We start from the raw sequence: 72,089 nt of genomic DNA, 5'->3' as shown, positions 1-72,089 counted from the left end.
TCCGCCAACAAGCGTATGCTCAGTTGTACTGTTTTATTTAATTTAGCATTATTTGTGTAGAATTAAGGTTATTTTAATTTAACTAAATTTTAATTCTTGGTTACAGAAAAACACAAAAAAATTGAAAAAATTCAGTGTTTGAACGAATTATTTGTATTTACATTATTTTAAATGGGAAAAATTGATTCAGGTCGAGAACTTTTCTGGTCACAAACTAAGTTCGCAAACAAATTAAGTTTGTGAGCTGAGGTACCACTGTATTTATAATCCTTTTCTGCTAAAGAGCTGTAACAAGCTCTCAATTTGTAAAATAAAGTGTGTGTATGTATGAGTGTGAGAGTCTGATCTTGTAAAATGAAGTGCTTATGAGAGTCAGATCTTGTAAAATGAAGTGCGCATGCATGAGTGTCAGATCTGGTAAAATGAAGCCGGTTTGTATGAAAGTCATCCATCCATCCATCCATTATCTACCACTTAGCCGAGGTCGGGTCGTGGGGGCAGCAGTCTAAGGAGGGAAACCCAGACTTCCCTCTCCCTGGGCACTTCTTCCAGCTCCTCTGGGGGAATCCCGAGGCATTCCCAGGCCAGCCAAGAGACATAGTCCTTCCAGCGTGTCCTGGGTCTTCCCCGGGGCCTCCTACCAGTGAGACATGCCCAGAACACCTCACCAGGGAGGCATCCAAGAGGCATCCTAAGCAGATGCTCGAGCCACCTCATCTGGCTCCTCTCAATATGGAGGAGAAGTGGCTCTACTCTGAGTCTCCCGAATGACCGAGCTCCTCACCCTATCTCTAAGCCACCCTGCAGAGGAAACTCATTTTGGCTGCTTGTACTCGTGATCTCGTTCTTTCGGTCACTACAAATACCTCATGACCATAGGTGAGGGTAGGAACATAGATCGACTGGTAAATCGAGAGCTTCGCCTTCTGGCTCAGCTCTTTCTTCACCATGACAGACTGATGCAGCACCCGCATCACTGCTGACGCTGCACCGATCCATCTGTCAATCTCCCGTTCCATCCTTCCCTCACTCGTGCACAAGACCCCGAGATACTTAAACTCCTCCACTTGGGGGAGGACCCCCTCACAATCCGGAGAGAGCATTCCACACTTTTCCAGCTGAGGACTATGGTCTCGGATTTGGAGGTGCTGATTGTCATCCCAGCCGCTTCACACTCAGCTGCGAACTGCTCCAGTGATAGCCGAAGGTCTCGGTCCGATGAAGACAACAGAACCACATCATCTGCAAAAAGCACAGACCTAATCCTGAGGTCACCAAACCAGACACCTTCAACGCCCTGGCTGCGCCTAGATATTTTGTCCATAAAAACTATGAACAGAATCGGTGACAAAGGGCAGCCCTGTCAGAGTCCGACCCTCACGGGAAACAAGTCCAACTTATTACCGGACCAAGCTCTGACACCGGTTGTACAGGGACCGAACAGCCCTTATAAGGGAGCCCGGCACCCCAAACTCCCGGAGCACTCCCCACAGGACTCCCCGAGGGACAGGGTCGAATGCCTTCTCCAAGTCCACATAGCACATGTAGACTGGTTGGGTAAACTCCCATGAACCCTCCAAGACCCTGCTGAGAGTATAGAGCTGGTCCACTGTTCCACAGCCAGGGCAAAAACCACACTGCTCCTCCTGAATCCGAGGTTCGATTATCCGACAGACCCTCCTCTCCGGGTCCCCCGAATAGACCTTACCAGGGAGGCTGAGGATTGTGATCGCTCTATAGTTGGAGCACACCCTCTGGTTCCCCTTCCTAAGAAGGGGGACCACCACCCTGGTCTGCCAGTCCAGAGGCACTGCCCCTGATGTCCACGCGATGCTGCAGATGCGTGTCAACCAGGACCGCCCCGCAGCATTCAGAGCCTTAAGGAACTCCGAGCGGATCTCATCCACCCCCGGGGCCCTGTCACTGAGGAGCTTTTTAACCCTCTGGGGTCTAGGGGTAGGAAACACACTTTCACTGACTGGGGCATGATCACACATTTCTTCAAATATCATAAACTTAATTCATGGCAAATAAATTATTTCTTATATATTTGTTTTGCCATCACACTCATCTTTATTTTAATATATATTGTAAATATGTCAGATTTTTGTTAAGTTTGAAATTTGACATCAAAGTATAGACATTGCAAAATGCAGTTTGGAACATTTGCAGAAACATTATAAAAGTACATAGTAAGCAATGCTGGCAGTTTTTTTTTATCCCAGATATCTGATCACCAAAGTCTTGGCTACATGAAGATGACTAAATGGTGTAGATGCAACATTCATTTGGATAAATAAATAAGAAAAACCTAACTCATGTCACTATTTCTGGCTCCTTTCATTGAATATGTAGCAACTTTCATGTGTATGAATGAGCCATTGTCACCTGGCCACGTCCCCAACCCCCTTTTATGGCGCTGAAGGGGATGTATCTAGATCGCATTTCACCATGCGAATGCGATTTGAATACGCACTAATGCGGCTATTTAGAATGTGAATAGCGATCTTCGGGTGAGAGCGGTACTACACGCCCCCGATGCAGGTAAAACAAAGTAAGATGACATGGTTTATTTTTTGCCGATTTAACCTAATTAAAAAAACTTTAATACTTCTGACAATGGACGTTTTGAAAAGAAGACAGATTACGGATTTAGCCAGCGTTTTTTTCATGATTCTACATTAAGATTTCAGCGAGATATAAACTGAAATAGACGCGAAAAGTACGCGATATCGCCGACGACATACTCGACCCCAGAGAGTTAACCACCTCAGCGACCTTCACCCCAGAGATAGGGGAGTCCACCCACAAGTCCCCGGAGCTTCCTCACTGAAAGGTGTGTCAGTGGGATTGAGGAGGTCTTCGAAGTATTACTTCCACTGACCCAAAACGTCCGGAGTTGAGGTCAGCAGCTCCCCATCCCCACCATAAACAGTGTTGATGCTGCACCACTTTCCCGCCCTGAGCCGCTGGATGGTGGACTAGAATCTCCTCAAAGCCATCCGAAAGTCGTTCTCCATGGCCTCACCAAACTCCTCCCACACCTGAGTTTTTGCCTCAGCGACCACCAAAGCCGCATTCCGCCTGGCCCGGCAGTACCTGTCAGCTTCCTCTGGAGTCCCACAGGCTAAAAAGACCCAATAGGACTCCTTCTTCAGCTTGACGGCATCCCTCACCACTGGTGTCTACCAGTGGGTTTGGGGATTGCCGCTGCGACAGGCACTGACCACCTTACGGCCACAGCTCTGGTCAGCCGCCTCCACAATGGAGGCGCGGAACATGGCCCATTTGGACTCAATGTCCTCCAACTCCCCAGGAACATGGGAGAAGTTCTGCCGGAGGTAGGAGTTGAAGCTCCTCCTGACAGAGGATTCTGCCAGACGTCTCCAGCAGACCCTCACTATATGCTTGGGCCTGCTAGGCCTGGCCGGTTTCCTCCCCCACCAGCGGTGCCAACCCACCACCAGGTAATGATCAGTTAACAGCTCCGCTCTTCTCTTCACCCGGGTGTCCAATACATGCGGCCGCAAGTCCGATGACACGACCACAAAGTCGATCATCAAACTGCGGCCTAGGGTGTCCTGGTGCCAAGTGCACATATGGACACCCTTATGCTTGAACATGGTTTTGTATATGGACAGAAGTCCAATAGCAAAACACCACTCGGGTTCACACCGGGGGGCCGTTCCTCCAAATCATGCCACTCCAGGTCTCACTGTCATTGCCCACGTGAACATTGAAGTTCCCCAGCAGAACAAGAAGTGCTCTCCAACACCTCTTCCAAGGCCTCCAAAAAGGGTAGGTATTCTGAACTGCTGCTTGCCGCATAAGCACAAACAACAGTCAGGACCCGTCCCCCCACACGAAGGCGAAGGGAGGCTACCCTATCGTCCTCTGCGGTAAACCCCAATGTACAGGTGCCCAGCCAGGGGGCAATAAGTATGCCCTCCCCTGCTCGGTCGCCCTCTCCCCACGAGCAACTCCAGAGTGGAAGAGGGTCCAACCCCACTCAAGGAGACTGGTTGGTGGTTTAAGTAGTGGAATCAGCAATAAACAAAAGTTGACAGAGTGGCGCAGCGTGGCGGAGTTAGTTAAAAGTGTTGGTTCCGAAATTCGCATGGTGGCCAAAATTAAAAAGAAGTAGTCAGACATTAAAATCGACGTGAAAAAACGAGTGGCCGCTCACCGTAAGAGTCTTGACAGTAGCTGGATTTTAGTAGGTAGCAGGATTCCCGGTCTCACACCCTTTGAGCAACAAGTTGCTGCAATGATTGGGGACACTTTTATCGGAGGAGGGGGACGCCGATGTCAGCGTGGGTGAGTTTTTCTCGTACCATACTTGTTTGAATTACTTACATGTTTATGAATAATACGTAGAGCGCAGATGCAGTGTTACTTTCGCTTATTCTGTTTGTTTATTCCTACAGACAATAGTACAAGAGGTGCCCCCAGTGCCGAGGACGAAACAGGCGGTGATGGTGCTGCTGTTCCGAGCACATCTTTGGGCGCTGGCTGCACACATTCCCGTCCCTCATTAACCGGGGGGCGACCATCCGGCCGTGTGTTGACTGAAGCTGTGCTGCAGTCACAAAAAGAAATTGTGAATGCTGTAAGATGTTGCCAATGAATTAAAACATCTAAATGATACGCTGTGTGATACTGAAGTTGTAACGCTGTTCCATTTGGCATAAAATTTGGTGGCTCAGGGTCAGGTTCATTGTGCCTAAGCTCTTCAGATACCGGCAAGCCACGATTTTGTGCCAGATTATGCAACATGCTACATGCATGCGTGTACAATGCGACACACTTTTTGCGGACTGCATGTATAGCAGCACCCCACCAGTCTTGTCCAGGCAGCGGCAACAGCCTTTAAGCTGCCCTATAGTGCGCTCCACCACCGCCCGAGCCCGAGAATTGGGGGCAGCATTATAACACCGCTCCTGTTCATTCTGTGGATTTGCGAGCAGCGTGAGAAGCCACGACTTCAGTGGGTACACACTGTCCCCTAAGTTGTCAAACAAAGCTTACAGTATTGGGCCAAATTCTTTCCGAGCAGCCAGCCATCACGTACCACCCCATTTTAAAGTTTGTTTCCAACACTACTGTTTCTGACAATGAACGAATCATGGGTTGAGCCAGGCCATCTAGCCACAACATTAATGCATTTTTAATGGGGGGGGAGACACTGGTGTAAAACTAATGTTTTATGTTAAACGTGGGGGGATCCAAACGAATAATTATGAAATGTGAGGGGGACACGTCCCTCTCAGATTTAATGGCGGTGACGCCCATGCATTAATGAGACGCATGTTCGAATCGCACATAATTTGTACATTAATAGAGTGAAAGTGCTTTCTATTTACATAAGGTCACGCCCAGCTCCGTCCGATCCTAATGTGTGCCACGCCCACCTCGTTACCTCGTGTTCATCCCTGATTGTTCTCACCTGTTGCCTGTTCCGTTTGTCTAGTCTTTTGTATTTAGTCAGTGTCTCAGTTAGTTTCCCCAGATCCGTCATTGTAGTGTCCGTGGATGTCCCTGCTTGTTTGCAGGTGCTGTACATTTGTAAACAATATACAATTAATGTCGGTGTATTGGAAAAGTCAGCGTCATGATTGTGAGTTTAAAAAGGGAAACCACAGTAGCAATGACTTGTCACTAAGTGCCGTCCGTTTACAAAACCGAGCAGAAACGTGCATACACCATGTCTGGAGCTGCCGTGAGCATGTGCGTAGCGGTACGCCAAGTTTCGTTTTTATACATCTCAACATGAGCGTGGAAACGGACGTACGCAACATTTTCGTGCGTACGTACTGTTTATACATGAGGCCCCTGGCAACTCGCACTGCACCTAACCCCAACTCGCACTGCACCTAACCCCTTTGGCCCCTCCTACAGGTGGTGAGCCCATTGGAGGGGGGACCCATGGGTCATTTGCAATGACGTTCCGTCCAGATCTCTATGTACAGATTTCCTCACTGCATGAAGCACGAAGATTCACACCGGGCTTTGCAGCATTGCTGTGATCATTCACTTATCTTTTATATGCGTCTCTGCACATGCTAATGTATTGCCATGTTTTTCTGCATGTCTGTGTATCAGACCCCATGTTCATGTTCATGCCCGCCACTCCATATCAATAATGCAGTTGATGCTCAGTAGGTCTCATTTTGTGTCAGGAGCCATGCTGGGGAGGGTGCAACCTGCCCCCCAGCCTGGAATAGGAGCCCTGAGCTCCTGGAAATCCAGCTTTTAATCCGCTTTCTTCCCCCACACTCCTGAAGCAGAGTGAGGGCACGGTAGGACATGAAGCCTGGGGGGGGGGCAGGGGGGGGTGTGCACCCTGCCAGTCCCTGGAGCGGCTGCAGTTAAGGACTGTGCTTAAGACCGCACGGTAAAATCACTCACCCGACCATGAGATTTCAATTGACAACCTTCTGATCAGAGGCACAGCATCCTAACCTACAGACCTATGCGCTAGCTTGGTTCAGAGGAACTAGAATGAAGGGACAACATGTGTGCATTTCCCTGAAGAATGTTCCTGCTAGTGTAGCGGAAGCTAAAACCCTGGATTCCTTTAAATCAGAGCTAGATAAGATTTTAACAACTCTGAGCTATTAGTTAAGTTCTCCCCAAACGAGCTTGATGGGCCGAATGGCCTCCTCTCGTTTGTAAATTTATGTTCTTATGTTCCGGACCTCTTTTGAGAACTCCAGAGCTCCAGCTGGCCGGTGATTTATAAATATGTGCATTTCGCTTCCTTTTCCATGTCAAACATACTCTGATCCTCTTCTCTGCACATTTGTAACTTTTAATCCCACACAAATCCTTCACAGATTAAGTGAATAATGTGATTATATGTGGCAGTGGCTGTCTGGTGCTGTGCCCCTAGGTGGCCAAGCTTCCCCCCCGGCAATCATGGCATGCTGGGCGCTGCCCTCCACCTCACACAGACCGGGTCCTATCAACTTCTCACCGGCCTGCCCAGAGCCCCCACCCCTTTCCATCATGCCTTGCCCATTTGCCTCTCAGAGTCTCACTGTCTGCTTCATCCTGTGACTGGCCCTTCAAACAACATGTACTATACAGCTATTATGTGCTTCCCATCGGTATTTTTGAGTATGAAAAATACAAAATAAGGTGCAATTCCAAAAGCCCTCCAGTTGCAGTGTCATTGTTGTGCTGATGATTGCTTGTATAGATCAGTGATACTTTATTCATTCCTGTGTGGAAATTCGCTTTCTGCATGCCCCACCTAGTTCTCCATAAGGCACACAGACATGTTTAAGTGAAAAAGTTTGAGGGTCGCAGCACAGGGTAGACCAGCATCAAGTGACCATGCAGAGAATGGCATTAAGCGCTTTGCTCAAGGTCCCAACAATGACATCGCCCTGCCTGCCAGAAGATTTGGACCAGCAACCTTCCACTCAAACCCACAGAACCACACACTGCCCCCAATTTTATTTTCAATTTTCCAATGTTGTATCAACGTGAACCTTCAGGTGTAATGTTCCTATCTCCAAACATAGACAGGATGTAAAGAAGTGGTTTCTGAAATACAGTTGAAAATGTTTTGCTAATTTCTACTTATGGCCACAAGTTCTTGTATTTGAACTAATACTGAAATAAATATTTGCTTGAACAACATTCAAACTGGTTAGAATCTTATATACCTGGATCATGTCCCCCCTTAGTCTCCTTTGCTCGAGGCTGAACAGATTCAGCTCAGGTAACCCCTTCTCATAAGATATTCTTCTAAGACCAAGACCTTTATTTCAGTGGAACCCATAAAATATCTGTACTTTATATTTCTACTCCCTGCATGGATTACCTTACATTTGTCTACATTAAATTTCATCTGCCAGGTATCAGTCCAGTCACTAATTAAATCAAGATCCTGCTGTAGCCTCTGTGCCACTAGTTCAGTATCTGTTACACCACCCACCTTCATGTCATCTGCAAATTTAACCAGTTTACTGTATATATTGGTGTCAATATCATTAATGTAAATTAGGAACAATAGTGTTCCTAAAATTGAACCCTGCGGTACCCCACTATGAATGCAGACCCTCTGTGACATTGTGTCTCTAATAAATAGCTGTTGCTTCCTATCTGTTAACCAGTTTTCAATTCAAGCTGCTACATTTCCTAAAATTCCAAGAGCCATTTGTGGGGGACAACACCAAAGGCCTTCAAGAAATCTGAGAAGATCACATCGTAGGCCTTTTTGTGATCGATTTCTCTTGCAGCTTCGTCAAAGAACTCAAGTGGATTAGTTAAACAGGACCTACCTCTCCTAAATCCATTTTGGCTATCCCTCAGAATGTTATTTGATTCTAGGTAATCTACCATTTTCACTTGGATTATAGCTTCCAGTTATGTAAATTAAACTGATTGGCCTATACCTTGCTGGATTACTTCTGTCCCCTTTTTTGAATATAGGCGTTATATTAGCATTCTTCCAATCAGAAGGTACCACACCAGCAGATAAGGATTTCTGAAATAGTAAAGTTAACGGTCAGCAAAAAATATTCCTAATCTCTTTTAAAACTATAGGTAAGATGCCATCAGGGCCCTGCAATTTATTTGATTTGAGTTTAGCTAGGCTTTGTAGCACATTAGCTTCAGTTATACATATAGCCACAGAAAAATTTAGAGACAACTCTATATTTTTAAACAAATCTGCATTTTAAAATCCTGCCTTAATCGTGGTTCTGCTGGCTACACTGAGCAGCAGGTTGCTTCCAGGTTCAAAATTTCTAAGACAGCAGTACACAAGAACAAGGTGAAGCTGGAGACACTGGGAATCAATTTTCTGATGCCAGAGATGACAATTAACCTTTGCAACAATTTCTCATGAATTTCGGAGGATGACATCAAGTGAACTTCAAAAGGAATGGCAAACATTAAATGCAGGTGTGAAGTGCACTGTTAGGACAGTTTGCATCAGGCTCCTAGAGGCAAGACTGAAGTCTCTTAGCAAGGAAGAAGCCTTTTATTAATGATAAACAGTGAAAAACCAGGCTTCAGTTTGCAAAAAAGTATATATTATTCACAGCTGCACACCCATAAATTGAGAAATGAGTGAAACAAAAAATTGTGCTGTGGTCTCTTAATTTTTTCCATCGCTGTATATTAGTTATAGACAACTTCAATTTTTTTCAATTTCAATTCAATTTTATTTATATAGCGCATTATCACAACATTACATTGTCTCAATGCGCTTTACATTTCTGCCTCGTAAGGACCCCCCATTGAGTAAGCCAAAGGCAACGGTGGCAAGGAAAAACTCCCTAAGAGGAAGAAACCTTGGGAGGAATCAGACCCAAAGGGGGAGCCCATCCTCCAGGGGCCGGCAGATGAGTCAAACAAACAAGATGAAATGACTAAGCTAATACAGACAAGATGAAACGACTAAGCTAATACAGGGGTTGAAATATATGTCTCAATGCAGCGGCCAACCGGTGCAGGCACGTGGTGCTTGATGCACGATGGCAGGATTAATAGACACACAGCCGCAGGATGGATGGCGAGGCATCGTGTTGAGCCAAGGGCAGGCAGGTTGGAGGGTAGTTGCCAGAGGTGGAGGTAGTTGTCTTGCAGGCCGCAGAGGCATAAACTCTTCAACGACATTGTGCTCCATGGAGCACACCCCAGAAGGGGTGAGGGAGGAAGTAAGAATAATTGTGTATTAGCCAGAGTTGAGGAAACCAGAGGCAGTGCAAGCAAAATGATCGAGTGCAATATTCGTCTAGGCTCCGGCAGATCTGAGTATAGCAGCATGAGAAAGAGGGAGAGACGGGCGGGAACACAGGCATGGGGACTCCCTGAACATCAGCACTCTAGTGTAAAGCTAGAGTGACAGCACTGACGCCTCAGTTTATCCAAAGCCAATGACACCGATTCCCACCCAGCTCTTCACCTCATACTGTTAGTCTGACTGGGAGTGAGCGACTAGCTGGAACCAGAACTAGGTTTCCTATACGCTAAGCTATACAAGTGCGTTTTTAATCTAGACTTGAAAAGCGAGAGTGTGCCTGAATCCTGCACATCCGCCGGGAGACCATTCCACAGCTGCGGAGCTCTGTAAGAGAATGCTCTGCAGCCTGCCGTAGCCCTGTCTACTTTAGGAACTAATAGATATCCTGCTCCTTGTGAACGAAGCAGGCGAGAAGGGTTGTAAGGGACCAGAAGATCATTGAGATATTGTGGTGCAAGGCCATTCAGAGTTTTGTAAGTCAATAGTAATAATTTGTAGTCAATCCTAAACTTGACTGGTAGCCAGTGCAGGGAAGACAGGATAGGGCTAATGTGATCAAATTTTTTAGTTTTTGTTAGAACTCTGGCAGCTGCATTTTGTACTAACTGAAGTTTATGTAGGGATCCAGATGGACAACCCGAAAGGAGGGCATTGCAGTAGTCCAATCTAGAAGTTATAAAGGCATGTATTAGTTTTTCTGCATCTTGAAAGGACAGCAACTTCCGAAGCTTGGCTATGTTCCGTAGATGATAAAATGCCGTACTGGTAATGCTATTTATGTGAGCACTGAAGCAGAGGTCGGAGTCTACCAGGACACCAAGATTTCTGACCACTGTTTTAAATTGAGTAGGGAGGCCGCTAGGGTTGGGGTTTACAAACTTATTGCGGGCCTCCTTAGGACCGATTAAAAGAACCTCAGTTTTTTCAGTATTTAACATGAGGAAATTCCTTGCCATCCAACAACGGATGTCTAGCAGACAGTCGGCTAAAGAAGAGAGCTGGGATGCGTCACTAGGTTTAACAGATATATACAATTGTGTATCATCAGCATAAGAATGAAAATTAACACTGTAATTTCTAATTATGTTACCAAGCGGTAGCATATATAGATTGAACAGTAGGGGGCCCAGCACTGATCCCTGCGGGACACCATATCTTACTTTAGTGGCTATGGATGACTCATTGTTTACATGGACAAACTGGTAACGATCAGTTAAATACGAACGAAACCACAGTAGTGCTGTCCCTTTAATGCCAAACAACTCTGGATTAGTAATAAGAGTCGGTGTGTTACTCGTGTCCTCTACAGTGAATACCCGTGCAAAACACTCATTAACTATATCAATTTCCTTTTCACTTATAAGACCTTTACTATCCTGCATATTAGTGATTTCAGCTTTCGAGGCTCTTTTTGAAAAAAAAAAATCCTCCAATGGAATCTTCTTTTCAACATTCCTCTTTGTGAGTCTAAAATTCTTTTTTAACTCAACCTGTAGACTTGGATACTCCTGCTATATTCTGACATCATTAGTTATTTAACATTTGGGGAAAAGAGCCCTCCTGACTTCATTCTTAATTTCAGTAGTAAACCACCTTGGTTGCATTTTCCTAGATTTAGTTTAGCTGTAAACAGGTACATTACGAAGTCCTCTTAAACTTGCAATAATGTGCTTTTAAAAAATTCCCACGCCTCTTTAAGTTTTGTTATCGGAGGGGAACCAGTGTTTGTAGAGTAGTTGAGGAATGTTTAAACTAGGGACTGGGGGGGCAGAGAGGTTAGTTAAGTATGTAACTGGGGGGAAACGGAAAGCCCCAAAAAATCATATTATAAGTAGGCACTGTAATAGGCCTACCCTTTGTTGTCTGTATTTAAACCCCAGGAGTATTAGGAATAAAATTCATGATTTAGAGGCTGTTATCTCATCGGACTCTTATGATATTATAGCAATAACTGAAACGTGGTTGAGTGAAAAGGATGGACAAGAATATACAGTTGTGCTCAAAAGTTTACATACCCTGGCAGAATTTGTGATGTTTTGGCCATTTTTAAGAGAATATGAATGATAACACAATAACCTCTCTGTCACTCGTGGTTAGTGGTTGGGTGAAGCCATTTATTATCAAACAATTGTGTTTGCCTTTTTTACATCATAATGACAACAGAAAATACCCAAATGACCCCGATCAAAAGTTTACATACCCTAGTTCTTAATACCTTGTATTGCCTCCTTTAGCATCAATGACAGCCTGAAGTCTTTTGTGATAGTTGTGGATGAGACACTTTATCTTCTCAGATGGTAAAGCTGCCCATTCTTCTTGGCAAAATGTCTCCAGTTCCTGTACATTCTTGGGCTGTCTTGCATGAACTGCACGTTTGAGATCTCCCCAAAGTGGCTCAATGATATTGAGGTCAGGAGACTGAGATGGCCATTCCAGAACCTTCACTTTTTTCTGCTGTAGCCATTGACAAGTTGACTTGGCCTTGTGCTTTGGATCGTTGTCATGTTGGAATGTCCAAGAGCGTCTCATGCGCAGCTTCCGAGCTGATGAGTGCAAATGTTCCTCCAGTATTTTTTGATAATGTGCTGCATTCATCTTGCCATCAATTCTGGCCAAGTTCCCTGTGCCTGTGTAGCTCACACACCCCCAAAACATCAGAGATCCACCTCCGTGTTTCACAGTAGGGATGGTGTACTTTTCATCATGGGCATTGTTGAGTCCTCTCCAAATGTAACGTTTATGGTTGTGGCCAAAAAGTTCAATTTTAGTCTCATCACTCCAAATAACTTTGTTCCAGAAGTTTTGAGGCTTGTCTCGGTGCTGTTTGGCATATTGTAAGCGAGCTATTTTGTGGCATTTGCGCAGTAATTGCTTTCTTCTGGCCACTCGACCATGCAGCCCATTTTTCTTCAAGTGCCTCCTTATTGTGCATCTTGATACATCCACGCCACTTTTTTTCAGAGACTCCTGTATGTCAGCTGAAGTTATTTGTGGGTTTTTCTTTGCATCCCGAACAATTTTCCTGGCAGTTGTGGCTGAAAGTTTTGTTGGTCTACCTGATCGTGGTTTGGTTTCAACAGAATCCCTCATTTTCCACTTCTTAATTAGGGTCTGAACACTGCTGACTGGCATTCTTAATTGCTTGGAAATCTTTTTATATCCTTTTCCTGTTTTATGAAGTTCAACAACCTTCTCCCGCAGATCCTTTGATAATTCTTTTACTTTCCGGAATCCAACAAAAATCAGTGCAACACTGGATGACTCATGTCAGGAGCCTAGAAACTCACTGACTTTTTATACACACCCACTAATTATAAGCAAACAGATCACAGGTGAGGATGGTTACCTTTAGTAGTCATTTACACCTGTGTGTGTCAACCTGTGTCTATGTTATCATGCCAAAATTTCCAGGGTATGTAAACTTTTGAGCACAACTGTAATATGGATGGTTACACGTTGTTCCGTAAAGACCGTATAGGTAAGAAGGGAGGTGGTGTTGCAGTATATGTAAAGGAAAACTTGCAGGCAAGGGAGCTTACTGATATAAGTAAAAGTACGGAAGCTATATGGGTAAAATTAGATGCTAAAAACTCAAATAGCCTAATTGTCGGTGTTTGTTACCGGCACCGAGGAACCAGGGGGGGATCCGGAGGCGACCGCTGACCCCGAGCCGGAGGACCCGCAGGCAGCCACCGAGCCACAGCCAGGGGCCGAACGGACGAGCCAGGGGGCAGGGCGGGCGGGGCCCGGGCCCGACGCCTGTGACCCCGTCCCTTACGGGAAACTAACAGGCGGGGTCCTGGGGGGTGTCGACCTCGATGAGGCAAGGGTGAGGGAGTCATGAGGGAGGTCGGTGCTGGGCGGACAGAAGTCAGGGCCTCTACAGAGGCAACAGGCGGGGCAGCCGGAGCCTCGGGCGTGGCCGCAGGCGGGGCAGCCAGAGCCGCGGGCGTGGACGTAGTCAGGACGGGCGAGCCAGGCTGGACGGGAAAGCCGGGCTGGACGGGCAGGACGGGAGAGACAGGCAGATCCAGAGGGGGCGCCTCGGCCGTGTGGCCAGTAGGGGGCGCCACGGGCAGAGCGGCTTCCTCCGCTGCAGGCGGAGGCGAAGCCAGGCCCTCGGGCAGAGCTGCAGCGGGCACCCTCAGTTCCCGGCCAGTAGGGGCGCCCCGGTGGGCGCCACCATCACGCAGCCAGCAGGGGGTGCCGCGGCGGGTGCCGTGATCACGCGGCCAGCAGGGGGTGCCGCGGCCACCTCGGGCAGTGCCGCAGGCAAAGCGGTGGCAGCTGCAGGAAGCGGTGCAGCTGGAGCTGCGGGCAGGACGAGAACAGGCGGGTCCGGAGCAGGCTTGACCAACGAGCAGGGCTGGACGGGCAGAGAGGCGGCCTCAGGCAGGGCTGCGGGCAGAGAGGGGGCCTCGGGCAGGGCCGCGGGCAGGACAGGAGCGGCGGCCTCGGGCAGGGCCGCGGGCAGAGAGGACGTGTGGCCAACAGGGGACGCCTCCGCAGGTGTCTCAGGCGTGCGGCCAGCAGGGGGCACCTCAGCGGGCGCCGCCATCACGTGGCCAGCAGTGGGCACCTCAGCGGGTGCCGCCGTCACGTGGCCATCAGGGTGTGCCGCAGCAGGTACCTCGGGCGTGCGGCCAGCAGGGGGCGCCTCGGCGGGCGGCGCCTTCTCATGGCCAGCAGGGGGCGCCGCAGTAGGCACCTCAGGCAGAGCGGCGACAGCTGCAGGGACCGCAGGCAGGGCAGACGGGTCAGACGGTGCCGTGGGCAGTGCGGCGGCAGCAGTAGCTGGTGCTGCAGGCGGTGCCGCGGGCAGAGCGGTGGCAGCAGCAGGCGGTGCCGCGGGCAGAGCGGCGGCAGCAGCAGCAGCAGGCAGTGCCGCGGGCAGGGCGGCGGCCGTAGCAGCCGGTGATGCTGGCAAGTCCGGAGCAGGCAAGTCCGAGATAGGCGCCAGGATCGGCGCCGGGCGTGCAGGCGCTGCCCCTTTAAGGGCCTTGGGGATCCGGGGAATCGCATCCCAGACGGCCCTGGCCCCTTTAAGGGCTTGCCGCGTTCCCTGGAAGGGAGAAGCTGCCTTCAAAGGCACCTTCGCAATGGCGCTGACGTCCGCAGCGATCAGGGCCTCCCCCCGAAGACCAGCAGGAAACGATGCTGGGGAAAGAGAGGCAGCTCCCAGGAAGATTGTCAGGTCCTCCTTCTGTCTCTGCTCTCTTCTTTTCTTCTTCCGCCTCCGGCTTGTGGCGGTGGAAGGAAGCGGCTGCGCCGTTTCTGTGGAGACAGAAGGCAGTACAGCAGCCCCAGCGCAGCACAACGCGACCAACTGGGCTCTCCGGTTTGTAATCCGCTGTATTAGCAGCCGAAGATTCTCGCGTTTCCAGGTGGGGGTGCCTCCCTCAGGAGGTCTCTGCTCCGGCTGGCCATGTCCCGGGCTACGGGGTCTTCCTGGACCTCGGGTTGGGACAGCCAGTATATCACCTCTTGCAGCAAGCCGATCCGTTGGTGAATTGTTGTAGAGATCCGTCATTCTGTTGCATCGGGCGAGCGAGCGAGCGAGCCGGGAAGCAGGCGAGGCAAGCCGAGAATGCAGGCAAACGGGGTTTATTCGGGTGGACAGGACCAAGACACCAACAAACATCAATGACAGATCTGGGGTAGCGTACTCAGACGCGGACTAAATACAGAAGACAAGCCAAAATAACAAGGAACAGCTGGGCACGATCGGGGAAGCACACGTGGATAATGAGGGGGCGTGGCACACATCGGGGTCGGACAGAGACGGGCGTGACAAAAATAACTGATGATGACAGAATAACGCAAAAGTATCTAAATCTACAGGCTGAATTAAAAAATGACATTAGACGAGCTAAAAGGAATGTCGAAAGGAAGATCGCATTGGAGGCTAAGGATGACGTTAAAAGTTTCTTCCAGTATTTTAACTCTAAAAGAGCTCTAAAAGCTGAAATTACTAATCTGCAGGATAGTAAGGGTCTTATAATTGAAAACGACATTGATGTAGTAAATGAGTTCAATGATAGTTTTGCACGGGAATTCAGTGTTGAGGACACTAGTAACTTACCAGTTCTTATTACTAATCCAACATCGTCTATAACTAATATATATATAACTGAAGCTGATGTTTTGCAAAGCCTAGCTAAGCTCAAAATAAATAAATCACAGGGCCCTGATGGCATCTTACCTATAGTGTTAAAAGAGATGAGGGATATTATTTGCCGACCCTTAACTTTACTGTTTCAAAAATCCTTATCTGAAGGTGTGGTACTTTCTGATTGGAAGCATGCCAACATAACGCCCATTTTCAAAAAAGGGGATAGAAGTAATTTGTCAAACTATAGGCCAATCAGTCTAACTTGTATAACTGGTAAAGTTATGGAGGCTATAATCAAAGAGAAAATGGTAGATTACCTGGACTCAAATAACATTTTGAGGGATAGCCAGCATGGATTTAGGAGAGGTAGATCCTGTTTAACAAATCTGTTGGAGTTTTTTGAGGAAGCTACTCAGGAAGTTGATGATAAGAAGGCCTATGATGTTATCTACTTAGATTTCCAAAAGGCTTTTGATGTTGTCCCCCACAAGAGGCTCTCACTTAAACTCAAAGCGACAGGTATTTTAGGAACTGTAGCGACCTGGATTGATAACTGGTTAACGGATACTGTAGGAAGCAGCGAGTAGTTATAAGAGGCACAATGTCACAGTGGGCCTGCGTTCATAGTGGGGTACCGCAGGGTTCAATTTTAGGACCACTATTGTTCCTAATTTACATAAATGATATAGACACCAATATATACAGTAAACTGGTGAAATTTGCAGATGACACCAAGGTGGGTGGTGCAGCAGATACTGAACTAGTGGCTCAGCAGCTACAGCGGGATCTTAATTTAATTAGTGACTGGGCTGACACCTGGCAGATGAAATTTAACATAGACAAATGTAAGGTACTCCATGTAGGGAGCAGAAATATAAAGTACAGGTATTTTATGGGACCTACTGAAATAAAGGTAGCTGATTATGAGAAAGACCTTGGTGTGTATGTTGATGCTTCCATGTCCCACTCTCACCAGTGCGAGGAAGCAATTAATAAGGTCAATAGGATGTTGGGTTAGCTGTCTAGGTGTGTGGAGCTTAAGTCAAGGGAGGTGAAGCTAAGATTATACACTGCTCAAAAAAATTAAAGGAACACTTATTAATCAGAGTATAGCATCAAGTAAACTAAACTTCTTAGATATTCAACTGGTCAGTTAAGTAGCAGAGGGGGTTGTTAATCAGTTTCAGCTGCTTTGGTGTTAATGAAATTAACAACAGGTGCACTAGAGGGGCAACAATGCGAGGACCCCCAAAACAGGAATGGTTTAACAGGTGGGGGCCACTGACATTTTTCTGTCCTAATCTCTTCTGACTGTTTTTTCACTAGTTTTGCATTTGGCTACAGTCAGTGTCACTACTGGTAGCATGAAGTGATACCTGGACCCTACAGAGGTTGCACAGGCAGTCTGACTCCTCCAGGATGGCACATATTGATGTGTCATTGCCAGAAGTTTTGCTTTGTCTCCCAGCACAGTCTCAAGGGCATGAAGGAGATTCCAAGAAACAGGCAGTTACTCTAGGAGAGATGGACAGTGCCATAGAAGGTCCTTAACCCATCAGCAGGATTGGTATCTGCTCCTTTGTGCAAGGAGGAACAGGATGAGCACTGCCAGAGCCCTACAGAATGACCTCCAGCAGGCCACTGGTGTAAATGTCTCTGACCAAATAATCAGAAACAGACTTCACAAGGGTGGCCTGAGGGCCCGACATCCTCTAGTGGGCCCTGTGCTCACTGCCCAGCACCGTGGAGCAAGATTGGCATTTGCCATAGAATACCAGAATTGGCAGGTCCGTCACTGGTGCCCTGTGCTTTTCACAGATGAGAGCAGATTCACCCTGAGCACATGTGACAGACTTGAAAGGGTCTGGAGAAGCTGCGGAGAACATTATGCTGCCTGTAACATTGTTCAGCATGACCGGTTTAGTGGTGGGTCAGTGATGGGTTGGGGCGTAACAGGAGGCATATCCATGGAGGGACACACAGACCTCTACAGGCTAGACAATGGCACCTTGTCAGCCATTAGGTATCGGGATGAAATCCTTGGACCCATTGTCAGACCCTATGTTGGTGCAGTGGGTCCTGGGTTCCTCCTGGTGCACGACAATGCCCAGCCTCATGTGGCGAGAGTATGCAGGCAGTTCCTGGAGTATGAAGGAATTGATACCATTGACTGGCCCCCACGTTCACATGACCTAAATCCAATAGAACACCTCTGGGACACTATGTTTCGGTCCATCCGATGCCACCAGGTTGCACCTCAGACTGTCCAGGAGCTCAGTGATGCCCTGATCCAGATCTGGGAGGAGATCCCCCTGGACACCATCCATCATCTCATTAGGATCATGCCCCGATGTTGTCAGGCATGCATTCAAGCACGTTGGGGCCATACAAACTACTGAGCACGATTTTGAGTTGCTGCAGTAAAATTTCAGCAAAATGGACTAGCCTGCTGCATCATTTTTTCACTTTGATTTTCAGGGTGTCTTTGAATTCAGCCTCTGTAGGTTGATCATTTTCATTTCCATCAATCGATGTGGCATCCTTTTGTTCCTAACACATCACCCAGTTCATATCAGTATAGATATCCAGCAGGATTTTTCCCCCATTGAAATCTGATGCGTTTTCAAAGTGTTCTTTTATTTTTTTTGAGCAGTGTACAATTCTTTGGTAAGATCCCACCTAAAATATTGTATGCAGGTTTGGTCACCCTACCTTAAAAAGGGAATCACCGCCTTAGAAAGAGTTCAACGAAGGGCTACAAATATGATTCCTGGTCTTAGAGGAATGTCTTATGAGGAGGTTAGCTGAGCTGAATCTGTGAGCTTTGAGAAAAAGAAACTAAGGGGTCAACATGATCCAGGTATATAAGATTCTAACAGGTCTGGATGTTGTTCAAGCAAGTAGTTACTTCAATATTAGTTCAAATACAAGAACTCATGTCCATAGGTGGAAATTAGCAGAAGAACATTTTAAACTGGATTTGAGAAACCACATCTTTACACAGTGTCATGACCATGCCGAGCACGAACCAAGGAAGCAGGCGACGAAGACGATGAATCGGGAGTAAGGGTTTTAAATTGACATTCGGAGAGGCAAACAGGACAGAAAACGTCATAACACTATAATGACAGAACTAGGGAAACAAACTGTGACGTGGACTTAAATACAGCAAACTAACGAAGACAACTCAAAACAGCTGATAAACACTGGGAATCCACATGAGGTTAACGAGGGGGGCATTGCACAGGAGGATCGGCACGATCGGGGTGTGACAGAACCCCCCCCCAAAGGCGTGCGCCCCAGGGGAGCGAAGGAATGGGACCGGGGACACAGGACCTGGAAAACAAAAGCAAAAAAAAAAACTCAACGGAGCACAGGGAACAAGACAGACATGCAGAACAGACACAGAGAGAGCAACTCAGACAACCACTAACAGACAACGGAAAAGGAAACAGGCACAGGGGCAACAACACAGGGGACACAGAGGGAACACCAACGGGAGGAACAAAGGGGCCAGGAGCGAATGAAGGAGAAACAGGAGGATGAGGAGCAGACACTGGGGGCACAAAGGGACCGAAAGGCACAGAGGAACAGGGGGCTAACACAGGGGGCACAAAGGCAGGGGGCAAGGAGGCAAAGGGCAGGGGGAAACGGGGAGCCGGAGGGAACCCCGGCAGGCGAGGGACGGAAGCCGCAGGGGCCGCCGGCGACCTCGAGGAGGGAGCAGGAGGGAAAGCCGAAGGTGAGGAGGAGGGAGGCAAAGGGACCAATGGAGGAGGCAAGGAGGAATGCGAAGGGGACACAGGTGAAGGGGAAGAGGGAGCAGCAGCCGCGGCAGTCGAGGCGCACCTGCCGACGGCCAAGGCGTAAGCGTCCGCCAAGTCGGAGCCGCGGGACCCGCCTGAGGCACTTCAGGCAGCTCAGACAGCAGACCGTAGGGGAGTCCGCTGTCCATGGCTACTCGGCGCATGTTAGACTCTGCCACCCCACGTCTCAGCTGCCACAAGTTTGCGCGCACCTCTCCAGCAAGGCGCGCGTCTCCTGGCAGGGACATCTCCTCCAGAACATCCTTACTCCGGTTGACGATAGCCTGTAGTATGGGATCATCCCAGACTTTGGGCTGATTCAGCCAATACAGTACCTCGTCTGTCATGTCGAGGTATTCCTCTTCAAATAGACGAGGCGATGTCTTCTTTGTGAGTTCTGTCATTCTGTCATGACCGTGCTGAGAATGGACCAAGGAAGTAGGCGACAAAGACGAGGAATCGGGAGTAAGGGTTTGTTTTTTTTTGAAAATGAAGTTTTTATTGGTTTTCTTAAACATAACATACAAGTACAAAAATCCAACAACAGCTAGGTAAATGTACTATTTACAAAACAAAACAAAACAAAAAAAAAACAAAAAAAAAAACAAAAAACAAAAAAACCGACACAACAATGGTGATCACTGAGTAATAACCAGAGATAGCACTGTAGAGCACAACAGGTTAGGCAAGTCACAATCTAAACATGGGTCTATTATCAGTCATCCTTTGAAACCACAGTCTGAATAAATTTCTCCCATATGTCCACATCTCTATAATTTTGATTCAATTTAGCTAACAGTTTTTCATATGATACACTCTCAGTCATAAATTCAATCCACATTTTAATTGTAGGACATTGAATATCCTTCCAAAATTTAAGTATCAGTCGTATTGCTATGACGACCCCCACTGTAATAAGAGAGAACTCCTTGTTTTTGATCTGTAAGATCTCTGATTTATCTCCCAACAAACATATCCTGGGTGATAATGGAATGTCAAAACCCAAACATTCTCCTACATATTTTAACACAGCTTTCCAAAAAGGTTGAATCTTTGAACATTCCCATAGAGCATGCATATACAGTATGTACCATTTTCTTCTTTACATTTCCAGCATTTATTATCTTCCATACAACCCATTCTAAAAAGTCGAACCGGTGTGTAATAGTACCTATGTAATACCTTATATTGAATAAATTTGCCTCTTGCTTCTTTTATATACTTTCCACTGTTAGACAAAATTCTCTTCCAGGTGTCTTTATCTATATCACTATCGATATCTCTCTGCCAAATCAGTCTTAGGTTTTCACAGTTATTGTCATCGAGCCTTAAACAGAGTTGGTAAAATTTCGATGTTTTTTGGATAGGTCTTGGTAGTTCAAAAAAATTTTCTAAAACATTTTTATTTTGTTCCATGGGAACCTTTACCTTCAAGCAGTGTCTAATTTGTAAATATTTCCAGAAATGATCACGGCCTTCTAACTGAAATTTTTCTTTCAAATTACTAAAAGACAAAAGCGTATTATTACTAAATAAATCCTTTAGTGTACGTATTCCGCTTCTAAACCACTGTCCCCAAAACAAGGGCTTTCTACCAACTTTAATGTAAGGGTTATTCCATACCGAAGAATAATGTTGACACCAGTAAGAAATCCGACACTTTTTGTGGGCAATTTTCCACACCTCTTTAGAATGACGCAGTATTGGGTTGTCCATTAGGTGTTGTAAGCCCCCCTCTGAATTTTGGGAAAAAGCCTCTATTGGCCTGAAAGGGGAAGTAAGTTGTCGTTCTATCAATACCCAATCTAAATCTGAGTCCTCATTCCCCCAATGTCTAGCGAGCTTAGAGATTTCAAATGCTATTTTATAGAGCTCGACATTAGGTAATGCTAAGCCTCCCCTGTCTCTAGGCAACCATAATTTATTTACCCCAATCCTGGGTCTTTTACCTTCCCATAAAAAATTCTTAATCATAGCATTATATTGTGTATATATCTGAGGAGGCATGGTAACAGGGACCATTCCTGATATGTAATTAAACTGCGGCACTACCACCATCTTTATTATATTAATCTTCCCCCATAAAGTTAACATAAGTTTTTTCCAACTATCCAATTTTATCTGTATTTTCTGCAACAAAGGTTCCATATTTAAATACAATATATTTTCTAAATTAGGGCTCAAATTGATGCCTAAATATTTAATTCCTTTTTAAATATTTAAATGTGCTCACTGAGGAGGAAAAACATACTCGTGATACTGGCATAGCTTCTGACTTATGCCAGTTTATTTTATATCCTGAAAATTTTGAATAAGATTCAATCACATTAAGAAGTACTGGTAAGGAACATGCTGGTTCTTTAATTAAAAGCAATATGTCATCGGCATATAACAATAATTTGTGTTCTCTTTCCCCAGCAAATATGCCTTTAATTCTTGGGTCTTCTCTAATCATTGACGCAAGCGGTTCTAAAACTAATATAAAAAGCAATGGACTGAGAGGGCAGCCTTGACGGGTGGACCTAGACAAATTAAAAAAAGAAGAAGTTATTCCATTAGTTATTATAGCTGCTTTAGGGTTGGAGTAGAGAATTTTAACCCACTTCACAAAACCTGAGCCAAAACCATATTTCTCCAAGGCTGCAAACAGAAACCCCCACTCCACCCTATCAAAAGCTTTTTCCGCATCTAGGGATATTGCCACAATGGGGTCTAAATTAGAATGATTCATCCATATCAGATGTAATAGCCTCCTTATACTGTCGGCCGAAGATCTATTTTTTATGAAGCCCACCTGGTCTTTATATATTATTTTAGGTAAAATACCTTCTAATCTCGAGGCCAGTAATTTTGTTAACACTTTGAAGTCTACATTTAATAAACTTATTGGACGGTAATTAGCAGGATCTGTCAGATCTCTTCCTGGTTTTGGTATGACTGTTATTATAGCTTCATTAAAACTGTCAGGCAGCATATTATCCTTAAGTACCTCTGAATATACCTCCGTTAATATTGGGGTCAACTCCTCAACAAACTTTTTATAATATTCTACTGGGAATCCGTCAAAGCCTGGTGATTTTCCAGATTTCAAAGACATTATGATCTTTTTGACCTCTTCTTGTGTTATCGGTGCATCTAATAAGTCTCGTTCATCAGGGGATAAAATAGGCAATAAAACATTGGTCAAAAAATCTTTTAACTCTTCCTGACTATAGCTGGATTCTGATGTATATAATTTTGAATAAAACTGGTTAAAAACCCTATTAATTTCTTTGTCCGAGGTAAGCACTTTATTTCCTTCCTTAATTGCAGGTATGATATGAGATTCATCACATTGCTTTATCTGTCTAGCTAGAAGTTTCCCAGCTTTTTCCCCACTTTCATAATACTTGGTCTTCAATTTAAATAAAGCATATTCTACTTTTTTGTTAAAGAATTCGTGTAAATCAAATTTTAACTGACAAAACTGTTTAAATTTTGGTTCCGTGAAACCTTGCACCAATTCTTTTTCTAAAACACTAATTTGTTTTTCTAAAAGTTTCACTTTTCCGAAATATTCTTTTTTCTGTTTACTAGCATAAGCAATACATTTTCCCCTGACATATGCTTTAGACGCATCCCATACTGTTGCTAATCTTGGAGTTGACCCAATATTAAGCTCAAAAAACATCTTTATGTCATCCTGTAATGAATTTACAAAGACCTTATCATCCAACATAAAAGTATTTAATCTCCACCTCCCTCTTTTCTTATTATCAATCTTCATTTCTAATTTCAGCTCCACCTGTGCATGATCTGTCAATGATATTACACCAATTATACAGTCAGCAATAGAATCAATTAATGAGTTGGAGATCAAAAAATAATCAATTCTCGAAAAGGACTTGTGACAATTTGAGAAGAAAGTATATTCCCTTTCTCTTGGATTAACCAGTCTCCAAATATCCGTTAGTCCATTGTCATCCTTCAGAGTGTGGATAGCAGCCCTGTCTTTGGGGTTAGATCTAATCGTCGTTTGACTTCTGTCCAGGATGCCATCCATAGTTTGATTAAAGTCACCTCCAAGTATAACGTATCCCTCGAGATTAGCCAATATTTTGTTTACTTCATGAAAGAATTCAGGCTCCTCCTTATTTGGTGCATATATGTTGCACAGCACTACTTGAACATCATTAAGCTTAGCTTCTATGCAGAGTATACGGCCGTCCTTGTCTTTATGTTGATTTGTTAATACAAAATTTATTTTTTTTCTCACTAGAATAACTACTCCGCTTCTCTTGCTTGATACCGAATTGTGAAAAACATGTCCGACCCAATCCCGTCTTAGTTTCAAAGCTTCCTTTTCGTCCTTAAAATGTGATTCTTGCAAAAATGCAATATCAACTTTTCTTAGCCTAAGATATGTAAGTATTTTCTTCCTTTTAACAGGTGACCCACATCCGTTTATATTCCAAGTTATAATATTTATAATTTGCCTATCCATCCGACACTAATAAAATATAATACTTTGCACCTGAAGTGCTCCATAACAACTTCCTTGTTGTGCTCCAAATAAGAAGGTAAAATAACCCTTTAACATATAAACTGGTATTATTCTCACTGTCACATCTGAGTAAAGACCAACAGACAAACTTCCACCATTTTTGTGAACAACAGAACCTTAAAATGCATACAAAAAAAAATAAAGAAAAATGTAAACAAAAAACACTGTCCTTAAGGGACAGAAACCCGATTGTGGGTGAAACATTTTGGTCCGTGATGCTCATAGCCAGCGCACTCGCTAACTCGGGAAGACAGACCCCAAAGCTTACCCGGTCCCACCTTCTGAAACATGTCTCATAATACTTCGACTTACATATTTCCAGTGATTTACTCATCACCTCCTTGTAGCTGGATGTACTCCTTTATATAACTTTCTGCTTTCATGTGATCCGTGAAACTCTGCTTCTTCCCCTTCCAGGTAAACTTAAGTGTCGCTGGATGAACCAGCGTATGTCGAACCTCGTGGTTCCAAAGTAACTTCTTCGCTGCGGAGAATTTTTTCCTCATCATTGCTCTCTCCCTCGACATATCCTCAAAAAAGGACAACTTGCAATCTTCCCATTTCAATCCTTTGCTCTTTTTCGCTTCTGCCAGGACTCTCTCCCTCGCGGTGTAACGCAGAAATTTCACCATCACAACTCGGGGACGTTGATCATCGTTAGGCTTAGGTCCGAAGCTCCGGTGACTGCGCTCTATCTCGAACTCCAGTCCCGTCAACCCGAAGCCTTCTGACAGGATCTTAAGTACGTACTCGTTCATTTTGTAGCCTGCTTCTTTCCCCTCTTTAAGGCCGAGTATTTTAATATTATTCCGTCGACTACGGTTTTCTAAGTCCTCGGTTTTAGTCCAAAGCTCGTCCACAAGTTTCACCATCCTCTCGTTATCACCTTCCAGACGAGTCGATACATCCTCCATGTGCGAAATACGATTCTCAGCTTCATCGAGTCGGGCCTGCACGGAGCTAATCGCATCTTTAAGTTCCGTAGTAGTCGCTTTAATAGTGATCACATCAGTTGCTACCCCTTGCAAAGTATAGTTCATTTTGCTGATTTCGGCAAAAAGATCTTTCAAGTTTGGGTTTTGATTAATTTTACTTGACTCTGGTGACGGTGGGTCGTTAGCTTCTGCGCTCGTTGTTTTTAGGCGTGTTTGAATCCCTCGAATTGGCTGCTTGGAAGACGTCATCTTGTCGTCTGTTGTTTACTTCAAATAAGAGGTAAATTATCAATCGAAATTTGTTTGAATTTGCGAAGCAAATATCCTAAGTAATGTAATTACTGGTGGGTATCCAGAGCCATGCTCTAGCGTGCTGCCATTTCCCAACTTGCCATCACGTGACTCAGTAAGGGTTTTAATCGACATTCAGAGAGGCAGACAGGACAGAAAATGTCATAACACTATAATGACAGAACTAGGGAAACAAACTCTGACGTGGACTTAAATACACCAAACTAACGAAGACAACTCAAAACAGCTGATAAACACTGAGAATCCACATGAGGTTAACGAGGAGGGCATGGCACAGGAGGATCGGCACGATCGGGGTGTGACACAGTGTGTAGTTAGAGTATGAAATAGTCTTCCTGTTAGTTTAGTGCAAGCTAAAATCTTGGGTTCCTTTAAATCTAAGCTACTGTAGATAAGAGATAACAACTCTGAGCTATTAGTTGAGTTCTCCCCAAACAAGCTTGATGGGCCTCTTCTCATTTGTCAATATCTTATGTTCTTTTGTTATTCAGACATATCAATGGACTCGTTGCCTTTGGTTTACATTTTCTAATTGTTTGTGCTTTTAATAATAAATAAGCTCAGAACAAATTCTCTTTTCCCTGCTGTACCGAAATGAACTGAAAACCGAAATGAACCATGAACTGAAAACTGAGGTTTGTACTAAACTGTGAATTTTGTGTACCATTACAGCCCTCATACTAAACATGAACAAACTGTGAAAATTACAATTTAGTCTACACAACCAGAGGTAGAAGGAAAACTCTTTAGCTTTTTTTTTTGTTTGTTTTAGAACAATTAAAACACTGAGGCACAGAAGACTATGGCATATTGGTTTGTTCCTGCGTTGGCCCTAGAAACAGTACTGTAACATGATTCAATTGTCACAACTTAACAAGTGGATGGACTCAGATGAACTTCTTTTTGAGTCACGAGTGTTGGAGTCTGAGTTAATACTGAGCAAAAATTCACCTGAGTGTGTGACAAAAAACAAATTCACTCATATGTGGACTCAAGGTCGGATTCAGGTACTATAGCTCTGCCAATTGGTATTTAAGACTCATTACTTGGAAGGTTGACCACAGCTAGGATGGGCTGTTTGTGAAGTTGAGAAACACTTTGCCTCCTGTCCTGTTCTCCCTCTTCATCACAGGCACCTGGATCAAACAGCTGGGACTATAGCCATCTCATCTCATGATACTGGCAGACATCATATAATTGAAGGAACAATGAATGGGGCCATGTACTGAGAGATTCTTGAATTGAATCTGCTGCCATCCACTAGGATGATGAATATGACATGTAGGTGGACCTTCCAGCAGAACAACGATACAAAACATACAGCAAAGGAAACTCAATTGATTTCAGAATATTTGTGGATTTCTTGAGTTAATGCCAATATCTGGTGAAAATTTCATGTGAGTAGCCTCTTTGGAAATATATTAACTGAAAAAAATGTTGATGCGTTCAATATTTATTTCCCCCACTGTATCTGTCATGATCGGGTTGAAGTCGAACGGAAAAGCAGGGAAAAGGAGCCAGGAAGTCGAAGAAACGGGGATTTATTCGTGTAAAAGGACCGGGGAAGCACGACAGCAAACATCAATGACAAATCTGGGGAATACTGACTCAGACGAGGACTAAATACAAAAGACAAGCTAAGGGTAACGAGCAACAGGTGAGAACAATCAGGCAGAAACAGGAGGTAACGAGGTGGGCGTGGCACACATTAGGATCGGACAGAGCTGGGCGTGACAGTATGTGTGTTTTGGCCAGCTGCTCAGCTGGATATGGTAAGACCACATGTGACTGATTGTACTGGGCTGTCACTGTTCAGTTGGAGCTTGCACAGTAAGCTCAAATTCCATGACATGTTGATCCCTGTTATAAAAAGTCACATCTCTCACTTAGTGTGACTGTTTTTGATTGACGCGTTAGGTCCCTGTTACTAAAAGTCAGATTTCCCACGCAGTATTATTATTATTATTTCTCCTATTATGATCCCTTCATATAAAGTGGCCCCTGAACTGCTATTTTTGAAACCAGATATTCAGGTGGCTTTGCTCACACATAAAACAATCTCCACCCTGTAGGCATGTAAACTGATGGGACAGAGGGAATCTTACCCAGAGAGGAATCTTTTCTGCATTCATTCAGCTGTGTATCTAACAGCTAAACAATTGATGTGTCACGCCTTCTATGTCTGTGGGTTGGGTTTTCCTGCAGATAACAGACAGCTTACAATGTCACAAAGGACACTAGAGAGCGAATATGGGTCTTGGGGACCCACCATGCCAAACTCCACTCATCCGTACCTTATTCCCCCTTTTCAATGATTCCAAGAAGGTGCCCCACTTTTCGCTTGACAGATTACCATGGAGAAGTGTCTCCTCACACACACACAAACACACACACACACACACATGTAGGGTAAACATATCCTTATGGGGACCGCTCATTCATTTCAATGGGAAAAATGCTAACGCTAACTATGACAACCTTAACCCCTACCCTAAAATAGAGTTTTCCCTTATGGGGACCGGGAAAAAAAACAGATATTTATCACGTTATGGGGACATTATGTCCCCATAAGGATAGGTAAACCCGCTCACACACACACACACACACACACACAAACACAGGCAGTTATACATTCAGACTCTCTCCCTCTCATATTTCAAATATGTAAACGTCACAAAAAGTCTTATGTGCTGGTAAATGGTTTTGGATCACTTGGGATTCTTTGGACTGGGACTGGGGCAAGAGGGATGGAATTTGAGGGCTGTCATTACCATGGTGACCAGTCTATCAAGGTTATCCGATCCTGTCTCTTTATTTTAAACCATGATCTGTACCACATGCCTTGGGGAATTGTAAGGGAGACAATATAAATTCCTATTGAAAAGGACAATATTGGTTTACAGAAACAAGCCCTCTGATGGACTGTTGTGGCTGTTTTTGGAGTTACAGTTTGTGATTTGTTTTTCCCAGGTAACAGCCAGATAGCTTGAAGGAGAGAGGAGGAGTTATGAGTAACAATGAGCCAGGTGGGAGGAGATAAGCGGAGCTACTGTATGGGTAATTCGATGGTAGTGTAGTCCATCATGTGTTGGCATCAACACTGTGTCGAGATATATCAGAGAGCTTTAGTGTGTACATAGTGGTGCCGCTAGAGATATTGGACCCCATGAAAGCACAATATATTGGGCCTTCAATCCAGTTATATTCCAAATGTTGGGGCCCCTGTCACTTAAAGGCCCTTGGATTTGTCTTAACTTCCCCTCCCTGTGTGCACTTAGTTCAAAAGTATATTTGAGACAAGATCACCTCATCTCTATTAAGAAATGTCAGACTTTGATGCCTTGAGAGCAAAAGATTCCTTTACATTTGATTTATTTAACCGATGCTTTTGTTCAGTATGACAGACAATTGAGAAAGCAGGGTGAGCAGCTCCCAGGACCAATTAAGGTTAAGGGCTCAACACTGAAATCACCTCGATTAATACAGGATTTGAAGCGGTGACCTTCAATCATAGCCACAGAATCATACCCCACAGAGCCACACACTACCACATAGCAAGTATATTTGCACTCAGTTTCAAACCAAGGACCTTTCACATGTGAGGTGAACATGATGTGCACTAAATGATGGAAACCAATCCTCCCAGTCTTCCATGGTATGTGTTGTTCCAGCACATGTAAAGGTTTAATTTCCTCCTCTACATTGCTGCCAATCTGTTGCAGTCCTCCTGTTTCTCTGCCACTGATCCCCAAGACCTGTGCTCTTAATGTGGTCGGCTCTTTGCATTTGGCACAGAAGCCTGCCTTTAGCCAGTAGCCCTTACTGTAGCTACGTTTGGTCGAATAATATTAAAGAATCTTTTATTTACACAAGTTTATGTACATGGAAATGCTTTCCTTAACCTGCTCCATCCTGAGCTCCATGAGGCACACATGCAGGTGACAACAAGTTTGAGGATCACAGCACAGTGTTAGCCAGTGTGCAGCGCCCCTGTAGCTGGGCGTTAAGGGCCTTACTCAGGGGTCCACGGACATGTGACTGTTCTGCCAAAGCTCCAAGTGGTGATCTTCTGATCACAAGCACAGTCTTAGCCTGCTGAGCCACTTACTACCCTTAAGTTGTCCCTAGTGGCACTTTACTAGGAACTGCTGCTGGAACTCATACAGTGGTCGCCTTTGGACTGTCTAGAAAGAAAAGCAAAAAATAAATAAAAATGGCTAGAGTGGCCATGACCAAGGTTTGGTTTGGTTTAGCTAAAAAATCACACTCATTTTGGTTAGGTTGAGAATTGATTTGAATGTGTGTTCCTGCCCATAACTGACAAAAGCATTATGTTCTTATGTTCTTAAAAGCATTATGATTCTGCATTAATCTTCACTACTGGCAGTTGGTGGCCATTTACTGCCTCTCTGTCTGCAAAGCTTCTGCCGTGGGGCTTGGGTGCCAGTCCTGATCTATAACAAACTCCGAGGCTCCCTGCCATAGGGAACCTAGCTGGGTTCATAGTACTGTAGGTGACAGGATTTAAGGTGGATGCTTTTAATATATACCATTCATATGTCAGTAGTATTGAGATTTAATATTATTCCCACTGTGTAGTAGAATATGAGGCATGTTCCAGAAGGTGCCTTTCACGCTTCATGAGTGTTAAACAATGCAGACAACTGTTTGATCCTGCAGTGTGAGGCAGGCCCCTTCCAGACCAATGAACTGAACCCTTCAAATGTTGCACTCATATGCACAACACACTCCACTATGACACAAAAAGGAGGTCGCTACCGCAGATGAAAGGCTGGATTGTTTATCTACTGTACAGCAATGTGGATGCCAAACTGTAGGGTGATTAGGGAGTGCTCGCAGCTATTGTTGTGGGATGTGGAACCGGACTGAGTAGCAGCACATGGTACACTATTGGACACGCTTCAGAATAGGCAGGACTTGAGACCACACTTCAGGGGGTGCTGGCAGGGCTTATAGCCTGGGGGCTAAATTATGCAGTGTAATGCAGTCTGGCTGTTCTGACTCCCTGCTTGGATGGCCCTGGATGAGCCAGTCAGGAGGAGGCCCGGTCAGATTGTTATTATCACTTTCTCCTTGGAGATCTCATTGGGCTCAGTTATTTGAGAGCTGCCCCATCCATTCTGCCCACCATCACCACTGCTCCACAAACATGGTCTTAGTGTCAGGGCCACTCAGCCAAAAACACTTTTTATTATTTATGTCTCTAGTCCACCATTCACTCACTGAGCTTCACTGTTATTGAAGCTTCTGGGTTATGCGGGAGGATCATTTACCGCCATATGATATGACCCCTCTGGTCACAGGTGTGATTGTAGCATTTATTCTATGGTGGTGAAGAATCAGAGTGTGGTACAGAACAATACATGCACTCCAAACATGCAAACAGCACATTCTAACACACCTTCCTCCATGTTTAGTGGCTGACAGAACTATTAAAAAAAGTGCTTTCCAGTTCAGTTTGTGCAAGGAGTACATTATTTCAGGACAGTACTGCACAAAATGAAATATTTAGAGACCTTCTGCAGCAAACAAAAAAAAAATTCTGCAGGTAGTACAGTGGCCTTATACCTGTAGTGCTGGGGATGTGAATCCTGTGCACTTAGAAAAAAAAGAGTCCAGTCATATTACAGTTTTAGTTTAGTTTTAGGTAAAAACAACATTAATGTACCCACGATGCTATAAAAATGTTCATCAGAGTCCATTTCTGTACCTTAAAAGTTAAATTTACCTACAGCTAGGATACACCTGGTAGATCCTGGAGGGTACAGCCCCAGTGACAAGTAATGGTACCCTCAAAGATCCAGTTTTTTTCTGACAGTGCAGGTCTCTGTGTGAGTTTGTGCAACATTCCTCAGGATGCTCCCATTTTCTCTTGATGTTAAAGAAGACGTGGTGTTAGGTGAAAAGCTGCCCCTAATGCGCCTGTTGTTTAACTGTGTGTGTATGTGTGTGTGCTCTGATATGCCATCCAGAACACCCCCTTCCTTGTGCCCTGACCTGAAAAAATGGTTATTGTAGATCAATAGATTACTAACTGACAGGCATATTATTAGATAGTAATAAAAGAAGTACAGCATGTTAAACCGGAGATTATCATTATTGCACTTCATAACATGTGTCCATTGTGTTCCTTGAGTTATATTAAGTGATATCAGTAACAGAAACAAATATAATTTATAGTGCCTTTCACCAACCCAAGGATGCTTTAAAGAGGAATGATAAACAAACAAAAGGCAATCGTTACAGATAAAAATGGAAGAAATATAATCACAAATTACATGGGCAGAAATAGCAGACTAACTCAAAACACAGGTCAAAAGAATGTCTTGTAAATGTAGCTATTGAGGTGGGAGTCGATCTAGATAGTGGGTGGGAACGCCAGGGGGCACCTGTTCGCCATTCACATCTCAAAGAGTGACAGACACAAACACCAACGCAGACACACACACATTTTCTCTGGGTCTGACACTGAGGCTCTGACCAGCTCTGCCATCTGTTTCCATAGAAACAAAGACTTCCCACAATGCCCCTAGCTCATTAAATATTTTTCTAAAACATTTTGGAAGTTTTTTTTTCTGAGTCCATGTGAGCAAGCATGTGTGCATGGAGATGCAGTGGGGCTGTTCTGAATCACATAGCTGCTCTCCCCCCCCACCTGATCTTGAGCTATAAGAGTGCGTAATGTGGCAGGCTGACGTGGCAGTCAACTCTCTGCGGCTGCCATTTTGCTGCTCTGTTTTCTGCCTGTGGATTGAGACTGCATCCTGATGTGGGCAGGGTACAAAGGGCCTAACCAGCCATGAGGCAGAGAGAGACGCCTTTTGTGCGTGAGCTGAATGCTGCAGCCGGAGGAGCTTCTAACTGGCAAGAAATGCTAGTATGGGATGTTTGCAGGGCTAAGGAATCAGCTGTATGGTTAAATGAATGTCTGAGCGTCGGGATGTCCTACATTACTCTAGTCTTCTCCGCATCAACACACATCTTTGAGCGTCAGCACTGATCATGCACCAGCGAGCTTACACCGCACGTCAATATATTTTGGGAGCACGTCACCATGCTAACATTGAGAGCAGGGCTTTGGGAAGCTCTAGGCAACACTTTGCTGGTCTCAAGCTGTATGGCCTCACCCCCTGTCAAGCTCACAGTGCCACCTCTGGTGGTATGTATGTACAACAGGCACGAAACATCCACCTAATGTGACGTCACTCTGTGACCTCCATTTGCCCCTATTTGACTGGCATGTCGGTCAGCAAATGCAGCACCATTTATTTCAGTTTGGAGTACATTTCATCATGTGACTTCAATGTAATGTGCTACATACACTCATACTGTACACTGTCAGTATCACGGTCTACTGGATTTCAAGAAACTGGACAAGACTGCGGTGCTGGATGCCAGCTGGAGTGGCTGTCGTCCCTGTTGCTGTGGTTACTGACCAGCTGTGGCCTGTTGCTGTTTATAAGCTCATAGTGGGGCACATTCTGAGCCATGTAAAAAGCGAACATCCACTTAGACAAGGCTGCTAAAGGAAGCAGTTTGATTGGCTGTGTAAGCCTTGAGAAGATGAGCGATTGGGTGGGACTGGAGCGCTAACCTCTGTCACTGAAGGACGCCCCCGAGGTTGGAAGCCAGTACAACTGAAAGCCCTCACATCTCCTGGTATGTAACATTTTGTTCAATCTGCTGCTCAGGCATGTAGCCAACTACTTAAATAACAAGTTTGAACCTCTCTCAAAATTTGTCGGAGCCCCTTGAAATTCATGGCTGCTGTTGCTTACTCAGCTGGCCATCTATGGGGGTGGTGTTGGGGGATGGTCATTCATATATACCACAGGACCTAAGCTCCATAAAACAGGTGGCAGCCATGTTTGTAAGAGTTGTCCTCTGCTGGCACCCCCATTTATAAAAGCTCTACCTAACGATATGCTCTTAAAGGTTAAGCCTTTACCTGTATCTCCACTCCATGTGTCCATGACACCTGCTCCCTCTGTCTTGGCATCTGATCCAGGTCAGCTGTACATACTCAACTGGCTGCAGCACTTGTAGCCACATATGTGCACACTGCATACCAGCACCAAGGACGCAGTTATGTAAAGTGCAATCGTAAGAACAAGCAACCTAGCATAAGCATGCATATGTGTCACAGAGGGGCAGAAAAACTGCACGACACCTACACGAAACATTTCCTTTGAACGTAACTGTAAGTCATTCAGGCAACACGTAAGCAGGCTCTCTGACACAGAGGTGTTATGTAACTGCTGTTTTCACTGCAGTGCTGAGCCACTGAATGGATGCGCTGGAGGGGGGAGCAGGGAAGGAGGTGATGTAGACCGGATTCTCTGTGATTGAGCTGTAAGTGGATTGGTGGAAAATGGGGCAGTGAGCCCATGTGACAGTTGCCATGGAGACAGGACTGAGCAAAGCAGGGAGAGCTTTAAGGACCCTTTAGCAGACTGTGTATCTTTATAGTATGTCCATGTATCTTTCTGTATTTTTCCCCAAAAATATTTGGCTGAAAGGCAAGTAAGGTTTACAACAGTGCAGCAGGAATTTGCAGCACATCACCGTCAGGTGATGTCAAGGGCAAAGAACCCCATACTGTCGATACCTGGGATATGTGAGCCACTATCCATAGCTATCGATATCCATATCCATCCATAGCTATCGATATCTAGGGAGCATGATTAAAAGTAAAAGGATATGTGACCCACTGATATTGACATACAATGTCCTCACCCTGAATTGATAGTATGTAATCAACAGATGTTGAATTCTAAAGCATTTGCATAAATTTTGCAGTGTACTACACATATTTAGAACTGAAAAATTGTATATTTTTATCCAAAATACCTTGTAATTTATATCAGTCCTGGGTAATGAAACTTGATTTTATGTCCTTTAAGTTTCTTCCAGAACTGATACTGTTGTGATTTGCACCAGTCCACGTTATTGTATATAACTGGTAAGGGCTTTTTAAGGTGTTGAAACATTTTTTTTGTCATAGAATTATTAGTTGTCATACTTGTACTCAGGAAGCCAGAATTATTATATGCCAAAGTGTGCTAGTGTCAGCAAAGTTTGCATCTCTAATATGTTCACCAATCTCATATCAAAAGTCCAGGATCACACTGCTTGTCATTCACCCTGGGACACATAGATCCGCAAATCTGCAAAAACCCTATAGTAGCTTGGGGGTTTTCTCACTTAAGTTGTCCTGGTGGATGACAATGCATCCATGCAGCTTGCCTGCAGGTCACACTGATCAATGATTGACTGGCACCTCATTCCCAGCATGCCTGTGAGTTCACTTATCAGATGTACCCATGTGGCAGCACTGGGAGGGCCAGCATAAGATGTGACCTAGTTTCACTGCCCACTTTTATGGGGAGGTACATTTGAAGCACTACTGTGCACAAGTGCATCATGGGACCTGAAGTTAGCAGGTGTAGAGAGTACACATCTGGCTTCCTGTTACTTTCCATTTAGCTACCTTTCATTTAGACAGGATTGTGAACTGTATTACTCATACAAGCAGTAGGATAACTGAGGGTCTCAGCCCTAATCTGATGGACATGAAGACCTGAGGATCAGCAGCTTTTACAGCACCCTCAGCACCAGGTGTTCAGTCATAACTTGCTCAAGCTACATCCCCCTTGGGTGGCCTCACAGGAGGAAGCAAACCTCTTTCACTGAAGTCCAGGGGTTTAAGTTCTCCAGTTCCTTTCTCACACTGGATTTTGTGAGCGTTCAGTTCAATGTACTGGAGAATCACTGATAAAGAGCTCTGTGGACAGGCTTGGTATTTGGTGCCATCTGTTGACTTCAGAGAGGAACAACAATGACGGTACAAAATGGAGGCATTCAGTCTGAAATAGTCTATAGCTCACACACCTTCCATTGAGAGAATTCAGGCCAGCGCTGCAACATGAAATGAGGCGCATTTCTCGAGAAGTTGCACAAGATCAGGACTGAAGTTCTACAATTCCTGCTATTTTTAATTTTACAGAGAATCATTTGCATATACATTTATTATTGCTATGCAATAACAAGTGTGCTTTAAACTTACAGCCTGATCAACAATGTCAGAATCAGAATCAGAAAACTTTATTAATCCCGAAGGAAATTGCTTACATTACGACTGCACAACACACAGAACAATACAATAATGTACAAAGATTGGTGTAACTAAATTAAATTAAGCACTCTAATTAAAATTCTATAAATAGAGTAGGATAAAGTACTATGTTACAGAACAAATTTACTGCACATCAAATGTTCAGATATGAACTTTAAAAAGCACCCACTTTTGACATAAATTCAATAAATCAATACCCATATCCATCCACATGTCTAGGTCAGGGTCACAGTGGGTCAGGTGCCTGTCCCAGGCAGCACAAGGCACAGATCAATCTGGGTGGCAAGGACAAATGCGCTGATTGAGAGTAGTGTACAGTGTCAGTCAAAAGTTTGGACACAATGACCCATACATATAAAGGTATATTAGTAGTATTTTCTAAATTTTAGAATACACTTAAAGACATCAAACTTATAAAATAAATTATGCACTGACCAAAAAAAAATATTTGGTGGACAGGGTAGCTCTGTGGGTTGGGACTCAGAAGGTTACTGGTTCAAATCCCTAGGTCAGCAGAGTGATCCCACCATTGGGCCCTTGAGCAGGCCCTTAACCCCAATTCTTCCAAGGACAGGCTGGACTACGCCAGTTTCATGAGGTGGCCTGGGATGCTTTTCCAGCCCTCGTGAAGGAGGTCCCACATATATGCTTAACACTCATTGGCCACTTTCCCTTCATTCTCTGGACAAACTCCTCCAGAACCATTTCTACTGTGTTTAGGTCAGGTGGACAGGTTGTGATGCAACACTCTATCACTCTCCTTTGTAAGCTTGATGTGTCCAAACCTTTCACTATCATATGTGAGGGAAATGGCCCTGCTTGGTATCACCAGATTTACTATGTATGTCTCATTTTGAGGTGCTATGTCATTGCTGCATTAATGCAGGTTAAAATGCATTTAAAGGGGGACAGCTGAAATTCCCTGCAGAAGTCCCCTTGAATCTGCCAGGGTATGCATGCCCCAACTGCACTTTTGACCAATTATCTATTCATCTTTCACCTGCATATACAGAGTAAGATGGTAGGGGGCCTGGATCCTGAAAGCACAACCTACACAAGGTTCCCATCACATGAAACACACATAATGACCAACTGAGACACAGGAAGTGAGCAAAGAGCATGTCAGCAGGGGGTGGGGGGTGGAAGCCATGTAAACACTGGGACAGGCCCATCAATCCTATTGGTGACAGAGAGAGACAGGAAGTAGGCAAATGGCTAAGGGCGGGAGCCATGTACACTATGGGACAGGCGGCCAACTTCGTATGGGGCACCAACTTTTCAGTCAATTTCACTTTATTACCTCAGATGGGGGACACCATAGTCACCACTACTGCCCTGAGAGATCTAGTAAACCCCACAGAGATCTAGGAGAAGGACAAAAACTTACCTGAACCTAAACAGTAGTGTAAATATTTTGTCTTCAGTTACCCATTTGAGTATGAACAGTTTAGGCTTCTTGCTCATGTGAAGGTTTTTCCTGATGACTGACCTGGTAACTCTTATACTGTCCGCTGTCAGTAATGGTGATATGTGAGGCAACTTTTTGAGTCATGTCACCTGGCAATGTTGCTTGGACACTGATTTCCAACTGGACAATTTTGATCTCACTGAGCAACTTTCTGAGATCTTCCAATGAGAATGCTAGCAGCCAATCATGTGACTGACTTGGAGCTTCAAAAATATTCAACAAAAATGGCAGCCTCTCAGTAGCAATAGAGCAAAGACAAGGAGCATCTCCTTATATCTTTTTACACTGGCAAGTTGTCGAGTAAACCCAAAATCAGTAATTTGCCCCATTTAATGTTCAGAATGCCAAGAAACATCCAATTTTACAGCTCAAGCTGTAATTTAGACATTGAATATTTTAACAAAATGCTAACTGACCACCGTTCCAGACTTTCTATGCGATGCAGAGTTACCTGAGTGTTAGCTAGCTGCCTTATTGTGTCTTGTTAATTCACTTTTAATAAATGCAGGACAGCTCATTGATTTTTTTTTAAAAAAGCAACAGCTGCAAAAGTTTCAGTGCCAAGTTTTGTTTTACCCGTTTCCCTGGTAATCAAGGCCATACTTACAATATATACTGGGGGGGGACACATCCCACCCAATATTCAGATGTGCTCACAATGTCCCCTCAGTATATATTATAATTACAGCCTTGGTTCCCCCTATTGCTGACTCCATGGCTACGGCCTTTCTGGAAATAGATTTGTTCTTCTCTAATTGGTTGTTCCTAACGGTTGTTCGCCATGATTAGTTTCCCTGTGTCTCACCTGGTTGCCTGTTGCCAGCAATATCACCCATTACCCTAATAAAAGCCAGATCCCCATTTCAGGACATAAGCCAAACAAAATGACTGTCTTTTTAAAATGGGGGCTTGCACAAGTGGTAGGGGCCAAGACAGGCATCATCTACACAAAATGGGGATGGCATTGATTAGCAGCCAGGTTCCTGGGCTGACTGGCAGGCTGCTGAGAGCGGTCATGTTTTCCTGCAGTGAGAAATAAACTATACGGCCAAATTAATTTGGATAGCAGCTTGTCCAGAATCTCATTCTACAACCAAGGGTATTCAAATTATGTTGGCCTGACCATTGTTCCTACAATAGTCTCTGATTTTCTGAGAAAGCTTTCCAATAAATGCTGGAAAATTGTTAGTGGGATTTGCTGCCATTCAAATTGGGTATTAATGGTGTGTTATTAGGGCAGAAATTTGGCAAAGTGACTTGTTGGTAAGATGGCGTCCTATGATGGCACCATCATCACTGACACACACAGGCATTTTGCTGGAGATGCAGCACAGGACATAAACATGCAACAGGAATACAGTCAGTCCCTGGGTTATAAACAGCTGAGTCATGGACAACTCACACTTATGAAAGGACTGCTATAAAGTCTACTAGATTAAAAATTCAGTTTAAATACAATGGTTAATAACAAACGCATGTACCATTTTGTGATGCTCGTGAAAACATTGTGCAACTTCAGCGACATGTCAGCTCGAGGTACAATACAATACCATATGTAGTTACTTTTATTATTACTAGATATGCACTGATTTTATTGACCAATTATCGACCAATATTTACCACTGATAATTCCCTTTAAAAAGGTGAGCCATATGGCTTTGCACACCCACATACTAAACAGTTAAAAACATTTCTGCTGTGTGGAATTAATGTTAGAATAAACAACATTACATATGCATTTTGCAAACATTGCTCTGTTAAAATTTCATGAGGAGGATCTACTAAAAAATATTTCAACACAACAAATCTGATTGCTCAGCTTAAGGTGAGAGCAAAAAGTATGAGTCGTCTCTAAAAAACAAATCTGTTCCAATAAAGAAGGCTGCAGTACTGCCTCATAATACTAGTCTGTAAGTACTGCAATTGATAGCAAAAGAAAATTCAGTGCAGACTGTGTGAAATCAAAAGATATTACTAGGAAAATTATGGAGTTTATCACACTCGATCACCCCTTCTCTGTCACAAATGTTATTATTTTTTTTTACAAAGATATGATGTATACAGTACATATCCACTTTTTCATATTTTTGGAATGCAATTTATTATTTTTTATTTATTTGGGTAGAGTGTCCCTTTAAATTTATTTAAGCAGAACCTCCCAAACAATCGATATTGGTGTTAGTTTTCGAAATGAGCGGCTGTCGGTATTGGCCAGAAATGTCCTGATTACTAATAATGAATAATTATATTATTATTATTACTATTATTATTATCACCATAATCATAATATTTATGTACTGTATTATTATTTTTCTGGATTAAAGACAGACTTAGGGAACTGATTTTGTTCATAACAGGGGGACTAACTGTACATCATCAAATTTCGTTACTTGTAGGTCTCATTTTGGGAGTACTTCACTGTTGACCTCCTATACACATTTACGTACAGAAAAAAATCCTGTTGCCTTGTTCTTTTGAATGTTAACCTTAAGTTTAAAGTTAAACTGTCAATAAAGTGCTACAGATTTCTGCAGAAACAAATGTAGAGTAACACCTCTTAAAGTAGCTTTTTATTATAACCTGGGATTAAAACGCAATATTTAAAAGTGCATTGTGGCACAGGATATTTTACATTTTTAAAAGAAAATACAGCCTTTCAAAAGACCAGAACAGTTGAAAATAGAAAAAATGACAATAGAGAAATTCCTTGAAAATCAAGTAAACTAATGCCACTTAACCACGCAACAGGAGCTTGAGGGTGCAATTCTTCATCTTGGCCTTCCAGTTCCATCCGGTTCTGTTGGATGCTGGGACTGTGGGCCCAAAGGTGCTGTGTGCATCATTATTTTATTCAGACTTGTGAAAGTCATAAGTATTTGTATCAGAAAAAGTGCACTTTAGTTGATGCAAGAAATATCATCATTTCTTACTCTGTCTTCCAGGCAGTTTCACTAGCACTCCCTGTTGGGCTCTCTCCATCTTGTGGTCTGTATTCCCAGGAGAAATGACCACAGTGCCCCCTCCACTGATTCCACCTGGTGAGTTACTGGAGGAGTCGAGCCCTCAGTTAGCTGAAGTGTTAAGACTGCTGGCAGTCATTGAGAGGAGCCTCACTGATGACTTTGTACCTCTGCTTTTCCTCACAGGTCCATGTGAGATGACACAATGTGGGCGGAGTCTGGAGAGAGGTCTCCTCTCACACCCTCCTCACCAATGTGGCAGAGGCAGGATGCCCGTGGGAGGTGTGGTGCATACACCACCTCCAGTCTCCGGGGGACACCAATCGCTGCCTCTAGGCTGGGGACACCCCCCAGCCGCCTCATCATCAGCCGCACCAGCAGCTGGTTTGCCCAGGCCATGCCTAGGGCAGGTAGTACAGGGGACTCCACCAGCCTGGGGGTACAGAAAACATCCAGCTGAACCATCCAAATAGGCAAAGGTCAATACACATGCTCAGAAATCTTGTCTGATTAAATTAAAAACCACCCACAACAGACAGTTGTGGCTGTCTCTTTGTACATTATGAACGAGCAGTCACACTCACCCACAACGAAATTGAGATGCATCACAGTGCTCTACAACATCTGTCACCTGGGTACAGAGCAAGAAACATTAGCTTAAATGAAGAGTAAAAGCACCAGCAACACATAAAGCGTGTACAGTAGGGGTCTCTAACTCCGGTCTTGGAGAGCTGCTGTGCAGTAGATTTTCTATTCTACCTGGCTTCTGATGAGCCACACCTACTGTATTCCTGGTATTTGCATCAGAACAGGTGTGGCTCATCAAAAGCCAGGTAGGATAAAAAATCTACTAAAAAACCTACTGGACAGTAGTTCTCCAAGACCAGAGTTGGAGACTCCTGGTTTACAGCATGTACTTAGCAGGCATATTAAAGAGCAATAACGAGCATCTCTTCCACTACCTGGTTAATGCAGAGTACTGGTGCATTGAAGGAGTGACTCAAGCGCTGGAGAGTACTGGCTAAGGCCACTAGATGGCGGGCCCTCTCTGAAGACTCCTCTGCTGTAAACTCACAGCGGAAGAGAGCAGCAACTGAATCCAGGACCACCAGCCGTGCCAGTCCACGAGCCAGTAGGATAGGTACACGCTGAGAAAGGCAAGTCTGCAACACCCCCTGGTGGAACACAGATGTCACTGCTGAATTTTTTTAGGTTTGGGAACACCCTGGACGAGATGCACACCCAGATCACACACAATCACACATTAGAGAATCCTGACTGGTCCCTTTAGACTGCATGAGGGAACTGGAGTTCTGGAGCAAAATGGCAAAGTCCACAAGCACAAGGAATCAAATTACCCTGAATGTATGAGGCAAGAATGGTGTGTAAGTGTGCCTTGCGATGGGCTGGCCCCCCGTCCTGGGTTGTTCCCTGCCTTGTGTCTGTAGCTTCCGGGATAGGCTCCGGTCCCCACGCGACCCAAAAAGGATAAACAGTTTGGAAAATGGATGGCTGGATGCATGAGGCAGAAGTGGTGCCCACTACCTTTAACATCTGGTAGAACAGGGGTGGGGAACCTGCTCCATGGAGGGGCAGTGTGGGTGTGGGTTTTTGGGATGACCACTCAATCAGCCAATAATAGTGGGTCCCCAGGACTGGAGTTGAGAACCACTGCTTTATTATTGGCTGATGGCCAAAAACACACAATTAGGGCTGTCACTATGGCGCATGTATAATAATCACCAGGGCTTTAGATGATGGGTGAAACATTTGTCCGGACGCTGACTTTTCAGTACTATATGGACGTTTACTTACAGAAAATCTGGTAAACAGATTAGGAGTGTGCCTAAAATATTAATGAGAGGAATATCGTGATGCCAAAAGTTATTGATCTGTATAAGTTCGGTATATTCTTATGTTTAATAAATGTGTCAGAGTTTAAATTGCAAAAAGTACCACCACACCATCACCATCCTTTTACCTTTTTTGTCCACAATATCTCTTCTTTCAAAAGATGCTGTGGTTGAGCTGTCCCTTTCTTCACTGCCACTTCAGTGCTTATTGCTTCTATGATTTACCAAATCAGTAGTATGTGGCATGCTCCGCTAACTGAATTTAATAAATATAAGGATATGCCGAATTTATGCAGACCCCTGACTTTTGGCCATCACAGTATGCATCTCATTATTATTATTATAGGCACACTACTAATCTGCTTACCAAATCGTCGGCGTAAGTAAACATCCGTATAATACTGAAATGTCGGCATCCATACAGAAGTTCCATCTGTCAGCTAAAGTTATGTTGAGTATTGCACATGTGCCCTATAATTGTGATTACATCGTCACGTGATTGCGACAGCCCACCCACACCGGCCCTCCATGGACAAGGTGCCCCACCCCTGTGGTAGACAGTACAAGGCAGTCAGACCACATACTGCCAGACTTGGGAACAGTTTTTATCCCTGTGCAGTAACCAGGCTGAACAAGGCACTAAAAAACTCTCACTAAGGATTCACACCGCCCATGTACTGAACCACCATATCTTACCTATTTGTAGTTTGCACATATTTATTGACTTCTTCGTAGTTTTTACATGTTGTTTACATATTACATGCCTTGTGTTTTGTTTGCACTGCTCAGTTAGTTGCTATCCCAATCTCGTCATACTGTCATGTACAGAATGTAAGGGATAAACCACGACGAGATGTATGAAAAAATCAACAACAACTTGGTGTAACGTGCCAACTAAGTTGAAGTTAATTATATTTGTATAACTGCACACCTCAAAGTGATTTGTTCTACTTATACCACAGCTAATGAATTACAATATAATAAACGTCACAGTTCATTTTCAAGGAGAAAATTACTTGAATTAGTATTTAATAATGTTCCAATATGCTCGTAAAAATACGGTCCCTATAAGGATCAGGATGGGCAGGTATTGTATTTTGAAAACCAAGGAAAATTTTGCTAATCAGAATGACTACTTATTTCTAAGTAAAAAGTCACACAGGCTTTTATATTAACATGTGCAACAAACCATTAAAACGCATTAACATAAAACTGTTGTTAGACTGCGGGGACTACCTGTGCGGTTACACAAAAATAATCACCCATGTGACATCTTAGGACCAATAAGAAAAAGTATTTCCCAAGCCGTGGCATAACAATACAGAACTGAACCTTGAAACTATGCCAGCCCCTTGTTGTATATATTATAAATAAAATTCTAGGCAATATAAAACATGCTAGTAATAGTGTAACACGATCTTCAGCAAACGACTCACAAGGCCTGAATGACACACAGAGAGGTTGCTGCTGCCTCACCAGGTCTGCAGCGTGTTCAATATAGATGTTGTCACTGAAGCAAAGGCCATGCAGAAGGTCTGTTGGCAACTCTGGCCTGAGCCGAGGTTGCTGGGTAATGAGCTGGCGAAGCCGCTTGATGGGAAAGGTATCTTCTGTGCAGATGTAAACAGCCCCTGTGGTGCAAGCACACAAATGTATTTAAATTCAATTAGATATGCCAGATGACATTTTTGATTTGGACGAAATTTGCCATATGAATTTCACATACCTTCCAGAGTTCTGAAAAGATTTTTGAAAAGAAAAAAAAACTTCCTTTTGTGATATAATGCAAATAGTGCTCTCTTATGTGCTCTCTTAAGCACTACAGCAGCATGGCTTAAATACAGCTCATTGGAAAGCTCTTTTTTCAAAGTATGGTCAAAGTGAACTGATTTTGCATACGTCTAAGCACCCCATTAGAATACCAACATGAAACTGGGGGAAACATCCAAACCCCAGTGCTGGAGATGTATGGCAATTGTACTATCCACTGAGCTACTTCAAACAACAAATTCAGGTCAAATACTTTAAATGCTGATACAAATGCAGGGCAAATCATCTGGTTAGAAGTCATCTTCTTTTACAGGTATGGTGCTGACTGATGACACTCTCCACTTCAGTAACCTTACCCGAACCCAGTCCCCCATGCACCTGAGGGTACTGCACAGTTAGGCATAGCTGCAGGCCGATCTGCGTCTTCCCAGCGCCGCTTTCCCCTGCCAGCTCCGTGATGCCGCTCAGCGGGATTCCTCCGCGCATCAGACGGTCTAGAGTCGGGCATCCCAAAGTCAGCCGGTGACGAGGCTCCAGAGCCGGACACTCTCCTCGATACAGCTGCAGTGCTGCATTGCATACGTTAACTTTTAATACTTCCCGTTAAATGCCTAATTATACAGGCGGATAAGCACGACTGTGAGTCATATACGTCGTATCAGCGAGCTGTGTAAAAACTTTGGGAAGTACCAGTAACCGGCGGCGACCTTCGGTAGGCGACAGCGACAGCGGCTTGCAAACGCTGCACGTCGGACATGGAGAGTCGAGTCAGGCGCTGCAGATCTGGACCCGACAGACCCAAGATGTCTCGCGCTGATCTCAAGTTCGCTGAAGGAAGAAAACAGAGCTCAGTAATTAGCATTAAGATGCAATGATATGCACAAATAAAATCAGGGCTCAAATATTGGTGGTATGAGCCAAATGCATGAAAAATACCTTTCTTGGCCGCACTTATAATCCTTGGGTTTAGCTCTAGCTGTCTGAAGTCCATCGTTTTCAGCAAGCTCAAAAATAAACTTACTTAGATATCCATGAACACCATCGTTAACACTGTAAGGGTAAGCTTCCGCCCATATAACATTGTTCCGTTTCCGCTGTCAACTTTTCAAAATAAAAGCCATGAAACGAAACAGAAGTAACAGTCCGTTTTCTCATGTTCTCTGGATTTTTCTGGAATGTGAGTGTGAATGTGAGGCATAACTGTAAAGCGCTTTGGTACTCGTAAGAGTAGTAAAAAGTAAAAAGTGCTATATAAATGCAGTCCATTTACCATTTAATACCAGGGGAGAAGCCCTTCTTGATCTTGTTTTCTCTAACAACCAGGATAGGATTGGAAAATTAGAGGACAGTAGTGATCATTATGGGTGTAACGACAAGGATGTCATATCCTCTGCTGTACCTTGGGGTACACCTGCTATAATTGACCTCACCTGGTCCCTCAATTCCTACTTCTTAGCTAAGAAGGCGCAGTAGCATCTTCACTTCCTACAGCGACCTAGGAGGGCAAGTCAAACTCCCCACTTCTTCATCATGTTCTGACTCCAAAACAATGGAGGATTAACAAGTTGTTTTGTTAGTTATTTGATAGTTATTGGGGGGGGGGGATGATTGCAATCAACACAGGACCAGCCCATTACTTATATTTTATTCATATGACCCAAGACATGTTTATATTTCATTATTACATCGGGTCAGCAGATTGATCTTTAGGTTTCACAGAATAAAAGCAACTTAATATATTCTGTTAATAAGCGCTGGCAAGTTTAAACACCAGTACTGGCGATATTTGACAAAAGCATATTGGGTATCAACTGCATTTTCTGATGAATAAATTTGGCACAGACAAAAAAAAAATTATTTGCTAGATTAAACGTAATTGAGGTACAAAAATAATTCCATCTGCTCAGTTTTTTCATCCATCCATCCATCCATCCATTTTTTTCCTCCTATTCAGGGTCGGGAGCAGTGTAAGGAGGGAATCCTCCCTCTCACCAGCCACCTCCTCCAGTTTTACCAGAGGAATATCAAGGCATTCCCAGGCCAGCCAAGTGATATAATCTCTCCAGCGTGTCCTCGGTCTGTCCCAGAGCCTCCACCTGGTTGGGCATACCCAAAATACTTCCCCAGGGAGCCATCCGGGAGGTATCCTAGAAAGCTGCCTGAATCACCTCAACTGGCTACTTTTGATGCAGAGGAGCAACTTTAAGCCCCTTCTGATTGTCTGCACTCCTTACCCTATCTCTAAGGCTGAGCCCACCCACCCTGCAGAGGAAACTCATTTCAGTCACTTGTATCATTCTCAGTCTCGTTCTTTCATAAGAACATAAGAAATATACAAACGAGAGGGGGCCATTCGGCCCATCAAGCTCGTTTGGGGAGAACTTAACTAATACCTCAGAGTTGTTAAAATCTTATCTAGCTCTGATTTAAAGGAACCCAGGGTTTTATCTTCCGCTACACTAGCAGAAAAATTATTCCATACTCTAACTACACGCTGTGTAAAGAAGTGCTTCCTCAAATTTGTTTTAAAATGTTCTCCCGCTAATTTCCGCGAGTTCTAGTATTTAAATTAATATTGAAATAGCCATTTGGCTGAACAGCATCCAGACCCGTTAGAATCTTATAGACCTGGATCATGTCCCCCCTTAATCTCCTTTGCTCAAGGCTAAACAGATTCAGGTCAGCTAACCTCTCCTCATAAGACATTCCTCTAAGACCAGGAATCATTCTCGTAACCCTCCGTTGCACCTTTTCTAGGGCAACAATGTCCTTCTTAAGGTATGGTGACCAAACCTGCACACAATATTCTAGGTGGGGTCTTACCAAGGAATTATATAAATGTAACATCACCTCCCTTGACATAAACTCCACACACCTAGAGATATAACCCAACATTCTACTGGCCTTTTTTATTGCTTCCCCACACTGGCGAGAGTGGGACATGGAAGCATCAACATACATACCGAGATCTTTCTCGTAATCAGCTACCTTTATTTCAGTGGAACCCATAAAATATCTGTACTTTATATTTCTGCTCCCTGCATGGATTACCTTACATTTATCTGTGTTAAATTCCATCTGCCAAGTATCAGCCTAGTCACTAATTAAATCCAGATCCCATTTTAGCCTCTCTGCTGCTAGATCAGTATCTGCTACACCACCCACCTTGGTGTCGTCTGCAAATTTAACCAGTTTACTGTATGTATTGGTGTCAATATCATTAATGTAAATTAAGAACAATAGTGGTCCTAAAATTGAACCCTGCGGTACCCCACTATGAACGCAGGCCCACTGTGACATTGTGCCTCTAATAACTACTCACTGCTTCCTGTCAGTTAACTAGTTTTCGATCCAAGCTGCCACAGTCCCTAAAATCCCTGCAGCTTCAGCAAGAGCCGTTTGTGGGGGACAACATCAAAGGCCTTCTGGAAATCTAAGTAGATCACATCGTAGGTCTTTATGTGATCAATTTCACTTGTAGCTTCCTCAAAGAACTCAAGTAGATTCGTTAAACAGGATCTACCTCTCCTAAATCCATGTTGGCTATCTTACTTTATATTTCTCTCTCTGCTGCTAGATCAGTATCTGCTACACCACCCACCTTGGTGTCGTCTGCAAATTTAACCAGTTTACTGTATGTATTTGTGTCAATATCATTAATGTAAATGTAATGTAATTGTTAGGAACAATAGTGGTCCTAAAATTGAACCCTGCGGTATCCCACTATGAACGGAGGCACTGTGACATTGTTTCCTCACTTGTCATCTGCAAAAAGCAAAGATGCGATTCTGAGGCCCCCGAACCGGACCTCCTCTGCTCCTTGGCTATGCCTAGAAATGTTGTCCATAAAAGTTATAAACAGAATCGATAACGTAGGGCAATGTCCACACAATGTTGAAGAGGCTTGTTAGCCAAGACAGCCTTACAACATCAAGAGCTTTCAAGAACTCAGGGTGAATCTCATCCACCCCTGGAGCCCTACCACTGAGTAGTTGTTTGACTACTTTAGTGACCTCAGCCCTGGAGATGTGCAAGTCCTCCTCTGAGTCTTCCAGCTCTACTTCCTCAGAGGAAGCCAGCTTGGCCTGCTGATAACTGTTCACTGCTTCTGGAGTACCACGAACTAACCAAGCCCTGAAGGCCTCCATCTTCATCCTGACAGCTCCCTTTATCGATGGTGTTCACCACCACAGTGTTAATTTTGACTGCATATTTTGATTTAGATTTAGTCTTATTCCTTTGATGAAAATGCAACTTAGTTTTAATCATATTTTAGCTATCTGATTTTTTTTTGTTTTAGTCTAATTTTAGTTAATAATTACAGGATATTTGTACATGCAGTCAAATGAAACAGACTAAATGAAAAAGAATAAAACAAAAAGGAATAGGATTACGGCAGTGAGAGTGAGAAAGCGTGAGCGTCACATCAGATGCATGAGAGTTAGCAACCCTGGATCATCGGGATCAAAACCGGGGGCACAGAACCCTACAAATGGGAAAGGCCACAAGCAGAATTGATGTTAACAAGGACGGAGGAGCACTTTTATACAAGAACTAATAAAGGAACATAATGAGAGGCAGCTGGACTGAATCACACAAGTGCAGGAACGAGAGGTAAGACAAACGTGTAACAGAATCAGAATCATGCTGACCGAAATAGCAGAACAGAGTGGAGCAGGGTTCTGCCTGACGCGATGATTTCCAAACTAGTGTTATCCAATTACAAGCATGTGTATGTGACAGGTTGAAATATTGGGTATTGCTTTCCATATGAACGTGTGTACCTAATATTACTTTAATTAGGTCTGAGGGGGAGAATTTGTTCAGGACATACGTTTTGCTGACGTTTATGTGGTACTGGGAAGTTCAGATTCCACATTGGTGGCGTGGTTGTGTGGCTGTTTAAGGCAGCGTGGGCAAGGGCATTTTTGTCCATCAATAAGTGCACCCAGCTTGTGCCACACTGGGGGTATATCACTGTGTGCCTCCTGTTTTGCGGAATCAGTGTTTGCTTAGGTAGGTCGCTTATTGCATCTCCTGAGCCCTGGCTAGATTGCATTTCTAATTTAATTCTGGTCTCTGGCTTCTGTTTTTTTCCGAGTGAGCAAGCCCGTTGGAGTTTGCAGTGTTCCTAACCTCTGCTATCAGGGTAGTGGTTTCAGCATATTGGTGAATATGTGTGAGCGTATACTGCCATTTATTGCATACTTTGGTGTGTAATGTTGTTTTCTCATTTTGTAATGTTTCACAGGTTTGGCTACATATGGCAACGGGAGTGATTGTTGCTCCCTTGGTTTCCATCTTGCAATCCCTGGTGATTCTGCTGCTTTGTCTACATTAAAGTTTGGTTTCTGTCCTGTGTCTGCGGTGGGGCAGTTTCTTTCTTTTTCTTTTGATTAATTAATGTTTCATTTTGTTTTATTGTACAGGAGCAGTGGAGTTGAAGCAGCAGGCTGAGTTGTATGGAGGATTTTCTTTGTGTTGCACAGGTTTCCACTGGACAGGTGTGTTCACGAGTGGTGTGTAGTGTCTGGAAGGTGCCTTCTTTTCAGCCGGCCGTGGTGAGGTCAATGGGTGCTCCTTGGTGTTTGTTTTAATAGCCTAACTGGTTTTAATCTACTGAATGCAGCAATAATTTTATTTTCGATGTGAAAGTGTGTGGGAGGGCTGGATGCTGGTATTCTCGATTGCGGATCAGTGTGGTCATGTAATTGTTTTAATCTGCACTTTTACATTGCTCAATAAATTGCTGTATTTTCGTGGGGAAATCATGTCACTGGTGAAATGAATTTGTGTGGTCTTCTTAAATTGCCTTTATAAAAGGTATTCCATCTGGTTGTGTGTGTCAGGACCTGCTCTTACGATCCTCCTGTGTGCCATGCTCCCTCATCAACCTTGTGTGAATTCCTGATTGTTTTCAGCTGTTCTGCGTTTCTGTCCCAGAATGATGTGTATTTAGTCCGTTTCCCCAGATCCGTCATTAACATGTGTACCCTGTGTTGCCCGTCTCCCACAAATAAACCCCGTTCTTTGGATCTCTGGTTGTGCAACTCGTAATTCTCCCCGTCCTGCCTGCTCGCCGTACAGTGGTCATAACAGAGTGGTCACACGTACAACTTTTAAAAATTGCATCACTGCATTCAACCTCTTTAGTTGTTGGTGGACCATGGCATGTGTAACAGAAATGTCCAGTTGTCTGTTTGTTTTGTTTGGTTTATTTTTTGTCCACAATGATTTTTAAAGCATTTGTCTTAGTTCTTTTCATTAAAGGCACCTTTTTATTTAGTTTTTGTTCATTTTTGTCACAGAGAAAATGTCGTTGACAAGTAATTTTCACCTCAAAATTAACACTGCACCACTGGGTTCGGGGATTGCGGCCATGACTGGCACCAACAACAATCATTATTACAGTGTTTCACTGTAATAATGATGACATGTTAAGTTGGTTGTGAATGTTGTTGAAGTTTTGTCTCTAATGGTTATGGGCTACAGTGCATGTGTTGTAATAGTGTTTTACTTTGTCAAGAAGGGAGTGCCTTTGGTTTATTGTTGTAGTATGCTTGGAAAAACCATGAGACTAGTCAAGACTGTCAGAGTGCAGAGATGGCTGTGGTAGCCAAGAGATGGATGTCAGTATGATGACACAGCAGGCCAATGCATAGCAGAACACTTTTGTGTTTGTAATGTACTCTATTGAGTTGTATTGAATTGTGTGGCCTACCCACTTTTATTCTGGCCCACCTGCAATTTCATTTTTGGCTATGCCACTGCTATAAAAGACCATCGTAAATCTTCAGGATATTTAATTAGATTTTTTCTTTTTTGACTGAGAATGGTGAATCAATCAAATGCTGTTAGATAGCTCGACTATTCAAGATGAAATCAAGTTAATCCCCCCAAAAGTCACTGGGTATCAAGTGCTATATACAATAACCATTTCACATATTTTGTAATAAAAATATACCACTAGGTTATTATTTCTATGCAGCAACAACACTTTCAATGGGGACCTTAACCGTCTTTCTATTACATTTGTGTAAATAATTTGAGGTCTTTATATTTATGCCTTATCCACAGAGACCAAATAGAAGAATGCAATTCAGATCTACATGATTAATCGGGTAGTATCGTCCTTATTGAAGGTATGTATTTATTGTTGATATATATTTTCTTATCTCTATACAAATTGGCTTACATTTTAAATAGCTGCACAATATGAAAGAAATCATGTTAAAGAAAAAATATTCAAAACTACTATGAAAAGGTGTGGTAAAATTAGCAATAACTTATTATGGTGGGGCATGGCACAGGCGGGAAAAAGACGGATTGTCCACAGAGCAACTCCAATGAAAATGGGCTTATTAGCAAAAACTGAACACAAAGGAGGAACCACAAAATAAAAGGCCCAGTGAAAAGTTGTGTACCGGGGCCTCCCTCTCCTCTTTCTTGCACTGCTCTGTGAAGGGAGTAGTACACAGCATTGTACGATATCTTCAGTTTCCTGGCAATTTCTCACATGGAATAGTCTTCATTTCTCAGATCAAGAATAGACTGATGAGTTTCAGAAGAAATTTCTTTGTTTCTGACAGATTTTGCGCTTGTAATCGAATCGCTGATGCTCTAGTTCAAAGGCTGGTTTTATTGCTTCTTTAATTAGCACAACAATTTTCATCAATTAACCTTTCAAAATTATAAACTAGCATTAGCAAATACAACATTCCACTGAAACACAAAACTAATTGTTGCTGATAATGGGCCTCTGTACACCTATGTAGATATTCTATTAAAAAACAGCCGTTTCCAGCTATTCATTATATAATCATTTACAACATTAACAATGTCTCCACAGTATTTCTGATCAATCTGATGTTATTTTAATGGACAAGGAGCAAGGAAACCTCTAAGTGACCCCAAACTTTTGAATGGTAGTCCAAACTGTGTTCATTGGACTCCTGTTTCCTGTCCGCAACATCAATTCTTTTTTCTGCATGCCCATTCCGCCTAGTATGACTTCTGGCCACTACTCCCGCCATACAGCAGCATAGTGTGAATGGCCATTCGGAATGTATCTCGTTCGTAAGTAGAGTAGCGTCTGTACTTATATTTCATATATATTTACATTTTATGTTATGTATATAATATATATTATAGTATTATTATACTGTCACGAAACGAGGCGGTTTGGGCGCGAGAACGGGTCATGGAAAAGTGGACGACCCACTTGTGGCTCGAGGGACAAACAGGGTTTATAACTGAACTAAAAAACACAAGAAAACACTAACAAAAACAAAGGACCCTGAGGGGTCAAAAGTAAATGGGAATAAACAAAGACTAATTACAGAAACAAAGCAGGTAGTGATGGCAAAATCGAAACGCACTGAAACCTATGTGGAACATCTGATTCGAAGCATTGTTCCGGGCTCTGTTCTGAGCGCAGGAGGTCACGTGACTGTACCAAATCGCGTTCCATTACGTCACCGACTGTTCATCGCGGGCGATTCGCACGGACTGCTTCCGAAATTGAAATGCAGTATAACGCAACTGAATATGCGGTGGTGTTGTTATCTGTAATCCTAAATGTGTTAATAAACAAAATAGTGTAGTAATTTCAAAATATAAATAAATAAATAAATAAAGTTAAAATAAAAAATACAAATGCATTATTTAATTCATATCTAAAGCTTAATCCCCGTGTCTTCACCTGATTGGTGGCTAATTAACCACTGACATCCGTGAAACATTTAAAAGCTCCTCTAAACTGCAGTTTATTTGCGAAGTCTTACCTCATTTACCTGAATGTACTGTACCGAGCGTTACCTTGAGCATCATTGAAATGGAAGGAAGTGGAAAGAGTCCCAGGTCAGCTGTCTGGGAACACTTTGAGCTTCTTGAAGCAAAAAGGGTTAAATACATGCACTGCATGCAACTTCTTGCTTTTTGCAACAATACCACAACAATGTGGAGACATCTAAGGACCAAACATTCTGATACCTGCATCAGTCCCAGCACAGGACCCCCCAGTGCTGAATCCAGCCAGCCTTCTGTTCATGGTATGTAAAACTATACTTTTATTCAGAATCAGAAATCTTGAACTCATGCTATTTTACAACATATGTGAGTGTCTACTATTTATATGTTTTATTATTTAAAAAAAAAAAAAAGATCTTCCTCATTCTCCACAGGTGGTCTCGTCCTTTTTCAAACTTGGGTCCTCTACCAGAGGCCTGGGAGCTTGAGGGTTCTGCGCAGTATCTTAGCTGTTCCTAGTACTGCACTTTTCTGGAGTGAGACGTCTGTTTTTCCTGGGATCTGCTTTAGCCACTCCTCCAGTTTGGGGGTTACTGCCCCGAGTGCCTGGATGACCACGGGTGTCACGCACCGCTCGTCCGATCCTCGTGTGTGCCACGCCCACCTCGTTACCTCATGTTACTTCCTGATTGTGATCACCTATTGCTTGTTCAGTTCAGCCTGTCTTTCGAATTTAGTCCGTGTCTCAGTCAGTATTCCCCAGATCCGTCATTGTATTGTCATGGTGTTTGCTGTCCATCACCAGTCTGCCCCCCCCTTTTACCCGTAAGTTTGGCTCCACTCACCTGCTTCCTGGCTCGCCTGTTCCTGAAGTGTGACAGAATGACGGATCTCCCGAGCGCACCTCCGCAACAATAACATAATATCTATAACAGTAGCCATCTATGAAGGTAACAGCTGCCTAAGTAGTGTACTACTTAGCGCAAAACGGCTGATCACCTGTGGTATTTGTCCGAGAAGATAGTGGGTCTGGCATTCTTTGACAGCTCGATCAGTTTGGAAATCAAAGATCAAATGGTGAAAGCTATGAACGAGGTTGACGGTGAAGATGATCCACGTAAACGTGTGCAACTGAATGAAATTTCTTTCGCTGCACTGCAGAACAAATCTGTGGCTGACTACATAATGAAATACACAAAAACACTGTTCACAAAGCTCAGACTGCCACAAGGATTCCTACAGCTGTCAGTGTCACAGTGACCAGAGAATCACAGTTATCAAGTTGCTTCAGCCATTGCCCGTTCTGTTGTAATCAATGATCATGCAGAAAGAGGAGTAGCTCTGATACAGCAGTTTTCAGGAAGCCTGACCATGTGTAAGGAGCAACTGCAGTTTCTACTACAAGTAGTTGCTGAGACCCGCAAACAATATCCAAAAGCTGTCAAGCATGCACCGACTCGTCTAGCTGAAGCTGCAGCAACATCAACAACCGATCCCAGTGTTGACAGCTCCCAGTAGTACCACTGAAATGCTGGTTGCTGATAAACACAAGACGTTTAGCACAAACACTTGAACAGTATCATTACAGTTGTAAAATTTGATAATTGCTTTGTGTGCAACTGAAGCACTGCAACAGTGTACTAGCCTTTTGATGCCCATGTTTGTGTTTGACCTGTAATTGATAGTGGTGTATCAATGAAACTGTTTTGTGTTGCATCAGATTATTATCAGTTTTGATTTAGCTTTATTAAAAAATGTGTTAACCTTTTATTGTACAGTCGAAGCTTTCGGAATCGTAATTGTCATGACCTGCTCGTCAAGGGTTTCCGATTCAATTAAAGGGACGAGGCCTGCAGCGGAGACAGAAACCCTGGCTCCAGTTCTGCCTGACCCTCCTGTTCTGCCCGTGCCTGACCTGCTCGTTCCTGTGCTGCCGGACCCGATAGTCCCAGCGGCTGGTGCGCCGCCTCCGCCTGCTGCTCTGCCCGAGGTCCCAGTGTCGCCCGAGCCTGATGCTCCGCCCACGCCCGAGGTCCCGCCTGCGCCTCCTGCTCCGCCTGAGGTCCCACCTGCACCTCTTGCTCCACCTGCGCCTAATGGGCCGGCTGCAGCTCCAGCGCCAGTCCCCCCTGCTCCAGATCCAGTCCCCGAGGAGATCCCAGACTATCAGATCACCACTCCTCCTCCCTTGATGGTGGGAGAGGAGGAGCTTGAGTGGGACCACTCGGGACCTCCCTAATGGCTCAAATGGACTCCCCCGCCATCGCCCCAGCAGGGTCAATCCTGGCCAGGTCCCCACCTGTCGGTGTCCCAGAAGGGGAGAGGACACCTGCGCAGGGATCGGGTCCTGCCCGCCCTGCCCCCTGGCTCGCCTTCGATCTCCTTGGCTGTGGCTGCAGGGGCGCCTGCGGGTCCTCCGGCTCCTGCTTGGCGGTCGCCTGTGGGTCCCCCTTCATGGACTCTTTGGCCACCTTCAGCCCTGCCTCCGATGCCTCGTTGGTCGCCTGCAGGTTCCCCCGCTTCGACTCGTCAGTCACCTGCGGGTCCCCCCACTACGGCTCATCGGTGGACGGCGCCTTCGCCTGCTGTGGCTTTGCCGTCACCTGCCACGGCTTCCCCTCACTCCTTGCCTCCTGCCGCCCTTCCGCCCGCTGCGGTTCCCTTGGACTCCCCATTGTCCGCCATCCTCTGTCTTTCTACCTCCTTCCTTCGTCCCTCCTGTCTCTGCTCCTCGTCCTTCTGTGCACTCTCTACCTCTACAATCCTCTGCTATAAAAAGACTATTATTCCATTATTGTGTTATTATGTGTGTTATTGTGTGCATTTATTTGTATTTAAGCTAATGGATGCCTAAATTTCCTTCAGCATCAAAAGTATGTATGTATGTATGTACGTATATATGTATGCATGTAATAGTATAATACCATATTATTTGTGCCCCATCAAGTAAAATGTTACCAATATTTCTCTTTCCATACCTCAACTGCTATAGCCACCCTGCTAACGGCCTAGTTTTTACCCTTCACTCCTATAGCCTGTACTACGAAGCGGGATTACTGGCTTATTGGGGTAACTTGTCGGATTTAAAGTAGTCTGGGCAAAATGTAAGTGAACGGATATAAAGTCCATTTAAACTGTAGTCAGACGGATAGTATGGATGGTAGACAAAGAGCCAATCCAAAACCATTCATTACAGAAAGAAAAAATAAGCTTTAAAGGAAAGAACACCATACCTACTGTGAAACATGGAGGGGGCTGATTTTGTTTGGGGCTGCTTTGCTGCATCTGGCACAGGGAACCTTGAATCTGTGCACCAAGACTACCAAGGCATCCTGGAGTGAAACATACTGCCCAGTGTCAGAAAACTCAGCCTCAGTCACAGGTCATGGGTCCACCAACAGGATAACAACCTAAAACTTCTAAAAGCACTCAAGAATGACTGAGAAAAAAAACATTGGACCATTCATAAATGACCCTCCATGAGCCCAGTGTTGAGATTGTAAGTAGATGGACACTGACACGGCACTGCTGTAAGTCTCGCTGTTTTATTAATACTCTCCACAGAGAAGTCAGCGGTACCCGGGGCTTAGCCCGAAACCGTAATCGAAACTCAGGCGGGGAGGTTGGGTGATCGGCGTCAGTACAGATGAGGGAGAGGCAAAAAACACGGTCGGCAATCCAGGCAGAGGTCGAGCGATTGGCGTCAGTCCGGAAAGAGGCAGAGGTGTAGAACATGGTCGAGAGTCCAGGCAGAGGTCGGGCGATTGGCGTCGGTCCAGAAGGGGGGCAGGCAGAAGCTCGGAGTCTAGGAAACGTAGCAGAGGTCAGAACACAGATAAACACACACCGGGGAAAACGCTCAAACTCAGGGCACACCATGAAGATCTCACACCGATCGGAGAGCCGAGTTGTCTAATATAGGGAAAACCAAAACCGGGGAAAACAAGACACAGCTGAGAGAGGCGTGTCTGGAACGGGAGCAGCCGGTATGGCCAGAAAAACTGGTTGACAGGACGTGGAACCTCGGGGAAGCCCTATCGATTGGAACACCCGGAGGGGCGTGGCTGTGACGATGATGGGGATTCCTCAGTGCTATCCATGACAGTTGCTGCTCCGTACTCACCCGTCCCGTGGAGGAAAAAAAAAACAAAAAACAGGGGGGATACAGAAACAACAATCATAACGAGAACAGACATTAATCACCATGGGGAGAGAAAAGAAAAAAAAAAAAAAAAAAAGCAAACAGGTATACAGAAAAAATAAAACTAATAATGTCGGTGGGATGGAGAAAATGAAGTGTAGGGAAATACAGAATACAAACAACCATAAGAAAAATAACACTCATTACAAGGACATCAAACAACAAACATTATAACATCAGTAATAATAATTATAATTAATAATGTGACAAATAGGTATTATATATATATGTAGCATACACACACGTGATCCTACCCTTATACATGTATATTTCAATTCCTATGTCTATAACACACGCTAAAAAGTAACAATAATAATGATTTTGATCGCTCAACCATTCTAATATGTATGTGTAAGTGTAGGTGTGAACTGATTTGTCATTGGATGTGCTGGCATATGATGCCGTCGGGGGAAGCGACAGCACCCCACCCCCCCCCACAAGGCCGAAGGCGAAGGCAGGAGAAACCAGGCAACCGAGGCCACCCTGCCGCCCCCCCGGCACAAGGGCCCACGGCCATGTGCCCCGGAGACAACCACCCGCTCAACCCAGCAGGCAGCCCGCAAGGGACTAAAGGGGCGCCAACCCCCGTACAGGGAGGCCCACAGAGGGAAGACGGGCGGCGAGCCCCCCAGCCCCACCCGCAACCCCCCCACTGAGGCAGGCGGGTCCAGGGCCGAAAGGCCCCACCAATTATGAGCATATTCTATCCAAGGCAGATATTTACTCCATGAACTGGGGGAGTCGGAAGCCAGACAGCGCAACATACGCTCCAAATCCTGGTTGGCACGCTCTGTCTGACCGTTAGTCTGAGGGTGAAAACCTGAAGACAAGCTTGCGGTAGTGCCGAGTAACGTGCAGAATTCCTGCCAAAAACATGACACAAACTGGGGGCCCCTGTAAGAAACAAAGTTAGTCAGCAGTCCACGGAGCTTGAATACATGGTCAATCAATAATTGAGCAGTCTCTTTTGCAGAAGGGAGCTTAGGGATAGGGATGAAGTGAACAGCTTTAGAGAATTGGTCGACCACAGTAAGAACGCCCGTGTTCCCCTCTGACAGAGGAAGACCAGTCACAAAATCCAAAGCAATATGTGACCAGGGTCGCCGAGGAACAGGTTGGGGTTGCAACAGACCAGCCGGAGACTGAGACGGAGTCTTGTTTCGTGCACAGACCTGGCAAGCAACGATATAGCCCCGAACGTCCTGAAGCATCATGGGCCCCCAAAAATGTTGCTTTAGAAGGGCGACAGTTCCCCGGATTCCTGGGTGGCAAGCTTGGAGGGAAGCATGTCTCCACTGGAGCGTTCTAGGACGTAGAAACTTGGGGACGTAGAGCCTGTTTGGAGGACCCCTTGCAGGAGGGTGGAAGAATTGCTGAACTGCCTGGACGGCCTCCTCAATACCCCAGGCTACGGCTCCAACAAAACGGCTGGGTGGCAGAATGGGACTGGGGTCGTCCCTACAGTTCTCCCCTTCAAACTGTCGAGACAGTGCATCCGGCTTGCAATTCTTCGCCCCTGGTCTAAACGAGAACAGAAAGTTAAAACGGGCAAAAAACAGAGACCACCTAGCCTGGCGGGTATTCAGGCGTTTAGCGGTCCGTAAGTATTCAAGGTTCTTATGGTCGTTCAAGACCAGGAACGGGTCCGTTGTCCTCTCCAACCAGTGCCTCCATTCCTCCAGAGCCAACTTCACCGCCAGCAGTTCGCAGTTTCCAATGTCATAATTCCTCTCAGCCGACATCAGCTTACGAGAGAAGAAGGCACAGGGGTGCACCTTGTCATCCTTAACAGAGCGCTGGGACAGAACGGCCCCAACTCCTGTACCCGAGGCATCCACCTCGACAATAAACTGGTGAGACGGATCAGGTAACTGTAAAATGGGAGCAGAGGTAAACGTATTCCGTAGGTCAGTGAAGGCGTCTTGGGCATCAGGAGTTCCCTGTCCTTTGTCGGGTTTTGTCTTGGTTCCTGTCCTTGTTCCTGTTCTGTGTCTCTTTCTTGTTTCCTGTTTCTCGTTGATGTTTTTGGTTTTTGTCTTTCAGGTCCTGTTCCCCGGTCTCGTCTCGTCCGTCGCCTCCTCTTGGGCGCGCCCGGTGTGCGCGCCATTGGGGGGGGGTTCTGTCATGCCCCGCTTCGTCCGATCCTACTGTGTGCCACGCCCCCTCGTTAACCTCATGTGGAATCCCAGTGTTTTACAGCTGTTTCGGATTGTTGTCATTAGTTCAGTGTATTTAGTCCGCGTTTCCGTTTGTATCCCCAGTCCGGTCATTGACGTTGTGATGTTGTGTTGTTTTGCGTGCTCTGTGTTTGGGATTAAACTCCGTATTCCCCGATCCCTGGCTTCCGTTCGCCTGCTTCCCCGCTCCGTGCTACACCCGCCATGGATCGTAACAAGTTTGCTCAAGAAGAATGGGCCAAACTACCTGTTTGTAGACATCTCATTGTGAAATACAGAGATCGCTTGTTGCCAGTGATTGCTGCAAAAGGTGGCGCCACAAAATATAAAATGAAGGGTACCATCTTTTTTGTCTGTGCCATTTTCATTTGCTTCATTAATTATATAAAATATTCAACTGAATCAAAAGCAAAGTCTGATTTGTGTAAAATATGGAATAAACAACAAGGGATGCCATTAAACTTTTGTCAGTTTCAAGTTATTTCAGAGATAGTTGTGTTCATTTGTTTTTTGCAGAAGGGTACCAACAAATTTGTCCATGTTTGTATCTAATAATTTATTACCTTGTAAACAGATTGCATTTGCAACCTACTCGAATGCTTTTGATGTAGCTAATTTTAGGTTTATAATGGAATACTACAGATTTGCCAAAAGGATTCTTAATATTAATATCTTTCTTCCTATAACTCCCCTTCCAGCACCTGCTTTACTTACAAGTAAGTGTGAGCTGATTTTATCTCATAAGCTCCTGGAAATTATAGATTGGTTTTATCACCTCTCGGCTTGACTGCTGTAATTTCCTGTATATGGGGTTGCCCTGTTCCATACTTTTTAAGTTAATTCAAAATGCAGCTGATTGACTTTGAACTGGAACAAAAAATTAAGAACATATCACTCGTCTGAAATACAAAGTAGACTTAAAAATTTTGCTATTTGTTTTTAAAGCAGCTCCTCTCAGTTCCTCACTCATGTCTCAAAAGAATAGGCGACCAGGCTTTCTCTGTAGCTGCCCCCAGACTTTGGAATAGTCTCTTCTCCAACATTATGTCCTGCTCTTCTAATGATGAGTTTAAGACCCACCTATTTTCTCTTGCTTAATACTCAGTTTGAGGTTCTCCTTTAGTTTTGTCGTCCACTGTTAATAGGAGCCAGATAATAGGGCCCTGACACTGAAACACGGCTTACTGGTGGCCCATGGCACTCCATGCAACAGAAAGACAACTCTGAAACTCTGCAAAATATTTTAAAGTCTTTTACAGTGATGTGAGACTCTGGTCAATAGCTACAGGAAGCATTCAGTTGCCATCATTAAAGCTAAAAAGGATATGAAATTTTTTTTTATAAAATTGGAGGGGGCTTTAGTTTTCACAGATCTTTGTTAGGGACATGAAAAATGATCCCCACGATGTCAAAAAAACAGGATTGGTCCCCACAGTGTAATATAAATACACACACACACACACACACATTATCAAAAAGTTATCTTCGTTGTACATTCCCATATAAAATCTGTGAGTAAAAAGCTGCTTCTACAATCTTTTCAAGTGGATGGTGGATGGATACATTATAAATGAAGCTTACTATTGGTATGAGTTTGGACACACAACTTGCATAACAATGCCATCATTATTCAAATTTTTTTCTATTTATATGTCCACATCTGTTTCTACAACTTATTGTATGCTATATATGACTTAAACACACAAAAAATATTTATGAAAAATTATTCAAATATCTCTGGACTGGAATGGACTTCCATCATCTATTCCCATGTTGGGTTGCATTTCTGCTGTATGCAACAAAATGAGCAGGTGACAGAGAATATCTATCAAGTCACTATAATGCAGTAACAAAAAAAGTTTAATGTCATCTATGGCCATCGGCACAAAGCAGTACAGAGAAATCAGATACACTCCTCTGTCATCACTCCCAGACATTTACCACTAAAGACAGCTTGGTCTACTACACTGTGGACACTAACATTTTACAAGGGACAGTTCAAACTAAGGCAAGATATCCAGAATAAATAGATTATTTATATTTAGTTTATGTCAATATGCAACAGGACACAAGTCAGGTTGATGTAGAAAACAAACAAACAAAAAATACAATTATTTAGATTATTAGTTATTTCAATGGTTACAGTAGTCTTCAAGACAAATAAACACTGCATTCAACATTCTGTTGTAACACTTAAAACAATAACACCAAGCAAAGCACAGCAATGCTCAAATTAGGAAGAATAAGAATGCTAAGTAAACCTTAAGACCACTTCTTTAAATTATACATCAGTTGTCATCAATGAATACACATTTTACTGTCACTTCATACAGTAGCTGCCATTTTAGTGTGCACTTCAGAATCAGCATTTATAACAGTTGTCACCCACAAGCACCCTGGCACAGATAGCAAAGGGTGACATGTTGCCGTTACAATATATATTGCTTGTCATTTTTATAATCACTAAATAAAGAGGTTTAGAAATAAAGAATGCACAACCACTGGTGTTAATTACATGCATAAAAAGAAAATCCATTAAAACCACAGGAGACTCTTTTGTGCTATAACTTGAGGTACAAAAGAAATAAATAATCCTATTTCCTAATTGTATTTCAGCAATTTACCTGCGAAAGATTAAAAGGAATTTATTACAATATGTTTTCATGAGATCAGCAATCAATAATAAAGGATGGCTAACAAAATAACAGTATGGCTAGGAGGACAGGAAGATTAGTGTGACTGAAGCGACTGTGAGTAAAGGATAGTGTGAGAGCGGCTGGTACGTGCATGTTACTCGGTGAGCACGGTGTCAATGCTCTCCTGAGAGATCTCAGAGTCTAATGAGTAACAGGAGCCGCCATTGTCCTGAGGGATGGCCGTCACCTCCTGCAGCCCCAGCTGTGCCTGGCCTTCACAGCAGGGCCGCAGCACATGGGCCACTTGCCGGCAGCGTCCATGGCGGAAGCAGAGCGCCGACCTTTGCTCCTGAAGCTGACTCCCTTGGGCCAGACAGGTGGTGCAGGCAGCCTTTCTGCGTCGGGAGCCCCTTGGCTCAGCTGCTGTGTCCTCCAGCTGCTCTGCATCACTAAGTGTCCCCCCTGCTGTGCCATACTGTAGGGGGTGCTCTTCGGGCCCCTCTGACTCAGCACCACTGGCATCATGACTAAGTCCCTGGTTTGTGTTCTCTAGGTGGGCCACAGGTGAAGCCAGGACCAGGGAGCCAGAGGCATGGGTAAAAAGGTGCTCCCGCAGACCCTGGCGAGAGCTGCAGCTCTCCCCGCACTGGTGGCAGTGCAGTGGCCTGCGTCGCTCCCGGAAGCAGCCCTGACCAGGGAAGGAGGCCTGAGGCTCTGCGGTAACCTCAGACTCCAGCGCCTCCTGTTTTACTTTAGGCTGAAAGTTGCTGTCTTCCCCAGAGGCCACAGAGCAGGTGCCGTGGAGGCTGGTGCGAGGTCTGTTTCGCAATGTCTCCCTGGGGCCAAGGGCCGGGGTGGGCCGCAACCGCACACTGGGCTGACCTTCCTTGGTGCTCAGGTTCCCCTTGGGGCCTGACTGGGAGGAGATCTGAATCCCATAGAGGTTGGACATCCTGCTGGTGTCAGAGGCAGGGTCCTGGCCCTCAGCGGCACCTCGGCACAGCTGGTAAGCGTGCAGGAACCTGATGCCCTCTTGCAGCCTGCTCTGATCCACCTGCTGCTTGGGTCCCATGCCTGTGTACATGATGTGCAGCAGGTAGCTGAACACGTCAGGCTGGATGTCAGTGGGCTGGATCTTAATGCACTCACTATATAAAAGGAAAGGCCAGACTTCAGATGGCTTTCAGTACAATCAAGTCATTCATTTAAAACTGATCTTGTAAAAGTATTTTGTGAGTCATTTTTCAATTCAGTTTATTTTTATAGAGAACAACATTACATTGTCTCAAAATGCTTTACATTGACCCTGCCCAATTACCCCAAAAAAAACAAGCCAGAAGTCACAGTGGCAAGGAAAATCTTCCTAGTAGGAAGAAACCTTGGGAGAAACCAGACTTATAGGGGGAGCCCATCCTGCAGTGGGCATTTTTGATTAAACAGCTGCTGAATAAGCTTGCATTTCATAAAATGCACCATTAGCTAGATGTGTTGGAGTATAAATTCACCCTTTTATGTGTCTGAAGTTTTTAAAAATTCACTAAGCATGTATCATGAACTGGCCTAGGCACTGAAAGTAGATTTAGTAACATGCCATATTTTTTTTCTAACCTGGACTGATGGATGAAGATCATTTTGAAGTAGTTGGAGAATGCCGCCAGCACAGCCCGATGGGCTTTGAAGTAGACATTCCCGATGGCCACAGTGCAGTCGCACAGGAAGCCAAACTCCCTCTGGACATTCAGTTGTTGCAACAGGAACAGGCTGTGGCTGGACACCTCCATAACAACCCGCTGACCTGGCGCAAACAAAAGCACTCCTCTTCACTGCTGGCACAAACTTACACTACTGGAACGAGCATGTAAAGAGCCCCCTCTACTGGTAGGCTGCTGGATGTTAAAGCTGTCGGTCCACCAAATGTATCCTGTGGCCTCAGGCAGATTCCTTGACACTGGGAAAACAGATCAAACGTTCTTCTGTTTCCCAGTAATTGTTCATTACATATGATAAAGTAAAATTCTTGAAAACAGCTCTGAAAACATAACCTCACTAGCACGTGAAACAATTGTTATGAATGCTTTCTTTAAAGAATCGTTGTTTTCTAATATTAAAATGGGAAAAAAATAATGGGATTTCAAAATCTGAGCATTTAGTTATTTGAATTAGTAAGCATTTATACAAATATGTGGAACGTGACTCCCCAGAAAGATTTTCTCCACCGAAATGGACAGGAAAAAAACCCTAAAATGATTTACTGGCCGGGCAAGACACCACCTACTGTACCTGCCAGAGCTGATGTATGAATAAGTAACGATTAATATTTCACATCAGCCTACACACGTACAGCATAAATAGCACTCCCATCTTCTGATCGCATTGCGACAAATATAACTTAATTTTGATGATTACTGGTGCTTTTACTGGTTAATGCCTTCAGAAAATGCTGTCAAGAATACCCATCATTTTGCACTAATCGATAGCCATATCGCTATTCAAGCTAATATAGCAACAGGATTACACATCCGCGCTGAATCGACTCAAACCCACTCCATGCAGTCTTCACGTATTTGCATACGTACGAACTGAATGCACCATCAGCAATATCGATTAATGGGAAGCACTCTTACCACCTAATTACAGGGTATTGGTTCGAAATTAGGATGCGTTCCGCTGCTCAGCTCTCGCGTAGTCTCGCGCCCCTTCCCGTGCTGTCGCAAACGACCGTACATAGCACGTGACCTCCATAGAGAATAGCCAAGGGGTAACAATACCTGTGCAAACATTAAACGTACGTATAAATAATAACGTAGAACACACACACACATGTTTATGGTAGGCATACTAATAACATGTTGTAATTCTATGAATGTGAGTTTTGATCACGTCTCATTTAAAAACATAAAAAATTTCCTGTTTAATCTGGAACACTGTTCAACTCAAAGGAAATCACAGTTTATAAAGCAAGCATGCAAGCTACAGGTTTGTGTCATTACTTATATTGCTCTTATGACACTCGCTATAATAGATGATGATGATGATAATAATAATAATTATTATTATTTTCCATTATTATATTTTTCCAGTTGCCAAAAACGAAGCATCATTATCATTTTCAGTTCAACTGTAAGTGCTTTTTTAGGTGACGTAGGAGATTGTATCCGGGTCCTAAATAGGTTGATATCAAAAAGAATGCCCTCATGATCGAGCCTGTACCTTTTTATCGATTCATTATTGTCGTACGTCTGCAGGACGTCCTTTCTTTGACGGAAAGTGCGCGGTCTCCGTCTTGGTGCGCAGTACTTCTGCCATCGTGCAACTCCTAACTGGTTTAGGAGTCCTCTCCAGCTCTCTTAAATAATTTAGGAGCTGAGACCAAGTCTTAACACTTAAGAATGTTTATGCATGCCACTTATTCTTAAGTCTGGGAGTATGAGCAAAATCATGTCACTCTTAGAATTGTGATGCATTTAAGAGTGAAGTTTTATGAATACCGGCCCTGGTCTTATATATCTAGAATTATGTTAGGAGAGTTGTGATGCCATTTGCTATGCAGCTCCTGGAACCACCCACTTCCCTGTAGACCAGGGAATGGTGCTGGATAGCGTGGCATGGTACTGACTTTGATATAAATATAACCCCCCAGATATAGAACCATTATATGTTGTCTGTACCCATAGAAATGGATCTTGTTGGGGTCTTGTGTGCCTTTCAGTGGTTGGGTGGGAGGTTTTATCCTCTGTACTCTGTATGTGGTCTCTTGTCTCTTGGAGACTGCTGGGGGCGGGAGGGAGGTTTTTGGCTGACCCACTACTAAAAGCAGCAGAACTGGTTAGCCTTCACTACAGGTAACTTGCTATCTACGCAGTTTAAATCTAGACAAACCAGATGAATGCATCAAAATTAGATCACACTAACTGGAATGTACTGCATGCATTGAAAAAAATCCTTCAGGATTTCTTTAAAGCTGCACACCAACAAGTACTAAAACAGTATCAAAGGAAATAGGTCATGATGCATACAGCAGTTAACTGTATCAAACCAGCAGGACCCTGAAGAATAACAATAAATTGTGGTAGAAAATGATATCTGTGACATACCATCCTCAATAATGGGGGGCTTCTGAAAATAAAGCCTTTATGAATCTGAATATTAAATGAGCAAAATGATTTGATTTGTTCTTCTATCCCACGTTGTGGTCTGAAAGCAATATGGCCTCCATCCATTATATCTGCTCCAGGTACAGTACTCCTATAGTCACTAGGGGCGCTCTCACCTTTTCTCCATGTCCATGACATAGGATATGCTGTGAATCTACAGAATTTTCCATTTCAGGACTAAAGGAAATATCTGTAAATTTAATGGAAAGTTATTGATAAATTTCTGCTAGGACATTTTCTGTTTTTTCCATTTTTTATTACAATGTGAGTAATTCCCACAACACTGACTGTAAATGTACAGAATCATCTGTTTTGGGATTAACAGATTAATAAACAACACAGCTGTTCAGTTTTTCCTAGAAATGGTGAGCATCCTGTAAGGTCAATATCTGGCTATCATGTCTTCTTCATGGCAGTGGGTGAAGACCCTGAACCATGGCTACTGTTAGATTATAAGCCTAATTTAAATGGAATGAAAATGAAAATGAAAAAAAAAAACTATGTTCTGTTCTCAGAACACACAGTGAATGCATAAAGTTTAAAAGGGCTTTTCCTTTAGTCCATTTTTTCTTTATACAAAGGTAAATGTTGTATTATAAGGTAGTAAAACTGTCAGCTGTTCAACTCATCAGCTTCTCTCGTGAGTTGAGTCAAAGCGTACCTCTTCCCGAACCTAGGTAGATGTGGCACCTTTGTCCTTATCAGTGTAGAACCAGGGGCGCTACACTGGTCTAGAAGCTGGCTGGATACTCTGAAGTGATGTCCAGTGCATAAGCAGACAGCATTCAGAACCCATCCCTCGACTCTAAGTTGAAGGGAGAGAACCCTTCATTCCCTGCATTCACAGGGGTGAACGCCAACATACCAGCCAGCAACCAAAGCTTTATAAGTAGACCTACACCTGTCCTTCACCTCTTACCCAATGGAAATATGGAAGTATATATTGGGTCTTTTATGAATGCATTATAATGTATTATGAATGCGTTTATAAATTATGAAAACCATGGCCTTAAGTAAAGTGTTACCCATAGTGTTTTACAGTGAGTTGTATTATACAATTAAGTACACATTATTTGCAATGAAACTGGTTTCAGTCCGATGTAGAATGCTGGGTGAATACCAGCAGGGAGGCTGAACTTGCCAGGGCTTTCTGGGAACAGGACAGTGAAAAGCTGCTTCACCCCATAGTGACCCAATGAAGAGCAGAGGCTCATCTTCTTGTATGTTGTCTAATAGTTTTGTTGTTCATGATTTTGTATTTTGAATCATTTATTTTTGGACAATGATCTCTTTATCTTATGTTCTAAATTATGAAATTATGAATTTACAAATTTAGGACATCATTGGAAGATATGTTTCATCTATGTGGGTCAAAAGATGGTGTGCTAGAAGCAAAAACCAGATGCCTGTGTACCTTGACGATGAAGAGCCAATAGATAGGTTGTACCAGTACTTCAACTCAGTCCTGGACAATAGATGGCCAACCTTCCCTGGACATAAAATAAAGTCCATCATGGATGTTATTTTCCCTGAGGTAAGCTGTTTGTATGTCATTAATATTATAAAATGCACTATGAACCTTTGTCTATATTTAATCTTTATTTTGGCATTAATATGTGCCCTTGCACATGCACAAGGTCTGAAATGTGTATATGACAAAAACTCGCAGAGTTATTTAAACGGTTTGGCGAAATTTCTGTCAGATCCCGCCGGTGGGATCGCCTACTCCAGAGCGTCAATCCTATAGATAATCTATGGAGGGAACTCAAGCTTTATCTATCCAAGTGACAGCCTAAAAACCTTAAAGATTTGAAGGAGGTCTGCAAAGAGGAGTGGATGAAAATTCCTGATGATCTCCATGCAATTCTGGTGACCAATGTAATGTAATGGGATTTTGAGCCTTGAAGATACCCATCATAGATGACATGGCAGATGAAGGCTGTTGATTTGGTTCCAGAATTATCTATGTGTTGTGTATGAGGCACAAGCAAGTGTTCATTAAAAACGGCTCTAAAATATAACGTTGGTTGTCCAGTCTCCAATATATAACATGGTGTCAGAAGTAGACAGTGGTAGATGAGTATGGCGCAGTTTCAGCCCCCACCAACTCCCCTTTGGTATATCGTCAGCTCCAGAGCTGTTTCAGAGGCTGGTGGCACACATGATCGAGGATCTGGATGGAGTTGTCAACATCATTGATGACTTGCTGGTGTGGGGAGATTCCAAAGAAGTGCATGACCAGAGGTTGAAGAAGGTGTTGGATAGAGTGAGGGAGTACAACCTAAAACTGAACAAAAGTAAGTGCTTTATCAGGACAACTGAAATCAAATACATTGGACACATACTAAGTTCAAGTGGACTAAGGCCAGATGAGGAGAAAGTGAGATCAGTGACACTGCTTCCTCCACCACAGAACAAACAGCAGCTTCTGAGATTCATGGGAATGATCCAGTATCTTGCCAAATTTATACCTAACATCTCAGGCATTAGCGCTCCATTAAGGAAGCTGCTTGAGGGAGGTACAGAGTGGCACTGGGAGGAAACACAACAAAAAAGTTTTGAACACCTCAAACAATTGGTCACCAATGCCCAACTTTAAAGTTTTATGATGTCAATAAACCAATCACACTGTCAGTGGATGCAAGCTCAGAGGGTCTTGGAGCAGTCATACTGCAGGATGGACAGCCAGTTGCTTATGACTTAAGACCCCTCACGGATTGTCAACGCAGGTATGCTCAGATCGAGAAAGAGCTGCTCGGTATAGTCTACGGCTGTGAGAAATTTCATCAGTATGTTTATGGAAAAAAAATTCAGGTTGAAAGTGACCACAAGCCACTGGAAAGCATTTTTAAAAAGCCTCTCCACCAAACTCCAATGAGACTACATAGGATGCTGCTAAGGCTGCAAAAATACAGTCTTAATGTTATGTACAGGCCAGGAAAGCAACTGCATATTGCAGACACATTAAGTCAAGCATTCCTAAAGGAACAGCAAGAGGATCTGCTGGAAAAGGACTTGGAGGTGAACATGGTTACATCTCAGCTACCAATATCAGAGGAAAAGTTGCAGACATTTAGAAAAGCTACCTCAGAATATGCAGAGCTGCAGTTATTGAAAGACATCACACTGAGAGGATGGCCAAAGGAAAGAAGTACCGTTCCAAAAGACATTCAGCCCAACTGGCCATTTAGGGATGAAATCACCCACATGTCTGGACTGATGTTCAATGCAGCCAAAATTATAGTCTCAAATCAGTTGAGAAGAGAAATGCTTAACAAGATTCATGAGTCACACTTGGAAATTGTTAAACGCAAAGAAAGAGCCAGGGGCCTGCTTTATTGGCCAAAAATGTGTGCACAAGTTGAGGAAATGGTGTCTTAGTGTGCAATTTGTAATGAGAACAGGAACAGCAACCCAAGAGAGCCACTAGTCCCATGTCCAGTACCAGACAGACCATGGCAGAAAGTAGGTACTGATCTCTTTCATTACAGGGGATATGAGTTCCTGTTATGTGTAGACTATTTTTCCAAGTTTCCTGAAGTTGTCAAACTAAAGGATACCACCAGTAACAGTGTCATAGTAGCCTTGAAATCAGTGTTCGCAAGGCATGGCATTCCGGATGTTGTCATCTCAGATAACGCCAGTTCAGAATTCAAAGACTTTGCAGAAAGTTGGGAATTCAGGCACAATACTTACAGTCCTGCTCACGCTCAGTAGAATGGTCAGGCTGAGAGGGCAGTACAGACTATTATCCCTCTGGGGTCTAGGGGTAGGAAACACACTTTCACTGACTGGGGCATGATCACACATTTCTTCAAATATCATAAACTTAATTCATGGCAAATAAATGATTTCTTATATATTTGTTTTGCCATTACACTCATCTTTATTTTAATGTACACTCACCTAAAGGATTATTAGGAACACCATACTAATACGGTGTTTGACCCCCTTTCGCCTTCAGAACTGCCTTAATTCTACGTGGCATTGATTCAACAAGGTGCTGAAAGCATTCTTTAGAAATGTTGGTTTTAGAATGACTCGAGCTTTGTGACATGGTGCATTATCCTGCTGGAAGTAGCCATCAGAGGATGGACATGGTCAGAAACAATGCTCAGGTAGGCCGTGGCATTTAAACGATGCCCAATTGGCACTAAGGGGCCTAAAGTGTGCCAAGAAAACATCCCCCACACCATTACACCACCACCACCAGCCTGCACAGTGGTAACAAGGCATGATGGATCCATGTTCTCATTCTGTCTACGCCAAATTCTGACTCTACCATTTGAATGTCTCAACAGAAATCGAGACTCATCAGACCAGGCAACATTTTTCCAGTCTTCAACTGTCCAATTTTGGTGAGCTCATGCAAATTGTAGCCTCTTTTTCCTATTTGTAGTGGAGATGAGTGGTACCCGGTGGGGACTTCTGCTGTTGTAGCCCATCCGCCTCAAGGTTGTGCGTGTTGTGGCTTCACAAATGCTTTGCTGCATACCTCGGTTGTAACAAGTGGTTATTTCAGTCAAAGTTGCTCTTCTATCAGCTTGAATCAGTCGGCCCATTCTCCTCTGACCTCTAGCATCAACAAGGCATTTCGCCCACAGGACTGCCGCATACTGGATGTTTTTCCCTTTGCACACCATTCTTTGTAAACGCTAGAAATGGTTGTGCGTGAAAATCACAGTAACTGAGCAGATTGTGAAATACTCAGTCTGGCACCAACAACCATGCCACGCTCAAAATTGCTTAAATCACCTTTCTTTCCCATTCTGACATTCAGTTTGGAGTTCAGGAGATTGTCTTGACCAGGACCACACCCCTAAATGCATTGAAGCAACTGCCATGTGATTGGTTGATTAGGTAATTGCATTAACGAAAAATTGAACAGGTGTTCCTAATAATCCTTTAGGTGAGTGTATATTGTAAATATGTCAGATTTTTGTTAAGTTTGTAATTTGACATCAAAGTATAGACATTGCAAAATGCAGTTTGACACATTATAAAAGTACAAAGTAAGCAATGGTGGCAGTTTGTTTTGATCCCAGATATCTGATCACCAAAATCTTGGCTACATGAAGATGACTAAATGGTGTAGTTGCAACATTCAGTTGGATAAATAAATAAGAAAAACCTAACTCATGTCACTATTTCTGGCTCCTTTAATTTAATACATAGCAACTTTCATGTATATGAATGAGCCATTGACACCTGGCCACAACCCCCCCTTTGATGGCACTAATGGGGATGTATCTGGATCATGTTTCACCGCTGCGTTGTTCATCAAATTACCCTGCGGATGCAATTTGAATACTAATGCAGCTATTTAGAATGTGAATAGCGATCTTCGGGTGACAGCGGTACTACACGCCCCTGAAGCAGGTAAAATTAAGGCGACATGGTTTACTTTTTTGCCGATTTAACCTAATTTTAAAAACTTTAATACTTTCGACAATGGACATTTTAAAAAGAAGACTAAGAAGAAGGATTTAGTCAGTGTTTTTTTCATGTTTTTATAATAAGGTTTCAGCGAGTTATGAACTGAAATACACGAGAAAGATACGCGGCATCGCAGACGATGCTGTTGACTCCAGAGGGTTAAGAACCAAAGGTCCCACTGTGGGTAAAACCTGTTTAAAGAGTTGAGGAGGGATAGCATTATTTGGAGACCCTGCAGGCTTCAAACAACGAACTGTCAGGGTCAGCCCCTGTTGTGGTCCTTCTTTGTCCCTTCCCGTTTGGCCAGCAGGCGTTTGCTGGTCATCCCGTTCTTTATGTTAGTCTTTGTTCTCCCCTGTTACCTGTCTGGTCATGTGGCTCAATGTGTTGAGCATGTGGTTGTTTGTGTACCCTTCTGTCCTGTGTTCAAATCCCGCTTCCTCTGTTTTTGTATTTTGCTCCCTAGTGTTTCATTTGAGTTTCTTTAGTTCTTGTGTCTGATTTTGTAGTTGGTTGTTTTGTTCCTTGTGCCCCTGCTTGTGTCTTTACCTGTTTAATTCCCTAGTGTTGGTTTCTGTTTCCCTGTGTCCTTGGTTAATTCTTAGTTTCCCTGTGTTGCTCCTTTGAGTTTATTAGTTTCACCTGTGCCCTGTTTTCCTGGTCTCTGTTAATTAGTCTCACCTGTCCCTGTGTGTTAGTCTTATTACCCAGTTTGGTTTCTGTATTAAAGTCCCTGCTTCTGTTCTGTTCCCTAGTGGTTCGTTGGTTTGTATTTGATTGTTGTTGTTTGCGATTTTTGATGGTTTTGATATTTCCAGTGTTTGATGTGTATTCGGTTTTTGTGATTTAGTCTTGTTTAATCCCCTTTAGTTTTTGACCCCTCGTGGTCCTTTGTTTTTGTTAGTCCTTTCTTGTGTTTTTTAGTTCGGTTAAATAAACCCAGTTTTTGTTCTTTGAGCTGCAAGTGGGTCATCCATCCTTTCTGTGCCTGCACCATGCCACGTTCCCGCGCCCAAGCTACCCAGATCCCTGACACGAACAATCTCCAGTAAAGAGGACAAA

At 43.9% G+C, this 72,089-nt stretch overlaps 2 protein-coding genes and 1 long non-coding RNA gene across 10 annotated transcripts; 1 reads left to right on the top strand and 2 right to left on the bottom strand.

The window, feature by feature from the left end:
* The first annotated feature begins 32,774 nt into the window (after positions 1–32,774).
* On the top strand, positions 32,775–40,373 carry LOC111834227 (uncharacterized). Its single transcript, XR_002835961.2, has 3 exons — positions 32,775–33,148; positions 40,035–40,130; positions 40,239–40,373. It is a non-coding gene; the product is annotated as an uncharacterized lncRNA (long non-coding RNA).
* Positions 39,648–44,773, bottom strand: xrcc3 (X-ray repair complementing defective repair in Chinese hamster cells 3). 5 transcript variants are annotated; one of them, XR_002835959.2, is made up of 8 exons: positions 44,612–44,773; positions 44,366–44,503; positions 44,032–44,244; positions 43,382–43,536; positions 41,015–41,227; positions 40,637–40,683; positions 40,023–40,485; positions 39,648–39,922 (listed from the first exon to the last, which is right to left on the bottom strand). XR_002835959.2 is itself a non-coding variant. In XM_023793283.2 (8 exons), the coding sequence occupies exons 1-7, from the start codon at positions 44,664–44,666 to the stop codon at positions 40,233–40,235; spliced, it is 1,074 nt and encodes a 357-aa protein (XP_023649051.1). In that variant the 5' UTR covers positions 44,667–44,773; the 3' UTR covers positions 39,648–40,138; positions 40,221–40,232. The 5 variants fall into 5 exon arrangements, 4 of the variants coding, with proteins under 4 accessions (XP_023649051.1, XP_023649050.1, XP_023649052.1 ...); XM_023793283.2 differs by having other exon boundaries at positions 39,648–40,138; positions 40,221–40,485; XM_023793282.2 differs by having other exon boundaries at positions 39,648–40,485.
* A 15,899-nt stretch (positions 44,774–60,672) lies between these two features.
* On the bottom strand, positions 60,673–64,168 carry LOC111834229 (zinc finger and BTB domain-containing protein 25-like). 4 transcript variants are annotated; one of them, XM_023793287.2, is made up of 3 exons: positions 64,062–64,168; positions 63,046–63,385; positions 60,673–62,585 (listed from the first exon to the last, which is right to left on the bottom strand). In XM_023793287.2, exons 2-3 carry the CDS (start codon positions 63,216–63,218, stop codon positions 61,592–61,594), a joined length of 1,167 nt encoding a protein of 388 aa, XP_023649055.1. In that variant the 5' UTR covers positions 63,219–63,385; positions 64,062–64,168; the 3' UTR covers positions 60,673–61,591. The 4 variants fall into 4 exon arrangements, with proteins under 4 accessions (XP_023649055.1, XP_023649058.1, XP_023649056.1 ...); XM_023793290.2 differs by having other exon boundaries at positions 63,046–63,232; positions 64,062–64,142; XM_023793288.2 differs by having other exon boundaries at positions 63,046–63,232; positions 64,073–64,086.
* Positions 64,169–72,089: the final 7,921 nt, after the last annotated feature.

The sequence above is a fragment of the Paramormyrops kingsleyae genome, chromosome 19 (assembly GCF_048594095.1).
Source record: "Paramormyrops kingsleyae isolate MSU_618 chromosome 19, PKINGS_0.4, whole genome shotgun sequence".
NCBI classification, from domain to species: Eukaryota; Metazoa; Chordata; class Actinopteri; order Osteoglossiformes; family Mormyridae; genus Paramormyrops; species Paramormyrops kingsleyae.
Note: the sequence above shows the minus strand (reverse complement) of the source record. Positions and strands in the feature narration are given on the sequence as shown.

What these genes read in the sequence shown, in the direction of transcription:
- xrcc3 (XM_023793282.2), bottom strand. Translation starts at nt 44,666, where the DNA reads ATGGACTTCAGACAGCTAGAGCTAAACCCAAGGATTATAAGTGCGGCC. An exon ending in CAGTACTCTGCATTAACCAG is followed by an intron (nt 40,684 to 41,014) that starts GTAGTGGAAGAG and finishes CTCTGTACCCAG; the next exon opens with GTGACAGATGTTGTAGAGCA. An exon ending in GCATCTCAATTTCGTTGTGG is followed by an intron (nt 40,486 to 40,636) that starts GTGAGTGTGACT and finishes CTGTACCCCCAG; the next exon opens with GCTGGTGGAGTCCCCTGTAC.
- LOC111834229 (XM_023793287.2), bottom strand. Translation starts at nt 63,218, where the DNA reads ATGGAGGTGTCCAGCCACAGCCTGTTCCTGTTGCAACAACTGAATGTC. An exon ending in ATCTTCATCCATCAGTCCAG is followed by an intron (nt 62,586 to 63,045) that starts GTTAGAAAAAAA and finishes CCTTTTATATAG; the next exon opens with TGAGTGCATTAAGATCCAGC.